Source organism: Carettochelys insculpta, chromosome 3 (genome assembly GCF_033958435.1).
Source record: "Carettochelys insculpta isolate YL-2023 chromosome 3, ASM3395843v1, whole genome shotgun sequence".
NCBI lineage: Eukaryota > Metazoa > Chordata > Testudines > Carettochelyidae > Carettochelys > Carettochelys insculpta.
The window spans coordinates 179,377,801-179,448,857 of NC_134139.1; the positions used below are offsets into that span (position 1 = coordinate 179,377,801).

General features: G+C 45.8%; 2 protein-coding genes across 7 annotated transcripts; one reads left to right on the forward strand and one right to left on the reverse strand.

The window, feature by feature from the left end:
• The first annotated feature begins 1,608 nt into the window (after window positions 1–1,608).
• Window positions 1,609–17,095, forward strand: KLF11 (KLF transcription factor 11). Of its 5 annotated transcripts, XR_012645117.1 has the most exons (5): window positions 1,609–1,783; window positions 4,361–4,621; window positions 6,089–7,085; window positions 9,969–14,134; window positions 16,874–17,095. XR_012645117.1 is itself a non-coding variant. In XM_074991257.1 (4 exons), exons 1-4 carry the CDS (start codon window positions 1,751–1,753, stop codon window positions 10,262–10,264), a joined length of 1,587 nt encoding a protein of 528 aa, XP_074847358.1. In that variant the 5' UTR covers window positions 1,609–1,750; the 3' UTR covers window positions 10,265–17,095. The 5 variants fall into 5 exon arrangements, 4 of the variants coding, with proteins under 4 accessions (XP_074847358.1, XP_074847359.1, XP_074847361.1 ...); XM_074991257.1 differs by having other exon boundaries at window positions 9,969–17,095; XM_074991258.1 differs by lacking the exon at window positions 1,609–1,783 and adding an exon at window positions 2,230–2,672 and having other exon boundaries at window positions 9,969–17,095.
• Window positions 17,096–20,625: 3,530 nt separating this feature from the next.
• CYS1 (cystin 1) lies at window positions 20,626–47,791 on the reverse strand. 2 transcript variants are annotated; one of them, XM_074991261.1, is made up of 3 exons: window positions 45,977–47,765; window positions 30,131–30,183; window positions 20,626–21,965 (listed from the first exon to the last, which is right to left on the reverse strand). In XM_074991261.1, the coding sequence occupies exons 1-3, from the start codon at window positions 46,328–46,330 to the stop codon at window positions 21,860–21,862; spliced, it is 513 nt and encodes a 170-aa protein (XP_074847362.1). In that variant the 5' UTR covers window positions 46,331–47,765; the 3' UTR covers window positions 20,626–21,859. The 2 variants fall into 2 exon arrangements, with proteins under 2 accessions (XP_074847362.1, XP_074847363.1); XM_074991262.1 differs by lacking the exon at window positions 30,131–30,183 and having other exon boundaries at window positions 45,977–47,791.
• Between the last annotated feature and the right edge of the window lie 23,266 nt (window positions 47,792–71,057).

Below are 71,057 nucleotides of genomic sequence, written 5' to 3' on the forward strand. Positions count from 1 at the left end.
CGGGATGGCGAGCCCCCCGCACTCTGGGGCACCCCAGGAGGCCCCCCTCTTCCCCGCCCAAGGGGTCGCCGGAGGAGGGCCAGGGCCGGAGAAGGAGGGGTCCGTCCTGGACGGAGGCCGAGGTAAAAGACCTCCTTGGCCTCTGGGCGGAGGAGGAGGTGCTGCTCCACAGCACAGGGAGGCCCTGCAACGCAGCTGCCTTTGAGCGGCTGTCCCTGGGGCTGCGGAAGTTAGTCCCAGAGTTAGAGTGACTGTGGTCTGATGTATAGTTGCTGGTTAGGATTATACACCAGACCACAGTCACTCTAACTCTGGGACCCATCCATGCGACAAACCTCGTTGCCAGCTCTGCCCACATATCTACATCAGCAACACCATTACAGGACCTAACCAGATCAGCCACACCATCGTGGGTTCATTCAGCTGCACATCTACCAATATAATTTATGCCATCGTGTGCCAGCAATGCCCCTCTGCTATATACATCGGACAAACTGGACAGTCTCTACGTAAAAGAATAAATGCACACAAATCAGATATCAGAAATGGCAATATACAAAAACCCATAGGAGTGCACTTCAATCTCCCAGGCCACACAGTAGCAGCCTTAAAAGTAGCTATCCTACAGCAAAAAAATTTCAGGACCAGACTCCAAAGAGAAATTGCTGAGCTACAATTCATCTGCAAATTCAACGCCCTCAGCTCTGGCTTAAACAAAGACTGCAAATGGCTGGCTAAATACAGAAGCAGCTTCCCCTCCCTTGGTGTTCACACCTCCAGATCAACTGCTGGTAGTAAGCCTCACCCTTGCTGACTGAGCTAACCTTGTTATCCCCACCCTTGCTCTGGCTTATTTAGACCTGGCCCTGCAGATTTCCAAGACCAGCATCTGAAGAAGTGAGTCTGTGCTCACGAAAGCTCATGCTCAAAACTTTTCTGTTAGTCTATAAGGTGCCACAGGATCCTTCGTTGCTGTTACAGATCCAGACTAACACGGCTACCCCTCCGATACTATTTATCCAGGAGTACAGCACATTGTGATGGAATGGTGAGCAGGTGCAATGAGCTGTGTGTCTGGGGTGTGCACTGCGTACTAGAAGGGGAGAAGGTGCAATGAGCTGCGAACCTGGGGGTGAACTCTGCTGGGTTGGGGAAAAGGTGCAATAAGCTGTGCGTTTCGGGGGGTACAGTGTTGGCTTGGGGAGAAGATGCAATGAGCTACGTATCTGGGGTGTGCACGCTATGCCCGCTTAGGGAGACGCAGCTCTTTTGTGGGGCTGAGGCTCCAAGCTGGAGGGCGGGAAGAATTTGCAGCTCGCGGCAGCTCTCGGACACACCCCCGCGCTCCGCGTTCCCTGGCTGGCCGCGGCTCACTGACAAGCCGCCCCGCCCCCTTTTCCCGCGCTGACCTTTCCCCTAGTTTCCAGCGGGCTGCTCAGAGTGAGCCGCCGCCGCCGCCGCTGCGAACATGCCCACGCTGAGTCCTCCCTGTCATCAGGCAGGCTGCACGCCCCGATCACGCCGCCCAAGGCCACCCATTGGTCCGGCGCGGGCCTGACCGGGCTGCGATTGGCGGGGAGCGTCCTGCTCCTTCCGCCCCCGGCCGTCTGGTGCGCGGAGTAGCTGGTGTGTGTGTCCCCCACCCACCCCAGCCTGGGCAGCTTTGCGGCCGCCCGCGGACGGGGGAGGAGGAGGCGGCGCTGGCTGCTGCCTCCTTTGTCACATCGCTGCTGCCTGCAGGAACCTCGCCATGCCCGGCTCGGAGAGGGGAGGTGCCCCCGCTGTGAGTAGCCGGCCGGGGCCGCCCGCCGCACGCCCCTGCCCAGACGCCCGGGTGATGGGCGCGTGGCGCCGGGCGGAGATGCGGGACACAGCACGGGGGTTCCCCTGCTCCTAGGGGCGTTTGTGGCCGCGCTGGTGCCGGCCCGGGGCACTTGCAGCCCCTGCCGGCGGGGATTGCCGCTGAGTCCGGCGGGTGGGGGACTCGGCTCGCCTCGGGGCGGGGCACGGGGATCCGGGGTGGCCGCAGTCGGGCACTAGCTGCAGAAGCCCGGGCGCCGCTCGCGTGTCCCGCGCTGTTTTGATGCCTCGCGTCGCCCGGAGTTATATTTGGAGTGGGCGGCGGCAGCGGGCCCCGCGGGTGGGGGGAGCCCCGCCGGCCCCTTTCCCGCCCCTCTGGGGGTGGGGCTTCCCCGGCAGCCGCGGGGCTCCGCCGCCAGAGCCCGAGGGGCTGGGCAGGTCGTGCCCTCCGCAAACAAACAGACAGGGACGCCGCGGCCAGCTGCGAGCAGCCGGCAGGCGCCGACTTCCTCTGCCGCGCGGCCCGCCGCGGGGTGATTTCAGGACACGCCGTCGGACTGCTCTCGGCAGCGCCCGGGAGTGTGACTCGGCCCTGACACCTGTCTGGGGCTGGGGGCTTGGAAAGCTGCTTCGTGGGGACAATGTGGAGACTTCGTGTGTTTGCCCAGAGCCCAGCGCAGTGCGGTCGTGGTCCTGATTGGTGCCTTTTACTGTTGGGAGTCTCATCAGGGCAACGAGTGATTAGATGATTTTTCAAGACCCTGGGAAACGTTTCTAAAATGTTCAGAGCAGTTCGGCTGCTTACGGATTCCTTACATGGGATTTTTAACCGCGAGAGTCTCCCTTGAAACCTGGCGTGATTTGTCTTGTGGGTTGGTATTCTTGTGGCTGAGTGCCTGCTTTTCAGATCCCTTGTGCTAATGTATCATCCACCCACCTGTAATAAATACTAGGCATTATTTACACAGTTGTTTATCTTCCTGGCACTATGGATTTAGTTAAGCCAGTTGGAAAAGTTCATTGACTTTCAGAGGGGGTATAATTTCACTCAGTGCTGTTTAATCTTGTTTTCCTTTTGTATTGTTTTGTTTCGTTTCACTTTCAAATAGGCTCTGTCACTGCAGAATCTAAGCTTTGTCCCTGATAGGTTATCGCAGGGCCAAGCAAAGGACAGCTGGTGGGGCTGGATCCAGCTCAACACCTGCAACCTGGGGGATAAATGGCTTGTCCAATGTTACACACAGAAGACATGGCTGCACTAGAAAGTTCACAGTGGTGCAGGTAGCTGTATTGTTGTAAACTCCCTAATGTAGCTGCTCTAAGCTGACAGGAAAGAGTTCTGTCCTCAGCTTAACTACAGGAGACCTCCGCCTTGTGTGAGGATTACATTCTTGTGCAACCCTGCGTAAGTGAAATTTCGTGGAACTTGGGGAGCCAGGAAATCGTAGAATCATAGAATACTAGGACTGGAAGGGACCTCGAGAGGCCATGGAGTCCAGCCCCAATGGCAGGACCAAGTACTGTCTAAACCATCCCTGATAGACATCTGTCTAACCTGTTCTTAAATATCTTCAGCGATGGAGATTCCACAACCTCCCATTGAGCACTGCTCGGTTTCTTGTCTCTTGTGAGTGGTGGGCAGCTGATAGCCAGGCTCTGGGCTGCCTGCTGCTTCCAGAAGAGGAGAAGCTGACCAGTGCTGCTGCTCTACTCAGTTTCCTGGTTCCTGTGAGTGGCAGGCAGCTGGGAGCCAGGCACCAGCTGGGATGGGGGAAGGGGGGCTGGGGGGCGGGGGGAGGCAGGAAGGCAGCGGCTCCCTGCCGCTCAGTTGCATTAACTTGAGATATATGCAACTCGAGTTGCACATATCTCAGAGTTCTACTGTACTTCAGCCCCCCAGCAAACAGGACAAGCTATATCTGTGGGAGAAGTGCCACACTGATTCTTCAGGTAGTGTAATTTATGTTGTTCAGGTACGTGATTCATTCACATCCCTCAGCAGCATAAATTAGGCCTGTGTAATTTGCAGCATAAATATAGCCTGAGAAGGCAGTAGACCCGTGTGTGGAATTTGGTATCTTTTTATGCTGTCCTTATCTCATTTTTCTGAACTATAGTAAACGTTAGCTTCATGCTAAGTAAAACCTCACATCAAGCCAGAAAATGGCCCTCACTAAACAGAATAGAGTGTGTCCTCACTTTGTGTGTATGTGTTTATGCTGATTTTGTTTACCCAGAACAGAAATATAATCCAAGACAGTTAGCGTAGAAATTTGAGCTATGTGTGTCAGTTCTTTTCCGGTGAGTCATTCTTTTTCTGCAAGACTAGCTGGGAGGGGACAGGGAAGGTAAGATGTACTCTGGTGCAGGAAGAGGGATGGGTGAGAGGAGGTTTGAATATTGAATAACTGGGCTGATTTACAAAAAAAAAATAAAAAAGCAAACCATACTTTGGGCATATAAGTTTTAAGTGACTTTCATTATAAGCAAACAGTTTGTCGGTGCTGGTAATTTTCTTTTCTGATATGCCTTAACTGATAATGATCTGATTTGCTTTTAGGTGGACATTGTGGACATATATGAATCTATACGTGAAAGACAGCGTCATGACAGCGAAAGGTCTACATGTAGCACCTTAGAGCAGAATGACATAGAAGCAGTTGAGGCACTTGTTTGTATGAGCTCCTGGGCTCAAAGATCACAGAAAAATGACCCATTAAAAATAAGGCCACTTACACCTATCTCAGATTCCGGTGATTTCACAATGCATTCTGAAGCTGCCTCTGAATTACCAAAGGATTATCACCTTCTGTCTACACTGGTAAGAAGAAAACCAATTCAAAATGAATATGCATGACCACAGATATATTTATATTATTATTCTATCCCATCATATCATACAGTTTTGTTGTATTTGAGGTGAAAGTAATATCTTTGTTTTTTTTAATTCAGGTTACTATTAAAAGTAATTTTGTCTCCTAACTCCTAATATGGAATTGTTATTTGCAAGTAAAATATACATTCCTCATTTTGGAGAATTCCATCATCTCTTTAGTAATAGATGTGGTGACACAAACAAAATGTTTTTTTTTTCCTCCCCTTTAAATCCTAGTAGAAAAACTTTGGTTAATTGTTCATTTTAACTGATGTTCTGGGTAAACTTTTGTGCATGGTTTAGCATAGGTTTTTCCTGAGTAATCTGAGTAAGAGGATTACGTAGCAAAACTCAGTGACTTTGCATTTACCTGCAAAGATAATGCGAAAAAGAAGCCTTGGAATACAGGACAAATGTTAGACACTGTGATAGAGCATAAAAACAAGTTGAAATTAAACTTGCCACTTCATAACAATACTCTGAGGGCCTGTGCATTTGTACATGCAAATGATTATTTCTCCAAAGTTCTGGTCCACTTTAGATGACAGTTAATTCTCGGGTAGCTGGGAATTAGTTACAGGAAATGGTTCACTTGACGGATTACCGGTTCAGTTTGCTCCCTCTGGAGCCCCTGGCATTGGTCACTGTTGGGAGATGGGATACTTGGCTAGATGGATCTTTGGTCTGACCTGCTATGACTGTTCTTATGTTTCTTATGTAGGTATTATCACAGTTGATATCCAAGAAGAGCTTTGAAGAAAACCAATTTGTTTTAATCTTTCAGAATGTTAAGGAATTTTCTTGTCAGTAAACTTTTATTATGTAAAGTACAAATGAACTAAGATCAATCTTTCTCATCCTTTTTCCATTGGCCAGTCAATGCCCTCTCTGTCTTAGATCACATTCCCATCTCTCAGCTGTGGCTGGTCTCTTCCTAGTGAAGGAAGAGGCATGAATTCACAGCGGCAGTAGAAAAAAAGAGAGAAGTGGTTGAAGAAGTGCTACCATCTGGTAGAATAATAATAAAAGATTTAGGCCTCTGTGCACACCCACAGTTAAGCAGAAATAATGTCACTGTGTGTCACCACCATATTTCCTAAGAGCAGCACACAGTGAGCAGCATGTAAATAGATACACCCATTATCTAAGGAGTGAAAATGGGTGTTGAAGACTGAAGAGCTGACACATGCAGTATTGCAGTAGTAGGAAGGTTGGCATCTGTCACTGTTTGCTTGATACTAGCAGGGTTTTGAACTTTCTGGAAGGTCCACTCTTTTAAGAAGTTAATGTTTTAATCATAGCTTTCTGTACTATGAATCTTTATTGCATGTTATTTATTTTTAAAGTAAGATTAATAACCACTATGAAAACACATTACTGTTCTGTCTGCACACTTTTGTTTTATTTTTCTAGTGTATGACACCACCCCACAGCCCTGATTTTGTTGAGCCATCGACTACAATGCTACTGTCTTCACAAGTTACTTATTCCAAACCAAGAACAGTCATGGCAAATACATCTGTTTGCGTAGTCACCCCTACAAACTGTGCCTCTGCCATAGCCATACCTTCTGTCATAAATGTGGAGAGGCAGTCCTTCTGGAAGTCGGCAATATTTGAGCCACCTGCTCTGCAGCCTTGCAGGGCTATGGCAACCAGTGTGATACGTCATACAGGTGATAGTTCTCCTTATCCCCACACTCCTGCAGTGCAAGATAAAACAAAGGTAACTTCAAGCAATTGCAGCACTTCCACTGACTGGTGTGAAGTACAAGACAGAAGACATTCCAAGCTTTCCCAGGACATGGAAATTCCTGATGGTTTCACAGGTGATACGTCCCTGGTACATCAGCATTATTTGCACAATTCCAGTTGCAACAGTACTAATAAAGAGCAACTGCCAATACAGCCTGTTTCGCCACAGACGTCTTCACCAAAGATTTGTGACAGCTACCTACAGAAAAAAGCCACCCAGCTGCTACCTGCCCCTGTTTCAAATCCCCAAGTCATCTGCCAAATGATCCCTTTTAACAGGCAAAGAAGTACAATTTCTGCCTTAATAAAACCCTCTACACAGACAGTCACAACTACTGTCCAACCTGTTGTACCACTAACGGCTCCACTTTCACAGCCTGTTCTCATGGGACCTTCAGTGCCTCAAGGGACTGTTATGTTGGTTCTTCCACAGGCTGCTGTTGCTCAGACACCACCGTGCCAACAAACTGTAATGACTGTTGGGAATACCAAGTTATTGCCTCTTGCTCCTGCCCCAGTTTTTCTCTCTTCTGGTCAAAGCTGTGCACCTCAAATGGACTTCTCGAGAAGGAGAAATTACATTTGTAACTTCCCAGGCTGCAGGAAAACATACTTCAAAAGTTCTCACCTCAAAGCCCATCTTCGTACTCACACTGGTGTGTATGAAGGGCAAGTCCTTTGTTACAAGAATAGTCACTTACATGGTTTTAAGACTGTTGTTCTTCATTTTGATTCTGAGAGGGGTAGGTGGGTGGCATAGAAACCTTCCAACCTCTTGTGGAAGTATAGAGGAATCTTTGAGGACAGACAAAAAAGGAACTGTTTTTTTTTTCTTGTAACCTAGACCCCGGATTAACTCCATTGACATCAGTGGAATTTCAAGTGGTATAAATTCAAGCAAAACTTAGCCAAAAATATTTTGCAGCATTGAATATGATCTGAAGGAATTACATAAACCAGTTTTCCAGGGAAAAGGGTTTTGTGGTATTTCATTCTATGTCTTTTTCTGTCTATCCATTCTACACACCTGTTAAGATAGCAGGGAATGATGTGGTTTTTTCCAGATTTTTAGTATTCTGACGTAAGTTCCTTCAAAGCTGTGTGACGGGGTGGCTATGCAGCTAACAAACCCCATCCAAGGAATCAGGGCATGGAGCTGTCAGGACAGAAGCACTCCTCCACACTGTCACGGGAGCACTGTTTTAAGGCTGACAGGAGGGCCTCCCCAGCAGTAGCTGCTCAGTGCTTGGGCTGGTGAGGAGGAGACACTTCCCCTCCATCAGCCACAGCTGCTCTGTGTTGGGGCCAAGGAAAGGGGCACCTTCTCTTCCAGCTGCAGCAGCTCCATGCTGGGGCCACTTTCTTGTCAATGGCACCTAACCTGGAGGTGCTGCTGCTAGGGGACATGCGCCCCTTCCCTGGCTCTGCCTCTTCTCTTCACCTGCTGAAATCCTGATCAGCTGCAAAAGTGATGCATTTTGGGTTCTCATTAAATGGATGCCAGAGTGCTACGTATGCTTATTTTGGGGAGAAGGGGCAGGGAAGATTATTTTAAAATGTGTATCTTACCTGGTTCTCCCTACAGCCTGGTTTAACTCTTGGACATTCAGCACATAATCTGGTGTTAATTTCCATTTAATCTGACACTTTATTTTTAAAAAAACCCTTCAATTGACATATACCTTTTTTAAAAAAGCACCTTAAAGGAGTATAGATTCCCCTAAACTAGAGCTTAGAGCAGTGGCTTCCAGACTTTTTCCCTCATCCACCCCCACCCCAAACCCATAACTGCGCACCACAGCTGAGAGCAGAGCCCCGGGTGCAGGGCCGGTAGCCAGGGCAGAATCCAGGAACAGAGCTGGGTAGTGCTTCTTCCCCTTGCCTGCTGTCACAGCTAAGCCAGGTTGCAGCTGTGCTTCTCCATACATGCCTTGGTGCCCTACCAATTGGGACCTTTCATGTAGAGGTAGAATTCTCCCCTTTCTCCTTGTTATCCTTTAGGATGTGTGGGCAAGTGGAAGAACCATACTGGCGGATGTCGTGGTGCAGTGCAGAAGGCCAGGAATTAAGGGCAAAGTACTTTGCAGCCCATCTTTAGGCTGGGTTGAAAGAAACTGTATGTCCACTCTAATGGGGTGATGACTGCAACATGTGTCCAAGGACCTGGTGCCTACTATCCTAGCCATTACCTTTAACTAGCAAACATCCGGCAGAAGGCCAGTGGGAATAACAGCTGACCTACTTACTCCCTGTTACTCCTACTTGCAGACAGGTAAATTGTCCCTTGTAATAGGGGAGTGACTTAGTCCTAAATGTGTAAGACTTCTTTTTAGTGCTTCCTTTGTGAATGGAGCACACATGTTTCTGCATGTGTATTTTGCAGATTAAACTTTTAATTCTGGATAACTGTGGGTAGTAGGTCACTTGCTGGTAGACTAGCTCTGAAATTGTGCAGATGTGTAAGTATAACACACATAGATATTAATCAGGAACCTGCAGAGGTGATGGTTGAAGTTTTGAGCACAATCTTACATTCCTTGAGCATCCAAAATACTCATGAAGCCAGTGGGAATTTTGGGTTGTGAAAGGAATGTAGGGTCATCCCTTGCATTAGTTGTAACATTTTATTACTCATGTGGTCCATAACTACTTTTGGGTGCAGCTGATGAATTGCCCAAATCTAGTGATGAACATAGCTCAGTAACTGATGCAAAACCGTAGTACTTGTGTTCTTATTGACTTGCCGTGTTCTTTTGAGGAATTGAGCATCTTATTATGACACTGACATCAAATCCAAGACTTTATTTCAGATTTTTATTTATTTTCTAATGACATGGCATGACCTCTGACTTCTAGTATAGCTAGAAGTGTTCATTTCTCAAAGTTAATGGTCAAAAATATTGTAGCTGTATGAAAATATATTTTCCCCTAAACTCTGAGTTGTTTGCCAACTTTTTTTTTAAAATGTTAAATCAAAAATTGAAAAGCAGTAAACGTATTAGGTATCAGAGGTCTGTCTCTTCAAAAGCAACAAGATGTTCTGTGGTGCCAGATGCATCTGATGAAGTGGGTATTTGCCCACAAAAACTTATGCTCTGAATATCTGTTAGTCCATAAGGTGACTCAGGACTTCTTCTTGTTTTAGTAAAGGTATTGTTTTGTAAGCGGGGGTTTCCAAACTGGGGGTCATAATCAGGAGGTTGTGAGGTGGTGAGTTTTCAGCTGCCACCTCTAAACCCTGCTTTACTTCTCTAATTTACAATAGTGGTATAAACTGAAACCTTTTTGTAAATATTTGGGTAGGGGGGTCATACTCAGAGGTTTGCTGTATGAAAGGGGTTTGAGAATCATTGGCATAAGGTCATGATACAGCAGTCACTTAGGCACATGCTTGATCTTAAGGAACTACTGGTATACATAACATTAAATAGGTGCTGAAGTGGCTGCAAAGCTGGAGTCTAAATTATTAGTTTTTAAAGCCATGTTCTGTTTTTATTAGTAGAGATAATCTTGTTTTGCTTTTCCCTGTATCCTATCAGGAGAAAAACCTTTCAGCTGTAACTGGGAAGGATGTGACAAAAAGTTTGCCCGCTCAGATGAACTTTCTCGCCACCGAAGAACTCATACAGGAGAGAAGAAGTTTGGTTGCCCTGTGTGTGACCGTCGTTTCATGCGCAGTGATCACTTGACAAAACATGCCCGTCGTCATATGACTACAAAGAAGGTACCCAGTTGGCAGGCAGAAGTTGGCAAACTGAACAGAATTGCTACAGCAGAGAAAACTAAAAGCGGTGGTGCATTGAGCATGCTTATTCCCATGCCAACCTCTGCCTAAGTGGGATGGTTGGGCAAAGTATCTGCTCTCAGAACTTTCTATAAGTCAGGAAAGAGCTACAGTGGTAAAAACAGAATTTACAGTGTCTTAATTTCTGTTTATATTTGCCTCCTTAATAGAGTGGAAAAAAGGTATGTAATTATTTTCTTCAGTTTAGGCTCTGTTCAGATGATACCATATGAGGACTCGATTGTGTGTGTCTCTTTTCTTTGGTTCCTCTTTTATTCAAGACTTGAGCATCCACTGTCACCAGCACTTGAGGAAAGCAAAACCCTTTGGAAACAGTTTAGGTACTTCAGTATTAAAAACAAAACTCACTTGAGTAATGATTGCTGTTCATATTTGATACAAAGTGAAACAAGGTGATTTGTAATGTTTTATATACTAGTATTTTCTGTACACAATATATTTGTTCAGGTAGAACTCAGCCAGCAGTAATTGAAACTACTAGCATAAGTAAAGATAAGCCAAATCAGGCCCTTTTTTGGAAACTACTTTCCACTAAGCCTTGAGAGTCATTTTGTAAACATACAACACTTGGGTATCTCAGACTGTTGGGAAGTTTACACATTTAGACCCTAATCCAACGATCAGTTTGTATGGCTGGACCTTCATTCAGATGAGATTGCAGCAATGGGACTTAGAAGCCTGTTGCCATTTTAAAAAAAAAAGTGTTGAGGAATAAAAGCGTGCTTATTGAAGCATTCAACAGTTCATTGGTGCAGGTTCCTCAAAGGAAAAAATGCACTGAGCATGTTTCATAACCTCTGCAGTGGGAAGTCCTTGTGACTTCATGTGGAAGCTTGAAAGGCAGTGCACTCGCTCCTGTTTAGTTAATGTTCTGACTGAGCAAAGTTTGGAAAACCAAGACTATTCAAGTGGATGTACAAGCACAGCTTGTTCTGAAAAATGTTGCTACCAGCAAGAGATCATTACATAAGTCCTGCTGACACTAATATGCTGAAATCTGCTGTAAATTCAAAACTGGTAGATGTTGACAAAGCATCAGTTATGTAGTAAAGTGGAGCTCTGATGTGTATTTCCTCTGTTATTAAAATTGTAGACTGCTTTTATACAGTGTTTAGGTTAGACTGTTGCATACCTCCTAATGAACTATTCAAAACCAGTTTGTATAGCAAAATCACACACCCAGAGTTTAATTTAAAGCACAGCCACTTGATTAAAGTACGAGTCTCTTCTTATGACCTTGTACTCCGTGCTATTTTATGTGCAGAACCGCCCTGTCCTACTAAACGAAATACTCTCTGTGTAAAATGGACTTTATTTTACATCAAAGTACATTATGACTAAAATGAATTGCAAAATGGCCAGCGGTAGGACTGCTCTGTTGTAACTTTTTTAGTAGCATAGTATGATTCACAAAATTAAATGTGTGTAGCTAGATTATTCAGCTTCTGTGTCTGGAAGAGAACATACACATTAACAAGCAACGATGCTTGCTGAGATCAGATTTGTAACTTCTGACGTTTCAGCAGTACCCAGAATCGCTGGCTTTAGAACAGCTTAAAAATATCTCTAAGGGTAGGTCTACACAGTAAAGTTATTTCGAAATAACTAACCTAGCATCTACATGACACGACCGCTATTTTGAAATAAATTCATAGCTATTTTGAAGTAAGTGTTGTTAAGACAGGGAATTGTGCATATCTCAAAGTAGGTGATAGTGTGTTTAATGGCTCTCTTTTGAAATAGGCTCTATGTGTTATACTGTATATTTCTAAATAGCTAAGTGCTATTTTGAAATGTATTTTTGTGTTTGGCATCCTTATAAGTTATTTTGGGGTAGCAATTCCAGAATAGAATAACTTATTTCAGAATAAGGCCGCTATGTAGACATACCCTAACTAACAGGTACTTTCCTTGATCCAAATATTTCTGTTGTATATAGGATAATTCCTTGTGCAACTCAGCTTCTTCTACTGCCAACATATGTTAACACTAACAGCTTTATATATAGACTTTGCCTTAAGGAGACTTATTTATTTCATTTGAATCAAAATTCCCTGTCTAGAACAGGCTTCTTAAAATGTGGTTCTGATCTGAAAAGTATCAGTATAAAAGTGGCATTTTCATACTCTAGTTTGTCTGTTTCATGTGTGTGCATTGAGTTGTATCTTCCTCTTTGTTGACAAAGTATGTTTTTACTCTTCTTGGCTTCTGTGGCTCTGGCACAGTCAACACAACTAATGGAGCATGAGCTGAATTCTCTTCTTTTTTTGCCAGATCATGGTTTACTATGTTTGGTCTATTGAACTTTTTGAAATCGACTGGGTCTCCATATAGAATAATATTTGTTATTTGAAACAGAGTGGATTTTCCTGATACCATCAAATAATGCATTACAACTGTCAGCAACGTTCAGCTTTTGAGATGATACCTACATTTGCAGATGACTAAATTGGAAATTGCTGGGAGTGTGCTGCATGTTGCACTGGTTCGTTAATCTAAAAATCAGTTTTGTTGTACAGTATGTTGGTCCAGTTCTGCCTCATATGGACTGGTGCAAGCACACTGAAATCAGCTTTTATAATTCACCTGAAGTAAGTGAAGTGCATGTGTAGCAGCAAAATATGCTCTGAAATTTTGGATTTTTATGCTTCTGGTTGTAGTTATTGGTAGGTTTAAGATTATGTTGAATTGAAGCATTGTGCTCAGTGTACTAAATTTTATGCATCTCCTTTAAAATATCCAGTCTTTGTTCACTTGATCTTTATTGTGATATGGGGCTAACCATCATGTACTCCTGGGGAAATTCTGTGCTGCTGTGCAGAATCTGCATGCACAGAATTTATGTGCCACACAGAACTTTTTTTTTTTTAAAAACCTCAGAAATTCCATTTTGCTGGAAAGTGCTGAAATTTCTCCTTTTGTCCACTGGGACTACTGTGTTGCCAGAACAGAGTAACTGCAGATAAGGAAGAACAAGGCTGCCTTTCTCACAGTGCTCTGACAGTGGGGCCAGGTGAGGAGGTATGGGAGGATGGACAGCTGCTGGGGGACAGTGCTGCTGAGATTCAGAATGGCCGATGGAGGTTAAATGGGAGTGGGGGTGCTGGGATATATGGGGGTAGGAGTGGCTGACTAGGGGACAGAGTCACAGGGAGACTGGGGAGGGGTGCAAGGACACATGGGGCTGGGAGGGTGCAGGGGCACAGAACAGGCAGATGTGCCTGACTTACTGATGGATGCTAGTTGACACCTAGCCTCTATGCTTATCCCATTCACACTCAACAACCTTCCATATTCACACCCAGACTCCTTCCCACAATTACTTCCCTCCCTCAACTCTCTTAGCCATAAGACCCCACAAGACTTTGCTTTTGAGGGGTGTGGGACATATGTTTCTATATTGTTACTTAAAGTTCTGTGTCAATATGACTAGTAAAAAAACCCCAAAACCTGAATCTTTTTCTTGTCTGTATTGTTACAGACACAGTTGTTGACATTTACTTTGAAATAAATTACCAAAATAGTTGAAACTGGCATGAGTATATTGTGTTATTTGGACAAAATATGCTGAACTTTGCAGCATTTTTAAAATTTTGGTGCAGAATTCCCCCAGGAGCAATCGTATTGATACACAGATGCATGCAAGTGTTTGTTTCTTTCAAAGGCTGCATTATAATTCTTCCTTTTGGTAACGTGGATACTTGGACTGTTACTCTTGTGATGGTTGAGTATTGTCAGTTAGGGTACAAGCTTAATGCCATTGGAAAAAAAGATTGGCCCTGCTTTTCCTGCCTTAGGGGGAGAGAAGAACAAAAAAAAAACTGTCTATGGAGAGTGGTGTGAGATGGTGACTTTTTTTACTTCACCCAGACATGCCATATCAACTTCAGACCTGTTTTGGTAAGCTATTTTTTTAATTTGTCAAAAGTATTTTGGTATTTCCCAGTAGCAAAACAGCTTTGGAAGCTTCCTGTAAGTAATTTGATAGATGGTCTTGTTCTTTTGATTGTCAGGAGAAAAACTGCATGGAAGAGTATGGGATAAAATTCTGCCTATAAATGTATAAGCATAGTAGTCATTGGGCCCTGTAAGCTATTTACAGTACTGCTGTCTCCTGGTTCAGGGGTGGGGAACCTACAGTCTGTGGACTGGATCCGGCCTGCAGCTTGCCTTGGCCCAGCCTGTGAGGCTCGGGTCTCCCCTTCCCCCCAGCAGCAGGCAGCCAGCACTGGAACTTCAGCCACGCCATGAGTCCCTGAGCTTCCCTCCTCCCATTCCTTGTGGCTAAAATGCCAGTGACAGTTCCCCATTGCTGGGAGGGAGCCCCATACCTTGCAGGCCCAGATCAAGGCAAGCCACTTGGCTCTGCCTGGTGTGGCTTGGAAGTGCCTCTGCACTGGGAATGGCAGAGCAAGGAAGCTCTGTCCCTGTGCTGCCTTGTAGGTTCTAGTTCCATCGCTCCGATTGGCTGGGCATCACAGTCAATAGGAGCAGCAGGGGCAGGGTGGAGCTACCTTCCCCCCACCCCTGTGCCCTAGGAGCTGTGCTGGATAGGTGCCCCTATCCCCTGCCCCTCGTACACATCCCTCCAGCCCAGATCCCAATCTTCCACCTGGTCCTGCACCCTTCCTCCTGCCCAGACCCCACACCCCCAGCCTGCTCCCTGGCTGCCCCCTGCTGCATGCTGATCCTCTCATTTTTGGCCCCACCTCAGAGCTGGGGTGGGGTGAGATGGGACTTACAAAATGTACTCACCCTGGGCCCCCCCCCAAAAAGGTAAGCTAGTTCTGGGGGAAGTCCTGAACCTCAGGTCTTCTTCCCTCCTTTGGGGTTGGAGTGAAGTGAAGTGTCTTTTTAGTCTATTTATTAAAGTGCATTTTATTTGGGGGCCACGTCTGTGAGGGGGTTTTTCTCCTCATTTAGGGGCCAGTGAGTGAGTGGTTGTTTTTGAGCGTCTCACTTGCCTGTGGCCATTGACTGATTCCCGCCCCCGCCCCTGATTTAGTGGCCCTGACTTGAAAAAATGTTCCTCCCTCCTGTCCTATTTATTAGAAGCTAGGGGCATTTGGAGTTAGCAGGAGCTGCTTGTGAGCATTAGACCCATGATTATGGAGAACCTGAACCTGCAAAAGAGCTGAATAGAGCTGAGCAAATAATGGATTGTTAAAATTTGGGGCTGAATCAACAAGTTAAAACATCTTGAGGCAAACTAAGTTTATATATAAACTTTTAATCAAACCAAGAAACTTGGAGAACTTTCATTTCAAATTGAAACATTTCAGGTCAATTCAAAACAACTTTTCATGTTTCTATTCATTTTGATGGCTTCTGGTTTTTGATTTGGCAGTTTTGGGGTATTTTTCTCCCTCATATAATGATGTTCTCTTTGGTTTTTTCTAAGTTGGCTAAATTTGAAAAGTAAATGCCATTTTAAAGCAAAATATCAGAAAAAGGTTTCTGATTTAGTTGAAATGCCATTTTGACTTTTTTCACATAGAAATTTCAAATTGTTTTGGCTGAAACTGTTTATCAAATTTTACCCAAATTCAGGAATAGTTTTTTGAAGTTCTGAAAAAGGCTTGGGTGGGGACTTTTGATGACAGTTCTATTTGGGGAAAAATTTCACCCCGTGCTAAGGCTCAATGTATTCTGTGAGGACACTTATACCATTGGGCCCAAGGGAAGCCAAACACTTTTGTAAATGTACATGAACAATTATGCCAAAATTTGAAATTTTTTTCTTGCATAGTATGAGGGAGTAGAAATAGACAAATGAAGTCTTAATTGGTGGATTAAACATGACCAGGTAAACTATCCTACTGCACTTTAATTCCCTTGCGATGTTATTCAATCTTTTTCCTGTATAGCCTATAAGTATATTTTTCCTTATAGCCTATATTTCAAAATAAATTTTAAATTTTTCAAATTTTTGTAACTGTTTTTAATGCATTTAATAAAACTGGCTTTATTTTTAAATCACAAATATTTGGAATTCGCAAGTTGTTAGAGATTGTTCAAGAACAGACAACAGTAAAATGGCATCTGGTGTATATTAAGGCTATGTCTATATTTCCTTGGCATTCAACGTGACATGAATGATCATCCAGATCTCAATTTTGCCATGTCCGTGAAGATGCAGCAAAATCAATCTCTGGGCTCGGCCATTGACCCTGATACTCCATGCTAGTGGTCTAGCTAGAATTGCCTGTGTGAGATCGACTTTGTTCCTTAGAGTAGACTAGGCCTTAGACAAATAGATGTTGTGAGAGCTCATCTACTGCATTCCTCTGCAAATGTAGGATTTTTTCCCATCAGTCTAGATTTTTCCAGTGCTTCATCCTTTTATTAACTATTACCTAATCCTTCTTTTGTATTTGGTATAGAGGTATATGCAGTTCCTAATCAGTCATTGTATCTTGTCTTTCGAAAGACTCTGCACAGACATTTGACAAGATCCCTTAGCTTTTATTAATAAATTCTCCTTGTGTAGGTCATGCTGATAATCTGTAATGACGCAAAAATTGCACACTTCCATTATCCTACATGAGATCACCTTTGTAGGCCAAAAATCTAAATTTGATCCAAAATATTCAGCTGCAGACTGTACTTATGAGAGCTTTAAATGTGATTTTTCTCTAGTGGAACAAAACCAGTATCCCGTATCTGTGGAGAAGTGTCACTGTTTCTTCCTTTCCCAACACACCTATTCTGTGGTGCCACTATTAAACAGAATCTGGACATATCTTCCGGACTGGTTCATCAGGCAAGAGTTGTTCAACAACATGGAAGAATTTTTTCTGCTGTTTCTGTGTTGTACTATTCCTACCAACCTAATTACAGCAACCCTTATTTCTAGCTAAAGTCACTTTAAAGAGTCTTGTTTTTTCTTAAAGGCTACATCTACACTAGCACACTATGTCAAAGTAGCCTATTTTGAAGTAAGAACATTGAAATAGGCTACTTCGATGTGTATCGTCTACATGTCGTCTGGGGTTGATGCCATCGATGTTCAATGTTGAAGTAGCGACAGGGAACATTGAAAGGAGCCGCCCCGGAAGGAAGTGCAGAGTGTCCACACACACAAACGCTCCCCATGGAAATAAGGCGCCAGCAAAGCCTGCAGACAGGGTCACAGGCTGGACTAGGCCTTCTGGGGCAACAGCAGGCCGCTCCCTTAAAGGGCCCCTCCCAGACACACTTGGCCTGAACAGCACAAAGTCCACAGAGCTGACAACAAGTTGCAGACCCGGTGCACACAGCATGGACCCTCCAGCTGCAGCAGAAGCCCTGGGCTAAGGGCTGCTGCACATGGCGACCACAGAGCGTCTCTCAACCCCTCAGCTGATGGCCGCCATGGAGGACCCCGCTATTTTGATGTAGCAGGATGCAGATCGTCTACACACACCCTACTTCGACATTGAACATCAAAGTAGGGCGCTATTCCCATCTTCGGATGGGAATAGCGATTTTGACGTCTTGCTGCCTAACATCGATTTCAACGTCGAAATAGCTATTTTGACGTTGTGCCAGCTACTTTGAAGTAGCTGCTTAGTGTAGATGCACCCAAACTGGGGAGCAATAGTGCAATGAAGAATCCACAAACTAAGTTTAAAGCAAGGAAATAGAGGCAGTGTTCTGACTTCAGCTCTTCACTGAATTCTACTACAGTAAAAGAGAGAAAGCCGTGCTAGTCTATATACTATCACAACAAAAAAGCAGTCAAGTAGCACTTTAAAGACTAACAAAATGACTTATTAAGAGAGCTTTTGTGGTACAGACCCACGTCTTCAGACCATAGCCATACCAGAACAGACAATATTTAAGGCACAGAGAATCAAAAATAGTAATCAAAGTGAACAAATCAGAAAAAAATTATCAAGTTGAGCAAATCAGAGCATAGAGGGGCAGGGGGAGTCAAGCATTAGATTAAGCTAAGTATGCAAATGAGCCCCTGGGTCATTATGGGGGCTCGCTTGCATACTTGGCTTAATCTAATTTTTGACTCCCCCCTTCCCTCCTTCTGCCCTCTACTCTGATTTGCTCACCTTGAGAATTTTTTTTCTGATTTGTCCACCTTGATTACTATTTTTGGTTCTCTGTGCCTTAAATATTGAGTCTGTTCTGGTATGGCTATGGTCTGAAGAAGTGGGTCTATCCCACGAAAGCTCACCTAATAAATTATTTTGTTCGTCTTTAATGTGATACTTGACAGCTTTTTTGTTTCTACAGTAAAAGCTCTTGTTGTCTGGTGCTCAACTAGAAAGCTCAATTAAAGGGCATTTCTGGTATCTCCCAATACAAATCTTCAATCTGATGACCAGGACTGCTATGTTGCCAGCACATTATGCAATTGAATATTTTGCACTCTACTTCTGTGCAACAGAGGCACAAGACAAGTTAAAATTGAGGGCTTTAATCAAAAACAAGTTTCCAGGGTGTTTCATAGGGTTATTACAAATTGAGCCCAATCTCCTACACTGGGGCAGTGAACCCTTTTTCGGTGGGAGGCCACTGACCCACAGAAAAATCAGTTGAGGGCCACACAAAGCTGAGAAGCAAAAAAGATAAAGACCTCACCCCCGCTGATATGGAACCCAGCTGAGACAGCTCCCTCCCCTTGCATTTCAGCCTCACCATGGTGGAGAGGACTGAGGTTTGGGGCTTCCCCCAGGCCAGAATAAGGCTTCTGGGGGCGTGGGGCTAGTTGGTTTTAGGCCCACCCCCACCTCTGGGGTGGAGCCAAACAGGGAAAGTGCAGGAGGCAGGCTGTGGGTGGGGCTATGAGATCTAGGTGGGAAGGAGCTGTAGGATGATTTTGGGGGTGCAGGGTTTGGGCAGGACATAGGGTGTAGGAGGAGGTGGGGGATCTGGGTGGAAGGTAAGGTGCAGGAGTGCGATGGGATGTTGGCTATAGGAGCAGGATGAGAAGAAGTAGGGGGACTGAGGGTGATGGGTTTGGGAGGGAGGTGGGGTGTAGGAGTGGGCTGGGGGGGAGGTCTAGGTGGGAGGGGGTGCATGAGGATGATGGGGGAGTGCTTACCTCTGCAGCGCCCTGCCCCACCCCCTGCTGTGCTTTTCACGCATTTGGCATCCCTTAGAATCTGGCCCCATGTGTCCAAGAACAGTTCCAGTCTAAAGGACAAAACGAAAGGTGGTGCAGATATCTAAACGCTGGCTAGTGTCTAAACAAAAAGGGGCTATACCATACATGCAGTACCATGGGGCTGTACCACTACGAGATTAGAAAGCTTCAGATTTTTTTGTTCACTACAAACAACATATTATGTAGTCTTCTCACTCTGCTATAATTTTGCTTGCCATCATGGCAGCTTATTGGAGGTTATTTTTAAGTAATTTAATTCTGGCAAATAGAATACAGACCTTGGCCATATCAATTTATGTTACTGTATTACTTTTCTATAATGTTCAGCCCTGGCAATATGGTTGAATGTATCATTTCTATTCATGCACTAGTTACGTTTTCTGGCTTTGTGTGTAGTTTGACTTGTGATAGTTTACACTACCGCCCCCAACCAAAGCACATACATCCTGGCAATCAAAAGATATTTCTGGGCTACCAAGCTATTCAAAATCTGGTGTGCTGGGAGCCTTTGAACTTACATGACTTGCGGGAAGGCTGCTTTCTCCCCTGCCTTTCCACTTACTCAGGGTGCATGCACACCTGTGTGTGTACAGCAAGTGGGGCATTAGCTACTCTTCACTCACTCCCCATGTAGGCACTTGTACACTGAGTACTCAAGTGCTCAGGAGCCTAGTGCATTTTGGCTAAACTGCCTGAGGGTTCTCTTAGTGCACAGTGTCTCCATGTGGCAAGCTAGTGTGGAGCAGCTAATGCAGAGCACCTACTACACTTAAAAGGCACATTTTAGCCAGGCCTTAGGTAGAACTTCTCTCTGACTGGGTACCACGCCAGACCTCCAATAGGAACGCTTCTGTTCTTCTCTATGGAACGTTCACACCACAGTGGAGCAGGTCCTGGTACACCGCTGCTTACGCAAAGGGGCCAGTAAGGGTTTTGTGCTATCTGAATGAGCCTCTCCTTTCTTCTAGAACTGTGTACGTCTCCTCACAAATGCATTTTCGCATCTATTATCTTCATGTTCTTGGATGACTGATTAAAAGGATATCAGTGTGTGGAAGAGGCACTGAGCAGAGGATGATCTTGAACCATATGTGGACTCCTGTGCTCTGTCACATTGGTTAGGAGGACATGACAACCTGGAGGTAGACATGGGTTCCTCATTATACAATCTGGGGAAAAACTAAGAGTGGATACCACATTAGGAAAGAAATCACATGCAGTGATCACACATTAAATACCCTACTGGATATCTCCACGAAAAAATAAAAGAGCGACAGAAGATGGAGTATCCAGTTGTGCTCAAACTGACACTTGACTTTTGCTTTTTATTGAGAATTATGAGGTGCACACATTTGTAAAAAAAAACAAATATACCCTATACTACAAAGGGAAAGTCAAACTTTGATGTCATAAGGTATATCCCACTGTTTCCATTAGCATCTGCCTCATCAATTTGCCCTTGAAATTTTATCTGACCTGTGCTATGTTCCATCAGAAGGCAGAAGTTATTTTTTTCTAATTTTGGTATTAGCTACTCCAAGTTTATCAAGCTCAAAAAAGAGGAAGAGAAGCTTTAAATAAAAAGTATAGGGCTTCACTGTCAGTCATACTGAAAATCTCTGAGTCTCTGGGTTTACACAGTCTGTTCGTGTGTTTTTTATGCTTTTCTGTCCTTGGTGATAAATGTGTTGAATTTTAAATTAAGCACGAATTGAAAATTCCCATGTAAGCCAGAGAAGGTAAGAAACTAGACAAGCTCTTCTCCTTTATGAGAACAGGACTCTTGACAATTTCAGTCCCTGCCTCTACGGAAAAAGGGAGCCGGAAAGAACAGAGCCATGTCCACATGCAGAACGATCCCCACCCTGTTGTTTCATAGGGGAAGCTCGCCCCTGTCGAGAACTGGGATTTGAACTTTTAGATACTGCAGCTCTAGTTTGGAATGACTGTTTCCCGTCCTTCCCCTTTTCTGTATTGTGAAATATGTTTTAAAAATGTGGGGCAAATTCACACCTGGTGTAAAAAGTTGCAAGTCACTTACAGTAGGTCTGAATTTGACCCAGAGTTCAGTTTCAGGAAACGTAAAGTTTGGATATATCCTGCTAAGTAAATATTTATTCAAATAATTAGCTGTACTTCTCAGAGTGATTTCAGTCAGTCAAAATGGCACATCTCAAGCCTACAAAACCATTAAGTTTTCATACACAAGTACTACTTAGAAACTGGCTTTTAAAGATTAATTTACAAGAGGAAAGTAATAAGATCTTATTTTTCCCCACCAGATTGCTTTTGTTAGTTGGTCAGTGAGGGTTCCTTCCTTAATCAGTGCACTGGTTCAGTCCTTGCCAAAGAGGAGTTGTTTAGAGTCCTGCAATGCTGCCAGCCTCTGGAAAGGGAACATTCTCTCTCATTTCATTCTCATCTTTTCCATTTCTTCAGAACACACTCACTGCCACTTACTGTTTTGGCAGACCCCTCACTCAGATGTGCCACAATCAGCTGCGATCATACAGCATTGGCTCTTAGCGGCAGTACTCTCGTTCAATGCTCGCCATGAGCTCTTCTTCAGAGTAATCATACAATATTGGGGATTGTAGCTCGGGCTTCTTGTTGCTTCTGACTGGACACCTGCAGGATGAGACAACAACGTATCTTTACTGTAAAAGAAAAGTGAGTTGCCTCAGGCCCAGTAAGCCTTGTATCTCTAACAGAGGGAAAGAGAAACAGTAGTATTTGTGAGTGCAAAAGTCAAACCAAACCCACTTATCTTCCTGAACCATGGATTCTGTAATGGTAAATTATTTTCTGATATGAAAGACACATCATGCTCATTAGTGATTGTTGGGTAACAGAGATCTCTGAAACAAGCACGGAGAAGAAACCAGAATGATTTTCACTGGCATAATTGGAGATGGAATGTTTGCGGTATGTGTGCTAACACTTCTAGATTCAATCCTACCCTTTCCTGGCTGGGCTAGGAGGACTAGCAGAACAGTGGAGAGGTTTAGTTACCACAGACACAGTCAACTCTGCTAGGTAGGCCTATTTGACCACTCCACAGAGCAGACATCAGGCAGCACACACTTGAAGCTGTGGAAAGGTGGAGGGCAAACACCCTGGGCCTTAAGTCTTCCGTTCTTTTGAGTAGTCACAATCCTGCACTCCCTGTGTCCTCTAGCCCCAAGAAAGTGAAGGGGGACGGGGCCAGCTTTGACCCTACAGAACCTCCATCTTGCTAATAGTGTTTTAACAGCACAGGCATTACTAAATACAGAATTGCCTCCCCCAAACACTACATGTAGCATTATCCCAGCAATTCAGAGGCATGATTCCAGTGTCCCTACTGTCATGGGATGCCTCTGTGTGGACCACAGGCAGCACAGCGGAAATAACTTCTGCCATTCCTCTTTATCTGACTAGTGGCCTCAACCCTCTACCAGAGGGCAGGGAGCTCCCCAGCCCACTGTCTAGAAACAGGAACCTGCTTTAGCCCTGGAGTTGCAAAGGAGGCATGGGGCCCTGTCATCATAGGGTTGGTGTGCATGTGGTGGACTAAAATGACTACCAAAAATTGCATGATTTTGAACTCTTGGGGTCAGCAATAGTGGATTAATCAATACACCCTGTATTCAAATTCTTATTTTCACATTAGCACCCTCTGGGGCCTCAGGTCCATTTGCATCTGTGCCTCAGTTGCTTAGTTTGTCGATGAGGGACAGTAAGTACCTAGCCCCCAGCAGTGCTGTGAATGTTGTCATAGGTTTGTACAGTGATGTAAGAAGTGACTATTTCTGTGCCCCTAAATTGCTGCTCCTCCTGCACCACACATCACTACAAGGGTGAAATGGTTTAATCCACAAGAGACCGTCCTCAACAAGCTGACAGGAAATCTTCCAAGCTCTGAATTCGGCCAGTACTTCCCAGGAGGTATTGCTGGGCCCTGTGTTTCATCCAGTGACACTTGGGGTTTTGTGGGGCTTTCTTATAGCCCTGAAGTGGGTTTATATTTGGTACTTTGTCCAAAGCTCACTTTTTCACACCCAGCCTACATGGTACTTAGGGAGAGCAGTTTTCCGTATCAACTAGCCTGGCTCCAGCTACATTCCAGCAGATGAAACTTGCTTCCTAGTGGATAGAACAGGTGGTGTCCAATAGTAACTAAAGGATCGCTGCACTTATGGTGATTGTCCTTCTGTATTCGCCAAAGCCCTCACCCCCTGTGCTAAATAAATGCCCTCCCCAGAACCAGGCAGCCCACCTCACCCTGCTCTAACAATGCCCTCCCTGCCAGAGACTGGCACCCCCCAGCCTCCCCCTTGCTCTAACAATGCCCTCCCCCCACAGACCCAGGCACCCCCGCTCTGCCACTTTAACAATGCCCTTCCCCCTCCCCCAGAATCAGTTCCCCCCCAGTCGCCCCAGCTCTAACGATGCTCTTCCCCCCCCCCAAGAACCAGGCACCCCCAGCCTCCTCTCCCTGCCCCTGTGCAAACTGAATGCTGGTGACTCACCAGAGCCGCCACCTCAGGAGCTGCACCAGGGCAAGAGCCACAGGAGGAGCCACTGCTGCCATGCGCTTGTCCCACCAAGTTGTGGAGCGAGTGGGCGGAGGGCACTGCATGTGTGCAGCTTGGAGAGCTGCTTCTTGCTACACCTTGGTGTCCAGTTCGCCACATGTGGCAAGCATATTGGCCACCGTGGGGCTAGAAGTTTAAGCCCACAGAACTGCTGGTAAATCGAAGTTAATGGTATGAAGGCAGAGATGACAGGATTGCTGCCACTGCTAGCATCTTTTGGAGTGGAAAACAGAGGACCTCTCCCAGATGAAATCATATGATGGATACTTCAGATGCTAAAAAGTAAGAGGTGCATGGATCACACTGAACTGGAACTGCACTGAGGCCCCCTGAGAACTTGTCTCTAACAGAAGCTTCTACTAAATAAATACTTTTGTTTATAGATAGCTTTCATTGATAGCCCCAAGTTCTTCACTGTGTACAAAGATGCAGTTATGGAGTCTCCGAAAGGCACATACACCCAATGGCCGTCACAGTCCTGCAGTAATTGCTTTGGAGCAATTTGGCCCACAGCATTTCACTGATTGTACGTCAACCCTTAAAATACAAAACATTCTCATCTGTCTAGTTGTCCATCTGAGAAAGCTGCTAAGCTGCTCTAGCTGTGGAAATGTCAAGAGCTGCAGATGTCAAAAATGGTTTTATTTCTCTAACAGGCCCGCTGGCATGGCAGACAGGTCATGTGAATTTCTTACCTGAGAGGCTCTTCATTTTTTTCCCCCACAGTTTCTCCAACCACAAGTTTTAGTGGCAGCAAAAGCAAGTTAGTCTGCTGAGTTTTCCCTTCCGTTTCAACAGAGAGGACATGATTTATTTTTTCATATAGTAAGTAAGCCATGGGAGTAACCCGTAAAAGTGGTGTGCAGGACCCAATGACTTTGCAATAGAAAAGGGAAATGTAGAAATACGATTTAATGTCCACAATTCTGCTTTGTACTATCAGCAATAAGGGGGTTTTGTCAAGATCACTGCCTGCTTTGTGACCCTTGCCACGGTCCAGTGTGGAGTTGCTGGTCACTGCAGCAAAGGCATAACAGGAAATCTGGAATCAAAAAATTAATTTTTAAAGGAAGATGTATCCTTTTTCTGGGGATGAGAAAATAAAGAATAAATCATAAATGTTCCTTCATAAAGCAAATGTGACTGATGACTAAGGGCCATATCGATATCAAACTTCACCACCATCCTAGAAATTTAAGCTTCAGGAGTGGTCATAGATCATAGTAATTAGCAAAAGAAAAGACATATTGGGCCAGCTGATACATCCTGCTGCTAGGTCACAATACCCCAACACAAGGTGTCTAAAATACTAAACTTATTTAAATTTTTTAATTAAAACTAATATTAAAACGACAAAGATGCATGACAAAGTGGGCTCCACAGTGGATAACTGGATAAGCCCACAGAAGCTTATGTCCAAATAAATTAATTAGTCTTTAAGGAGCCACAGGACTCCCTGTTGTTTTCTTTTTAAAAATGTCGGTATGTGGGTTTGAATGCTATAACCCCTACTTGTCAAGGCAGTGGCCCAAGAGGTGTACGTCTCCAGCTTTTAAACCAAAGCACTGCTGAAGGCTGGATCCTATGCTCAAAGGGAATTGTGACATCCACCTTGTAGATCTTCTGTTCCTCGTTAGTGATAATGATGTGGCGTCACAGTTGCCTGTCTGTTCCAGGGACAGCGGCATCCACAGCAAACTTCCCTACAGGTATCAGGGTGGCTTTGACTAGATCTTGGCTGTCATTGTGTTGCTGCTGCCAGGCTCTGGAATGGGGCTTGCACCTCATAAGATGGAGAGTGTGTGTGTTTGTGTGTAGGGGGTGGGGTGGGGGGGTAATGTCTCATTGGCATAGGCACACTTTCTGCATCACTCGTCCTGATTCCAGTGGCAAACAGCTCTGATCAGCAAGATGAAGTTGAGTGGGGTCCTGTGTATGAATCTCTAGTCAGAAAATGGGATGAAACTATCTCCAGGAAGGAAGTGGTTGCTGGCCTCCTGCTTGCCCATCACTCTGAAGGCTTTGCCCTGGTCTGGTTTCCATCTTAGATCTTCCGCATATTGGCAATGGATGGCATCCTTCAGGGTCCTGTCCTGCATGGTTCTAGCTCTCAGAGTGATGACTTCATGCTTAACATTCTTGACTTGTGCCTCCAACATTCCCTGCTCCTGGGATTCTTTGTACCACATCCAGTGGCAGCCAATATGCTGCTCCAGCCATTGCCCAGCACTGTAGGCACAAGTCCAAAGTGAAGCAAAGTCTCTCTGTCTCTTCCAAAGTCACCTACTAAAGGGCCTCTTAGGTAGGTGGCAACACTTTGGTTGGAGAACATCCTGGGGATTCGCTTCCTGATGATGTCATGCACAGCACTCACTGTGATTTTCCCACCATGGCATCCAGGCACATCAGAAGGCGAAAGGCATTAGTGATCACCACAACATCCCACAGATATCTCATTCAGGGGACAATAGTGCTACCCTGCCTGCGTGAGATGCATGCCAGTTTCTTAGTGGCCTTCTGAGGAAGAAACATACACTTCTTCACTTCCTGCATTATGATGTTGTCTGATTGGATCTTTGCCAACATCTGTGATTGTCCTATACCAAATCAAACCTCCAGGACTATCTGTTCTCACAACACCCTTTATCATTTTGTAGCTGTGCCTCTGTCTGGATGGTGCAAGACAGCATCCAAAGTAACGTGACTACCTCTGTGAATTTCTCATCAGGAGAGAAGCAGCAAATAAGACTGCATCCTTTTTTAGCTTTTCTGATGTTCTCGTTTCTTCTTTTCATTCGTCCCCTTTGTTTATGGTTTTGACATTTCTTCAGCAACTGGCTTGATCAATGATAGCTCTAAATGAGTCCACATGGGGCTGATTCTTTTCTCAGGCACACCAATGTACAACCAAGGGTGACTCCACAAACCTACATTTATACCAGTGTGACAGAGTAGACTCTGGTCCAGAGATATATGAGCCAACTCTAGGAACAAAATGTTATTTACTGGACTTGACTTTTCCAAAAACTGAAATTCTGTGGACAGAATGATTAGTTCAATAGATGTTCCCATCGAGTTACTAATGCTATAGAAACAAAAAGCAGTCAAGTAGCACTTTAAAGACTAGCAAAATAGTTTATTAGGTGAGCTTTGGCAGGACAGACCCACTTCTTCAGACCATAGCCAGACCAGAACAGACTCAATATTTAAGACACAGAGAACCAAAAACAGTAAGCAAGGAGGACAAATCAGAAAAAGATAATCAAGGTGAGCAAATCAGAGAGTGGAGGGGTCGGGGGGGAGGTCAAGAATTATATTAAGCCAAGTATTCAGACGAACCCCTATAGTGACTTCGGCACATTAACACATGGTTTAAACCGGGACGGGAACTTTCTGAGTCACTATAGGGGCTCATCTGCATACTTGGCTTAATCTAATTCTTGACCTCCCCCACTGACCCCTCCACTCTCTGATTTGCTCACCTTGATTATCTTTTTCTGATTTGTCCTCCTTGCTTACTCTTTTTGGTTCTCTGTGCCTTAAATATTGAGTCTGGTCTGGTCTGGCTATGGTCTGAAGAAGTGGGTCTGTCCCACGAAAGCTCACCTAATAAACTATTTTGCTAGTCTTTGAAGTGCTACTTGACTGCTTTTTGTTTTGACAGTGTATAGACTAGCACGGCTTCCTCTCTGTTACTAATGCTATAGAGACTATAGTTCTGATTGTTATTTACACTAAGGTCCCTTTGCATAGCGTAAAGTAGGAATAAGTTTACATTTACTTCCACTTTAAACCCTCTTAAACTGGCAGAGCAAAGTGTAAATAGGATTAAGGTTCTGCTTCTTCATCAACTGGCTTCAGCTCACTTTCTCCTTTATCCAGATATCTTTCTAAATACTCGCCACGTTTTCCTTTGAGATTTTGAATTCTCCAGTGGTGATCCACTTTCTACTGCAGAATCTCAATTATTTCCTTTGAATTTCCAAGTGGCAGAAATAAGCAAGTTCCTCGTAGAGGCTGAAGATGGGGTGTGGATTAGCCAGCACCTATAGCTGATAGTGTTTCCTTTGGTAATCTTTTGACTCATGTGCTAGCATGATCTAGTTCACCAAAAGGCTCAGCAAGCCTTTCCAGACAAAACAGAACAACTGTAATCACAGTGCAAAGGCCAATGAGGGTGCTGGGAAATAACATCAGAAGAGTTTTGGGTTTTGTTTTTGACTGACAGTTCCTGCCTGCGTGACCATTCTTCCTAACCTCTGCACACCATTCTTGTCAGCTGTCAAGGTATTGGAGCTGATGAGAATCTTGCTCAGAAAATGGGATTCTTGCCCATGTTACTTTCCTATTGGCTCAAAAACAAAGTGTGCTGGCAGGGAGAAAGGACTGTGCCACCAGCGTGTGTGCTCCCATGCCAAAGGCCCTATCACATTCATAGCCATACATAATGCATAAAGAACTGTGAAAGCTGGTTTCCCCCTATGAAATCTGGTCTCTTCTGTGCTTTTACGGATAACAGTATTTCTGAAACTGGGGATACTGACCCAAAAGGCAGTTGCAGGAGGGTGACAAGGTTTTTGGGGGCAAGGGTCATGGTATTGCCACCCTTATGTCTTCTTTGCGTTCAGAGCTGGGTGGCCAGAAAGCAGCAGCTGGTGGCTGGGAGCCAGGCTCTGAATGTAGCACAGAAGTAAGATGGCAATACCATAACATACCATCCTTAATTCTGCACTGCTAATGGTGGAAGCTCTGCCTTCAGAGCTGGGGTCTTGCCCAGCAGCCACTGCTCTCCATCTGCCCAGTTCTGAAGGTGGTGCCACCACCAGCAGCTGCACAAAAGTAATACTACAACCTTCATACAATAAATTTGGGATTCCCCTCCAACTCCTTTTTGAGTCAGGACCCCTACAATTACAACACAGTTACATCTCAGATTTAAATAGCTGAAATAATGAAATTTATTATTTTAAAAATCCTACAACTGTGAAATTAACCAAAAAGGACCATGAATTTAGTAGAGCCCTATTCATATCACATCCATCAGTGATATCTCTTGTTATCAGGTCACTCAGCTTCATGGCCAAGATGTTCAGTCAGACTGACCTACAACTCCTTCTGGCAGGACAAGGCTCTTTAAAAGGCCACATGACTGATCTCCCTCCCTCTGCCCCCACAGTGTTCAAGACTGAAACTCGGTGCTGTACTCCCACTGAAGCCTGGCTTTTTCTTCTGCCTCCATTCCCCTTTCCTACAGCCCTCCAAAGCATCACATCGCAGGAGGCCTCCTCAGGTGTACCATAGAACGTGTGCAGGCAACCTCTCCATCCACCCCAGACCCCCCCTTCAGAGGTTCCCATTGCAGGGCCTTGTGCACCTCGGCAGGCAACAGGCTCACTTCCTGTGAGCTGGATACTTCACTCATTCATTTTGTTGGATCTACTGTGCAGGTGCTGGCTGGCGTTGGTGGCCTGTGATATAAAGAAGGTCAGATTAGATGACCTGGTGTCTTTCTGCCCTTAAACTCTCTGAGGCCGAGATCCCCGCTCTTTCAGAGCTGAGGTACTGGAGGGCCTGAGGTCTCTAGGAAGTAGCAGTGAGGGTACGTGGTCCAGAGGGACCTGTGGTGAGGGACAGAAGAAGCAAGAGCCTTCTCTACTTTAAGACACACAGTGGCTACGTCTACACGTGCCCCAAACTTCGAAATGGCCATGCAAATGGCCATTTCGAAGTTTACTAATGAAGCGCTGAAATGCATATTCAGCGCTTCATTAGCATGCGAGCGGCAGCGGCACTTCGAAATTGACTCCGCTTGCCGCCGCACGGCGCGTCCAGACGGGGCTCCTTTTCGAAAGGACCCCGCCTACTTCGAAGTCCCCTTATTCCCATCAGCTGATGGGAATAAGGGGACTTCGAAGTAGGCGGGGTCCTTTCGAAAAGGAGCCCCGTCTGGACGCGCCGTGCGGCGGCAAGCGGAGTCAATTTCGAAGTGCCGCTGCCGCTCGCATGCTAATGAAGCGCTGAATATGCATTTCAGCGCTTCATTAGTAAACTTCGAAATGGCCATTTGCATGGCCACTTTGAAGTTTGGGGCACGTGTAGACACGGCCAGTATGTGCTATTAAAGTGATTTGCTACTACCACACTCAGTGTGGAAGATGTAACAGGTGAAAGGAAGATGTGCCTTTCTGCCAAATGTCATGGTGACATGCTACTTACACACTGGCGGAGTTGTTGTTCTCTGGGTCCTGTGTGCTTCTTGTTAAGCAGGCCTTGGAAAGAATAAACAGAGCAGTGTTGTCATATTTGAAATGCAATGTTTGCAAATATATAGCTACCTTTGCATGTGAAGAGCCACACTGGCCCTGGCTTAGCTCTGCGCAAGCTCAGTAAAGGCAATCAAGGTGCCCAAGGTGTGAGAAATAAGCTTGTTGGCTTTTAGTTATAAAAGCCTCGCTAGGTCACCTTCAGCACCTAAGGAGATGGGGTGTCTTTGATCTCAGGATCTGAAACCATTAAACATTAATTAATTAAGCCTCCTAATTTGCACTGAGGAAAGTAATTATTGTAATTGAGGGTAGTGATGTAATTAAGGAAAAAATTAAAAGAAAGCTGCCTTGTTTCCTCTCATCTCACTATTCTGAACAAGTCCCTGAGGAGAAGCACCTCCTGCCTCATAAAAACTGAGAATCACTCCTACAACTATCACTTGTGAGTACAGTTTTGTTGCTGTGCCTCTAGCTGGCAGTGCTGGTACCAACTGTCTCACTGAGATCTGACTAAATTTGTGACCCTGAAATCGTATCCCAGACCCAACCTTCATTTTCTGTCGAAGGAGGAAACTTTACTTACACTAACATTCACAAGTAGCAATTTAGAAGCACAATGGATGCAAGTGAAGGGAAATCCCATTTACAAACATTTTTTCTCATTATTGTCCAGTGCTAGTTAACAGACATTTTGGGGACGTTACTGCAAAGAGTGAAAGGAACAGAGGAGCTGTGTCTCCATGTTTCTTTGAAAGGGGCACGCAAATGTGGCAGTTTAAAAATGCAAATAAGGTGCAGATTTGCATATTCAGCACCTCATTTGCAAAACAGTGGCCACTTGCGTTCTGAAAGTTCTGCTTTCGAAGCGCAAAACAGCCAGGTAGACGGGGTTCCTTTGAAAGGAAGACCCTCTTTTGAAAGCACCCTTCTTCCTGAAAAAAATTAGGAAGAAGGGTGCTTTTGAAAGCTGGCCTTCCTTTCAAAGGAACCCCAGCTACATGGCTGTTTTGCATTTTGGAAGGAGCACTTTTGGAACATGTGTGCTTACCATTATGCAAATGAGGCACTGAATATGCAAACCTACACCTTATTTGCATTTTCAAACTGCGGCATTTGCACTCTCCTTTTGAAAGGGAGGGGCCAGTGTAGACGCAACCAGGGTGGAACTAAGTGTAACACACACCCCTAATGGACATTGTTCACTGTCCCTTTCAATGGCACTTAGACCACTTATAGAGGGAAAGTCTGAGGCTCCTTTACATTCTTAGTTGAGAGGCATCTGGCTTTCGGCTCAAACTGCAGAAGCTCCTGCACTAAGCTCCGGAGGTCCCAGATTTAAGTCCGCCTGTGGGCAGTTACACAAGCAACGCAGGAGGACACCCTCTGCAGTGCTGCAGTAATACAGTGCATCTCCATGTTTATATTTTGAAAGCAGAAGCACTGTCTTCCATGTTCCCAGCTCTGCAGAGTTGTTACAGTGCATACGTTTCACAGGGTGTGCAGGAGGAAAGCTGCCTCAAGTGCTCAGGGTTTCCATGACAGAAGAGAAATGGGTGTGGCAGAGTTTCCCATTTTCAGTTCATGTTTTCTTTAATTAGTGAGGGACGGGAGCTCCGCCTTCCACAGGAAACATACAAGGAAGGACAAAGTGGAAGAAACCTCTGCAAGGTTCCCACTTGTTCTGTGGGGAGCAGGGCTTGCTTCCTGTGGAACAGGTGTGGGGCCAGCGCCTACGTTCTGGGCCCCAGGCGTCTGCCTGGATCCTGGGAGAGTCAAACCAGCCACGCTGAGACAGAAGTTCAGGAGTAGGAGAGTGTGGAGTGCTGAGGCACCCTCAGGTTTTGGGCCCAGTGTCTCCAGTGCTGGCTGCATCAGAGTCCCAGCCACCAGCCTGTGCCTGGGAGCCACAGAGTCCTGGCTGCCACCCAGTGTTAATGGGCGTTGGGGCCCCAGATGCCATCCCTGAGGTCCCAGAGGCTCTGCTGCTGGTCCGAGCTGCCAGCTGCAGTTGTAGCCCCAGCCTGGAGCAGTGAGAGGTGAAGACAGGGAAAGAGGAGGGTGTGACTCAGTGCTCCCACCCTAAATATTATCCCAGTGGTACTGAGCAGAGACCCTCTTCCTCTGAGCTGCCCAGGGTTCTAATGATCCTTCCCTAGGTACTGTTATTATTACATCAGTGCATTGGGTTTCCAGAACTAGTTGCTGCTCCTTGCACCATGTCACAGGAGATGGGGGAAGGCAATGAAATACTGGGCTGTAGCATCCTTCTGGGGGGATCTCTGCACGGCTGGCAAGTGGGACAATGAATACCCTCCTTAACTGGCCTGCCCCTATCCTGCTCACCCACTACCTGTTCTTTATCCCCAGGCAGATCTCTGGGGTTCACCAAACCACTGCCACACAGCTCTCTGACCCTCTACTGTTTCACGAGGGCCCTCTCCATGTACAAATCTGCATGGAGAGACCCTCTCATGCCAGGCCCCAAGTTCCCAGCATTCAAGAACATTTAAATCCTGGGGTTTATCAACGCACCGTGGTTGAGGCCAGCCAAATGTGAAAGTAGTTAAAAATCACTCAGGCATGATCAGGCCCAGGGGCTGTTTAGGCCCAATGACACTGATTTGTAATAAAGCGAAGATTCAGCAGCCTCCCCAGATGTGCTCTGCTGCAGAGAACAATGCCAAGGCCAGTGTTTTCCTTTTCCTCTTTCTCCCCTCGATCTCTCCTGTCTTTTTACTCTCACAGGAGGGTGAGTGGCTTCCAATAACAGTCTCACCCAGCCAGGACGATTTGAACATTTAATTTACATTTTTGAAACGATGGTACTGGATTGGCCAACCCTGACCTCCCACCCCAGGACTGACAGAGTCAGAGGAAGGGTCCAACTCCAATGACAGGGCCAAACCTGTGTGAGGTAAAAAGGCTTTGGCCCCAGCTTTCATTTTCTTTGCAGGAACATGAAAAAAAAAAAATGGAAAAGGAAAGAGAAAAGGATTTCCTTGGAAAAATGACAGCGCAAAGGACCAGAATTACAGCACAACACAAAAGCCTCCTGCCCAGGTTACAGCCTGTGAGTCAGCTGTGCTTTGCTTCTTCAGGCCAAGCTAGCTTGAGAAATGACTTAATGGGGTGCAGCCTTACTGTGCCTATGCTGCGTGTGCCTGCAGCTCAGGGAGGCATAGTTCAGCTAACTTTAGGCCTGGGCTGCACCTAAAATGTTAGGTGGCTTAGCTGCATCTCTAGGGCCGTGGAAATGTTCATGCCCTGTGCAGTATAGGGTGACTCACCCCCTCTGAAGATGCAGCTAGGTCAAATGCCTTCCACTGGCCCACCCACCGCCGCTCAAGGGACTGGAGTTATTACAGTGTGGAACAAGACTTTTTGTCTCTGTAGGAAGCATCTACACTGTGCCACTGCAACACTTGTAGTATTGTATACCCGTAGGGCTTGTTTACACAGTGTTTTGGGTTTTCTTTTTCCAACTCCCTTCCCCCACCAACGTGTTCACACTGCCAAGTAGGATAATTGGAGACGAGAGCTTTTCCCTCGAAATAATTACTCCAGCACTGCAAATGACTTTCACAGCTTCCTGCCCCTTGACGGTTGAAAAGGCATGTGTGCGAGCAAAGCACAGCCATTACCAGCTCATGTGAAAGCTCCTTTCACAATGCTGGAGCTTTGAACTGTGGCTGTAAATGAGAACTCTCCATTTCCCGATGCAGTGGCTTTGGGACTATGATTTTCCAACATTACTTATTTAGACATCAGAATGTTGAAATAAGTAACATTGGAAAAAACCTGCCGAGTAGACATAACTCTCTTACTCTAGCTAGGTTACTTGAACCATGAACCTACACAAGCCTGGGCTGTACAAACCCCCATCCAGAAGTCTGGGTAATTTACTTACTAGACTAACCCACACTGAAGCGGGCACTGCCACAACTGCTCCAACACCCAGCCTAGACAGAGTATCCGTGCTGGCCTTATATCTATTTGAACTACACTCGCACTGTGAAGACAGTGTAGTAATGCATGATCTTAGTCACCTGTTTTATTCCAGCCCAGGTACCGTACTGCTTTGCACCAAGTGAACTAAACTGAGCTCAATCCCAATTTGGTTAGATTTGTGCAACCCCTGTGGAGATATCCATATCTCAGAGAACTGGAAGGGACCTTGAGAGGTCATTGAGTTTGTGCAGGTGGAGGCAGTTCATTTGCACATAGCTGGAAAGGGATTGCACTGACTTCACTACAGCTGTAAGAGAAAAAAAAAAGCCTGTGCAGACAAATGGTAATGACCTCCTCAATGCTGGGATGGACGCGTGGTCCATGTGACTTTGCAAATCCTTGTCGTCTCTCTTTTACAGCTGTCTACAAGGTAGACAATTGCATGCTGGTGGCTTTGGTGACAGGGGTAGTGGTCCATTAGCAACCAGGGGCCATGTTTTTAAAGGTCTTTAGGTGCCTAAACCTGCAGCTTAGTACATAAAGACCTTTAAAAAGCTAGGCCCCAGCTTCTTTCACATGGACCACCAGAAAAGTTCAACTTTTTTTTTCTTTTACAATATAGTTTGTCCTGAGACTTCCTAGACTGACACAAAGCTGTTGCACAAGTCAGCAAGAGGTCCAGCCGTGGGGTTGTGTGGAGACATTGAGAATTTGCTCTGGTAATTTGGCACCAGGCCACACATTCTATGGAGGAAAAGAGAAACCTGTTCCCCACGACTCTCCAAAGGGATGAGGTATTGGTGGGAATGGTGTGAGGAGCCACCTGGCATTCAGGTGCTGACATTTGTTTTTGCCAGTAGCTTCTCCTCTCTGTTTCCTTCTCTTTCCTTCCCCGCTCCCACCTCTCATGTGAGCAGCAAGTGGGGCCTTGGGTGGAAGAGGTCACATGGGGTGAGACCTGAGGGCAGAGCATGTGCAAGGCCTCTGGTGGAAGAGGCTGACTGGGAGCCAGGACTTGGCAGAGCATGGGCAGAGCCTTTTCATGGGGTTACTGCAGGGGATGCCAGGGCCACAGTCCAGGCACCCAGGCCAATGAAAGATTAATCTGACCCTACCAGTGTTGAGCACCTCCTCTGTTTTATTTTTCTATTAATTTTTTCGCTGCTGGGTGTTTAAGCCTGGAGCACACATAGAGTTGGCATGTATGGTCTGACAGGATTCTGTGTCTCAGAGGGGAGAACCAGAGTTCACCTTAAGAATTGCAATGGCATCCAGTCCGCCCAGTGCATCTGGTTGAGAAAGTTGGCAACCTTCCCCTTCCTGTCACTGCTGCTGAAGAACATAGCATCTTCACATGCAGGCAATTCACCTTAGAGACCAAGGGCCATGGCCTCCTGCTTAAGTCCAAGTGCCAGGCAGAGGGAGGAAGACAGTTTGCCAATGGGGTGCTTAGCATTACATCATCCCCTCTGCTACAAAGGACCAGAAGAGCACACAAAGCATGGGCAGCACTGTTCATGAATGGGGAACAAAAGGGCCTTTTTTAGAAAGACAGCATCCCCTGCAGTAACCCTGTGAGAAGGCAGTCTGCTCTCTCAGGCTGAATCCCTCCCTCAGGTGGACAGAGTGGCTGCAGTTCCTGGCACAAGCAGGCATGAATCTCTCCTCTGGTTGTTGAACTGCTACCAGCACATCATTCCAATGACAGTGAATGGGAATACATACTTGTAAGGGCATTTGAGTCTGCTATTAGCTCTGGGAGAATGTAGCCAATATTCCCAGCCTCCAACACTTTTCTAGGATGCAGAATGCTGGATGTTTTAAGGAGTGCATAAAATGAGGGACAGGCCCACTGGGGGGGGGCATGAAATTTTGTAAGGGAGTGCAGCACAATCTGCTGGGTCTCAGGCTCATCCATCTCATTGCAAATATTGAACTGTGTTACGGTTTTAATGTCTGTGTATTCACATTTATATACTGATTAATAAAAGTTTTATATTCTACATACTTATTATATATGCTGAAAAGGTTGTGGGTTTTTTTTCATATGAACATAACCAAAATTTCAGTCATTTTGGATTACATTAGACAGGTGGGGCCAGTGGGGACTGCTAATTGCAAAGGCGACAAATGGGGCCTTGTGGATAAGTTTGCTCACCCCTGGTTTAAAGTATAGAACAGACTTCCTTCCCCTGAGGCTAACTCCTCCACACTGTATGTGTTATGTGGGCAGAAGAGAGAATTAATTAGTCACCAAGACTGTCTCAGGTTAGTGAAAACTGTTTCACAACGTAAAATAAGCACCTACCTTCTTTCTGTAAAAAAGAAGTACCAGTAGTGGTACTTGTTTCCCAAGAGAAATGTGTCTTAGGATATGTAGGCATCTACGCCTACGTATCTACTGCTCATGCATCTGACAAAGAATGTCTTTGCCCACGAAAGCTTATGCTCCAAACTATCTGTTGGTCTCTGAGGTGCCACAGGACTTCTTGTTGTTTTTGAAGATACAGACTAACTCGGCTACCTCTCTCATGCTGCTGTGTAATCTACTGCCTCCAGAAAAAACTGGGAAACTGAAGCGAGAGGAAGGTAAAGTACACCATCTACCTACACTTCTGCCTGCTCTTAGTTCTTCCCAGATGGGCAAGATAACGTGGCCAGAGTGACCAGGAGAAAGAGGTGATCTTAGCAGCAGTTCAAATTATACTGCATATTGAGATGTTCCATTAAGCACAGCATGCAATAGACATAGGCAGAAATCTAACTCCATCCAGATGTGCTCCTGTTAGTTGTATTTTGTATGGTGAATGTGCAGCAGGTTACTTACATTTATGTTTTAAGTGAGTTAATGTGAGTTAAGACTTGAATACAAGTGGATGTCTGCCCTGCAGTTAAATAAATACTTACTGGGTTGTTTGGTGCCTTTCCTATTACAGTGAAATTAAAAGTTAAATGATGTCAGCATCTCATGATGCAGCGTTCAGCCATCCTCAGCCCAACCACAGAGCCTCATCCTTGTTTTCTTTCCATTTTGTTTCCAGGTTAGGAAGAAAGTTTTGGCACATGGTGCTGAGTTTGGCGAGGACACAAATCCTTAGAACTTGGTGGATCAGTGAAACTGCTCTGAAGACAGCATCATTACTGCAGGGTGAATTTGGCCTAGTATGTTACTACATGTGACATTGCAGAATGGAATCCCAGGCAACAAGGAGAGCACTCAAGCCTGGAAAGGGGCACATCTCACCAGTCTGCAGAAGCATCCTGTGGCCAGTCCAAGAGTGTTAGGACAGATGCTTGGCAAAGGCTCTGCTTTGGAAATGAAGACCAATATGGGGAGCCCCCAGAGGACCCTTCCTCTAAAACATCTGAGATCTGAATGTTTTTCTGGTAAACATCCTCCTCCCCACTCTTCTTTTTTTTTTTTTTTTGCTTTAGATCTGCAATCCTTTATGGGACAGAAGCAGCTAAGTGAACCAAATTCATTGTAAAGACCAGAAAGTGATGTTGGTAGAAAAAACACCTCTGTGTCACAGTGGCGATTCTGTTCAGTTACGTCTGTGTGAGCACAGCACAGCTTTGCTGGGATAACATTAGCTCTTTGAAAGCAGCATTCTTTTTTTTTAAGATAACAAGGCAATTAGCAATTTGCTCATCCATTGGCCAAACACCAAACTTGTGTTAAAGCTAGTGGCTTGTGATCTCCAAAAACAAAAAGTAAAACATTCAGCGTGGGATCATTGAGCTCCAACCCTGGATATTAACTAAGGGAGTTGCACAGTTGGAAAAAAAATTTGTTTGGATTTTCCATAATTCCCCCTGCTGTAGCCAGAAGTTGATGGAATTACAGATGTTAGAGCTGGAAAAGATCTATTTGTTAGGTCATCTGGTTCATCTCCGTGCCAAGACAGGAATGTTCCCTGCATGTGTTTTCTAGTCTTTCAGTCATGGAATGAGTGACTTGACTTGAGGGCACTTTTGACCATTAACAATAATTTTTAAATGTTGGAAATGATGTTTAAGAGTGTTGAATAAAATACGTTTATTTCCATTCTAAAAAGTACTTTAACACGTAAAGGAGCACACTTCAGTGCCAATGTAATACTATAAAAAGTGGGTGTTTGTGTGTCGATGTGCATACATGTGTGAACTGAAAAGAGGCTCTTTGGATTCAGTGGTGTCAGATGGCAGAACAAGGAGTGATGGTTTGAAGTTGAAGAGGGAGAGGTGTAGGTTAGATATTAGGAAAAACTACTTCACCAGGCGGGTGGTGAAGCATTGGAATGTGTTGCCTACAGAGGTGGTGGATTCTCCGCCCCTTGAGGTTTTTAAGTCCCAGCTTGACAAGGTCCTGACTGGGATGACTTAGTGGGGTTTGATCCTGCTTGAAGCAGGAGGCTGGACTAGATGACCTCCCGAGGTACCTTCCAGCCCTGTGATTCTGTGATTATCCATATGAAATACAGAGCATAAGTAAGATTTAGCTAACCAGCCACAAGGTGACACTGTTTCACATAAATCTGCTGAAAGGCATTTCTCTGGTTGTAAAAAGCATACTCTACTTTTCTGACTAAATCAGGTGTTTAAAAGTACATTACAATCCATTGAGCTATGTCTGCTAAATATTGTCTATACCAGTGCCTACAACCTGCAGCTCCGGAGCCACAGGTGGCTTTTTAAGGGCTTTGTGGCTCCTGACACTATAATTGCAAAGTTAAAAACAAAACAAAACAAAACAAGACCCCACAACCCTCCTGATTATTTTCAATAAACAGTGAATACGGAAAAGCCCAACAATGAACAACTCATCTAAATAGCAAATAATATGTGATCGTGAAATGTTGGATAACTCGCCCTTTAATATGTGCAGTGTATTGTGGGATATGATATTGTGTCTATGTTTTGATCATGTTGCTAATAAAGCCTTTATTTTGAAAAGGAAAAGCAAGCTTGTGGCATTCCTGCTGTGAAGGGCAACATGCATTTAAGAAAGAAAATTGAAATTAAACATGAAGCGTAATTAGCATAATTAAACTAGGTTCGGGAGTGAAAGTCAGGAAGACAGTGAGTGGTACAAACACACAGGTAAAGTGTGAGGAAACAGAATATGTAAAAAGTTTGTGAACATCCTGCAGTAAACATGTATTGCATTACGAATCATTGTGTGTGCGCTGTCCTTAAAATAGGGGTTACAAAAAGTATGATTTGGTGTTATTTATTAAGGACCGTCTCATATTCACATGCACTGCAGCTCTTGAATTACTGAGTTTTTTAGCAAATTCAAAAAAAAAGGCTCTTCTTGCTATTTTGGTTGTTGACTCCTCCTCTATACCATTCATTATGCCATCCCATGTGCTGGAATGTACTGTAATCACTTTATGTCACTATGGAGTGCAGGCTATAACAGTGCAAGGAAAGCCACTAAAAAGAGTTGCTTATACATTCTTCCAGGTAAGAAGCCAAAAGCGTGATGAATAAGGCAATGGCATCACAGTCTTTTCTGGTTTTCCTAGATAGCTGCCACCATGGACTGTACTATGGCAGCCTTTCTAAAACCACAAATATTCTTTCTGAGACAGAAAAACAAGTGTGCTCGCTCAGGCTCTAGATGGGTGAGTGAGTGGGTGGCTGAAATTAAATGGATGTTTAAAAAGGAATGGTGACTGCTGGCAGCATGATCTGGGTGTCCCAAAAGCGTAGGAATCAGGAGATTTGGGTTTGATTCCTATGGCTACTGCTAGCCTCAGTCTTCCTAGCTATATAATCAGAATCCTACCATATGTGTGAGAACAGCTTTGAAATTTCACATGAAAATACTTGGCATTCCAGGTTGCAAAGGAAAAAAAAACCCCTGACTTAAATGGTGAGTTAATGCTCTTTGCAAAGCCCCTGTAATTGTTCTTTTATGTCTTCAAATGATTCGGGAGGGGATGAGAATGCTTTTGTCAGTTGTGCTAGCTCAACTGAGTTAGATTAACATAATTGAAAACCCGTCTTGCTACCCTTGCAGACACAGCCTGACACATTTGAAATCATGGTAGCTGATCATGCACTCTAGGGCCGTGTCTACACGTGCTCCAAACTTCGAAATGGCCATGCAAATGGCCATTTCGAAGTTTACTAATGAAGCGCTGAAATGCATATTCAGAGCTTCATTAGCATGCGGGCGGCAGCGGCACTTCGAAATTGACGCGCCTTGCCGCCACACGTCTCGTCCAGACGGGGCTCCTTTTCGAAAGGACCCCGCCTACTTCGAAGTCCCCTTATTCCCATCAGCTCATGGGAATAAGAGGACTTCGAAGTAGGCGGGGCCCTTTCGAAAAGGAGCCCCGTCTGGATGCGCCGCGCGGCGGCAAGGCGCGTCAATTTCGAAGTGTGACTGCTGCCCGCATGCTAATGAAGCGCTGAATATGCATTTCAGCGCTTCATTAGTAAACTTCGAAATGGCCATTTGCGTGGCCATTTCGAAGTTTGGGGCACGTGTAGATGTAGGTTCCCCATTACTCCAAGCCAGTGGTGCACAAGCCTCTGCCCTGGGTGCCTCCCTCCAACCTATTGGGTTGTTTTGTGTGCTCCTCACTTACTACCAAATGTATGCAAGTGTTCAGTTTGAGCTACAGTAAACTCTCTTTTAACCAGTATTTGAGCTGCAGGAAGAACTGGCACCAGGCACCATCCCGGTGTCTAGGCCTCCTGCTCTGGGGACTGTGCTGCTCACAGCCACCTCCCCATCCCAACCCTCTCCTGCCCATTGGTCACTCGGGGAGCAGAATCCAGCCACTGCCTAGGGAGTGGTGTGTGCCCAGTGGCCCCTGGCGCTGGGGTGCCCATGAGCTGGCGGCCCAGGACAAGGCAGCCCTGCCAAGGGGAGGTGCTCTATCATCTGGGTGCAGCAGGCTGCTCAGGCTGGTGCTGGGCTCTGGAGACTCCAGGAATGTTCCCAAGCATGTGGCCATGCTGAAACCGGAGGCAGCTGAAAGCAGCGCACTGATATCAGGGGAGGCAAAGAGCCCCACCATTCGGGGCAGCTGCGACAGGAGCAGGACTGGCATGGCAAGGCCCCACCAAGGACCCCCCAGGAGTCGGAGGTGCTGTGAAAGAGAAGGGCAGCCCAGCCATGCAGCTGGTGGTGGGAGGAGCTGCCGCCCACCATGAGGTGGAGAAGAAGGAGCTGAGCAGATATGCATCAGCCCTCTTCAAGTCTGCTTTTGTGCCACTCCAGTAGCACAAAGCAGGACTAAAGGTTTTCTGGAGTAGACAGCTGAGGATTCTACTTTTATATGAGACTCTTCTAATCAGTGTAGTTATCCCTGCACCCACTTCCCCGAGCTCCAGTAGAGGGGGGTTACAGAAGAGCTGAGCTGAGTCAAGGAGAAGTACAAAAGTTCCCTGCAGGAAGGCACAGAGCCATGGTGGGGACTGGGGAAGACACCACTCTGCCATCTGGCACATTTGAATACCTGGCAAGCTCCCAGTCCCAGGGGTGCCAGATATCAAAGAGTTTACTGTAATACAGATGTGTCTGGGGGACAGACTGTGCCATTCTCTCCTACCCTGATTACTGCCTTACTTTCCAAAGTGTCCTCATCACGAGTTAGACTCGAGGATCAGAATCTTGCCTAGTGCGAGTCCATAGGGAGCCTGAAGTACTGCTTTAAGAGGTATGAACTGACCCTGATTCATCTCAGTGTGGTGCTACCTCTGAAGCCCACATATTAATATTCTTCATTACTTTTTAAGTGAAATATTCAATTGACATGAATTGCCACTAGGGCACAATATCAGAAATTATAGAAGTAATAGCAAAATAAATGAAAAAGACAATTGGTGAATAACAAATACATTTACAATATACCTTATGTGATACTGTTTGTGAAAGAGAAATATTGGCAAATGTGAGTCGGAGAAGGCAGAAAATTACTGTGTTTGATCACTAAATCCTGTAAGGAGTTTCAGCAGGAGCTTGTAGAAGGCTAAAAACAGTGTGTGGCATCACATATCACACAGCATATGCTGTATCCACCTTGACCCAATTAGATGCATTAAGAGATGTCTGCTTCAGACATATTTCTTCATTTCTTGTACCGGTATTGATTTGTCAGTTCAGCATTTTCGTAATACCTGCTCTTATAGATTGACTTTCTTTTGGTTTATTTTTATAAAAAAGTAACCCTGTTTATTACCTGTCATGACTTACAGTTGTTTGCCTATTTATTATGTTACAATAAAAATGTACAGAATATTAAAAATGTAGTTTCTTAAAAAATAACCCTACACTTAACTGTCAAATTTCAACTGAGCTGTCTTATTTTTAAAAACACCATCACCAATCTTTGGGTAATGTGCAGATGAAAAATGTGGAGCCTCTAGCTCTCTAGCCTTTATTAGGGTAAAGATTAAAGAGTGAAGTCAGTGGGATTGCTCATGATTGAGAATTGTTCATGTGAATAAAGGTTCTAGGATCAAGCTTTCATTTTAAAATTGAATAGTAACAGAGAGGAAGCCGTGCTAGTCTATACACTATCAAAACAAAAAGCAGTCAAGTAGCACTTTGAAGACTAGCAAAATAGTTTATTGGGTGAGCTTTCGTGGGACAGACCCACTTCTTCAGACCATAGCCAGACCAGAACAGACTCAATATTTAAGACACAGAGAACCAAAAACAGTAAGCAAGGAGGACAAATCAGAAAAAGATAATCAAGGTGAGCAAATCAGAGAGTGGAGGGGTGGGGGGGAAGCTCAATCTAATTCTTGACCTTCCCCCCCACCCCTCCACTCTCTGATTTGCTCACCTTGATTATCTTTTTCTGATTTGTCCTCCTTGCTTACTGTTTTTGGTTCTCTGTGCCTTAAATATTGAGTCTGTTCTGGTCTGGCTATGGCATTTTAAAATTGAGTGTGTTCGGGTTATCAGAGCAAGGAAAAGATATTAAACCTCTATTTTTTCCCCCATTTTCAGAATCCATGGTGACTAAACAAAGCTTATTTTCAGGGTTTTCCTTTCTTTTTTTTAAAATGTGTCCGTTCTGACTTTTCACAAAATAATTACTCTGTTAGGAAATGTGGATCAAAGTTATAATTATCCCTTGGATAAAAAGAAGAGTTTTATAATAGAAAGACTAATATAATCTTAAAACAAGCCTGTCAGTCTTTAAGCTCTATTTAGCTTAACCTAAAGTTATTAGGTGTTTGATGGGGGAAAGTTCTCCAAATTCTCAATATTTGTTAGTTTAAAAAAATAGTATCAGGTCATTCCCCAAAAAATTGTAGTCCCTCCTGCAGCAGCATTTAACAAACACATCCTGTTCCTGGTGACTTTGGCATCATAATAAGGAGGAGATACAGAAGCTGAAGTTAATGTTGTCTTTATTGGACAGGAAGAAAACCCTGTTTATGTTACCTCTGTTTACAAGAAATTCAGTTGTTGCTGAATAGGAAAAAGACTGAGGGATTTTTTTTTCCAGATGTTACTGCAGTGCATTTGCAAACATTAAAAAGTACTGCAGTTATTTATATTTTCAGGTTCCAAACTACTGCTTACTGAACAAAGGAAAAATATAAGCTGTACTTTATGTTTTATGTAATGACCCTGGGATACTTCTGCAAGGAATTAATCGAAGGAAGTAAAAAAACATTAATGGAGCACAGAAACCTGAGACTGGCATGAGCCATTCATGATTATATTTCCTATAAAAGTGATAAGGAATTCAGAGAAGAGCAACAGAAATGATACAGGGAACGATTTATCAGGAAAGATTTAAAAAAAAAAAACGACTGCTGTAGTTTGGCAAACCGATGGCTATATTACAATAGACTTTTCCAATGTACGTGGGACGGGGCCTGAGCTGAGAACCAGCTGGGAAAACAGTACTTAGATACAAGTGCTCACCCTTCCACAAGTTTGGCTGAGGGGTATAAACACCTAAGCCAGATGGGCAAGGAGTAACTGGATGAAATTAAAAGAAAGGGACAAATAAGCAACACAATTCTCCCCAGAAAGGGGAGAACCCTATAGACTGGAGGGCTGATCTAAAGAAATCAGTGAACGTTATAGAAATTAGTTCTGCACTGCACTCAGGGAGCTAGGCTGGCTGGGATGCCCCTCCCAAGGAGATGGGCTAGCTGGGACTCCCAGAAGGGATCAGATAGCTGGAGACCTGCAAGGGAAATGAGTCAGCTGAGTTACAGGGGACATCCCAACAGGGTCCCGCTGGCTGGATCCCAGGGCACTGGGGTAGAGTAGGAGTCCAAGTGGGAGATGGGCTAGGTGGACACTCAGGGATGGGAGCAATAGGGCTGACTGGATTCCAAAGGCCTGAGTTACTGAGGCCTGAGTTACTAGCCTGCTACAAGGGTGGGCTAGGCTGGCTGGAATCTTCACCCTTGAGGTCCCAAGTGGGCAGGCAGGCCGGCTTCCCCCCAGGCAATGGGCGAGAGTGGGAATGGGGGGAGGGTTGGGCTGACAGGGTCCCAGGGAGATGGGTCAGCTGGGGATGGGTTACGTGGGTCTCAGGGGAAATGGACTTGCAGTATTCCAAGGTCATGAGTACCAGGGCCTCTGATGTGTGTATACAGGATGGGAGAAGGCACAGGGGACAGCTGCCTCAAAGCCCAGTGATTTAAAGAGCCCTTTAAATTGTTGCCAGAGCCCAGGGGTGAGATGTGATCTGGCCCACCCTGAGGGCTGGTGGCAGGAGGTGTGGCACAGTCTGGGCAGCACTCAAGGCTGGTTGTCCCTAGCCCCGTCCCTTCCACCAGAGGCCACACCCCTTCCGGGGGCCCCAGACCCGAGCCCTCCCCACATTGCCCAGGGCTCAGCAAAGTCTGTCACCAGCCCTGCCAAGAGCAATGGGTTGGGGGAAAAGGAAGTGGGGAACTTGGGCTGGCTGGGAATAGGATGTCTGGATCCCAGGACCATGGATTGAATGGCATGGGGCTGGGGGCAGGGGTTAGCGAGTCCTAGTGTGATGGGACCCCAGGGGGACAGGCTTGCTGGGTTCCAGAGCAATGGGCACCCAGGACTGGGCTGGATGGGGCCTGGGACAGGCTGGCTGGCTCCAGTGGTGCTGGAACTAGGGGTTCCGAGCCTGGCCTGACGTTGTCATAACAAACACCAAAACCAAATACTAAACCCCACCGATAGCATCCCCACTACAAAAACCGTTCCAGCGCTGCTGCCTGGACCCTGGGGTGATGGGACAGGGGGACTGGCTCTCTGAGGCTCCAGGGGGATGGGCCCCTTGTGTGTTTGTGAGCTGGCTGGATCCCGGGGTGATGGGCCCAGGGTGGGGGAACAGGCTGGCTGGGAGTCAGGGAGGGGGACGACAGGCTGGGGCCCTAGGGGAAAAGGGAACTGGGGCCAGGCTGACAGGATCTCAGTGGGATGAACCGTTTGTGGGACGGGCTGGCTGGGACACAGGGTGGGGGGAAAACCGGATGGCGCTCTGGGGGGAGGGTATGGGGGCCCGGGAGCCAGGCTGACAGGATCACAGAGTGATGGGCCCAGGGCAGGGGGAACAGGCTGGCTTGATCCCAAGGCCTTGGGCTGCCGGGAGATGGGCTGGCTGCGACCTGGGGAGAGGGAAGCGGGTACTGGGCCAGACTGACAGGATCCTAGGGCCATGGGGCTCCGCTGGGGCGGGACGGGCTGGCTGGATCCCAAGGCGATGGGGCTCAGGGAGATGGGCTGGGTGGGTCCCAGGGCCGTGCTGCTGGTGGGCGGGGGACGGGCTGGGTAGATCCTAGGGCCATGGGGCCCCTCCAGGGTGGGACGGGCTGGCTGGATCCCAGGGCCACCTCGCTGCTGGCCCCAGTCCGCTCCCGCCGCCGCGGGTAAGCGGGTGTCACTTACCGCCTGGTCCCCTCCGGCGGCCCCGCTGGCCTGGCCGCTCCCTTCTGCTGCTACCAACCTTGGGTCCCGGCCGGGGCCGGTCCAGCAGTTCCCGGCGGGTCCGCGGTGGGGCGGGCCCCGGGCCGCAGGGAGCAGCGCGTCCGGCTCCTGGCACTCGGCCAGCACCTCCTCCAGCAGCTCCCAGTCCGAGGCCTCCGCCTCCGGCCGCCGCAGGCTGCTGGGCAGCTCGGCGGCAGCATCCCTGGGCTGCTCGCCCGGCCCGCTGGGGGCGCTGCTGCTCCTGCCCCCTGCGGGCCCATCCGCGCCGGGGCTGCAGCCCCGCTTCCTCCTGCTCCGGCTGCTGGCGCTGCCCATGCTGCGGGGGGCGCTGTCCGCCGCGCCTCCTAACGGGGCGCCGCGCCTGGCTGGGATTCCACTGCCCGGCTGCGGCCGCCGGCTCCGGGCATGCCGGCTGTGCTGCTGGGCCGGGGCCCGTCTCCACTCCCGGCCCCCAAGCACTTGCTCGGGAAGTGAAGCGACTGCGAAGCCCAAGAATTTACCCTCGAGAAGGAACCAGGCGGGTGTAACCTCGCCGTGACTGCCCGTGCGTGCGTGTGAACGTGGAGCCTGTTCAAAAGCAGCCTGAGGGAAACAAGCTTAAAAAAGGAAATACCAGGAAGCAGAGCTCACAACTTCGGGCCGCTGTCGGTGGAAACCAGGACAAATCAAATCAACTTTCTTTTTGTGTGCGTGTGTGTGAGAGCCTGGACTGTAAAGTGGAAGGAGAGAAGAACTCAAAGCCTCAAAGCAAAAACTTCAGATTCAAACCTCGGCTTACTCCAGAGCCATCCAGCCCTTTCCCCTTCAGCTTTCCCAGTACAGCGTTTTCAGATTCTCTCATGCTTTCTAATTTAATTCCTTTAAGGGCAAGACTGCAGTAAAGCTATTTATACAGCATATTTGTACTCTTGCGCATAACTGGTCAGCTTAATTGCAGAGTAATTATAGATTTTGGACAACAGAAAAGGACTGTGCTCCGTCAAAATTGCCCTTCCTAAAATGTGAATCAGGTAGTTACTAAAAAGCCAAACAAGCTGAGAAAATAAGACCATTCAGTAAGTTGTGAAGATAATTTCAGCTTACTCCAGAACCACAGAGGTTCCTATAGACAACCTCCCAACCTAAGAACGATTCTCACCAGCAATCACAGGCTACACCACATATCCTGGAACTTTTCCTTGAATCAAACCCCTCCACCAACTTTGTCCACATATTTATCCTGGGGATACCATGGCTAGACCTAACCATGATAGTTACAAGATCAACAGCACTTTCTCGTGCATGTCCAGCAACATTATATATCTGGTTGTGTGCCAACAATGCCCTGCCACTATGTACATTGGACAGACTGGGCAAAAACTTTGCCAAAGAACACATGGACACAAAGCAGACATCAAGAAACTCCATACACATAAACTGGCCAGTGAACACTTCAGTGGAGTGGGCCATTCTGTTAAAGACCTGAGAATTTGTGTCCTGGAGCAAAAAGAATTTAAAAACAGATTAGAGTGAGAAATTTGTGAGTTGGAATGCATATTCAAATTTGGCACATTAATCCACAGTATGACCAGACACATCAATTACCTCATGCATTACAAGGACTGGTTCCCTTCCTTTGGTGCTTGTAATTATCTCAGGCAGGACAATTAACATCCCCCCACATCTCACCCCCTTCCTTCAGTTCCCTGTATTTGATTTGTCAGTTTTTATTGCAAAAAAATTTTTTTTGGCCCTCTGTACTTAAAAATGTCAGTCTGTATTGGAAATGAGATAGATCTGATGAAATGGGTCTGTCCCAGGAAAGCTCATCACTGAATAAATCACTTTGTTAGTCTTTAAAGTGCTACATTTCTGCTGTTTTGTTTTGTTGGAGTACAGACTAACATGTCTGCCTCTCTGCTACTTATCATGAAAATACTGTATAAATTACAGCTCAAAATATGCATTGATCCTTGATTCACATTTCTTCTGGGGACAATATATTGCTTCATATTATCCCCTTTTATATTATGTGCTGTAGTTCACACCCCAGATGCAGCAGAGGTGGCCGAAACCTCATACTTTGGTTTCATGTGGCTGTTCTAGATCTCCAGATCTAAAGTATACAGGCTAATCATAGGAATACTTTTTAAGCCTGGAAAACCCTACGAAACTGACCAACACAGAAAATGATTTTCAATGGCAGCTCTCTTGAGCTACGTCTACACGTGAAGCCTACATCGAAGTAGCTTATTTCGATGAATAACGTCTACACGTCCTCCAGGGCTGGCAACGTCGACGTTCAACATCGATGTTGCGCAGCACCACATCGAAATAGGCGCTGCGAGGGAACGTCTACACGCCAAAGTAGCACACATCAAAATAAGGGTGCCAGGCACAGCTGCAGACAGGGTCACAGGGCGGACTCAACAGCAAGCCGCTCCCTTAAAGGGCCCCTCCCAGACACAGTTGCACTAAACAACACAAGATCCACAGAGCCGACAACTGGTTGCAGACCCTGTGCATGCAGCATGGATCCCCAGCTGCAGCAGCAGCAGCCAGAAGCCCTGGGCTAAGGGCTGCTGCACACGGTGACCACAGAGCCCCGCAGGGGCTGGAGAGAGAGCGTCTCTCAACCTCTCAGCTGATGGCCACCATAGCGGACCCCGCTATTTCGATGTTGCGGGACGCGGATCGTCTACACATGCCCTACTTCGACGTTCAACTTCGAAGTAGGGTGCTATTCCCATCCCCTCATGGGGTTAGCGGCTTCGACGTCTCACCGCCTAACGTCGATGTTAACATCGAAATAGCGCCCAACACGTATAGCTGTGACGGGCGCTATTTTGAAGTTAGTGCCCCTACTTCGAAGTAGCGTGCACATGTAGACATGGCTTTGAACTGGTATAAAAATGGTCAGTGTTACACAAAACAATGTTTAATCCTGTTACAGCCTGGCACTCCCCTCACTTTTGGATGTACCTCACTCCATAATACACAGACCCAAATCCTGTCCCACATGCTTCTAAGCCCCTCTGAGTCTGTGTAGTGACTGATATGGGATTCCCAATTCTGCTTCTTTCAGGCATACTCTCAGGAGCACACCATGTGTTTGGCATCCTTTTAGTGCAGTGGATCTGACAATTCAGCTACCTCTAGCCTCCTGGCCAATGCCCCAGCCCTTCTGAGTGCTCAGTTACTTAGATATGTTCCTTCCCAGTCATCCCCAGACTCTGGCAACTCTGTTTGCTAGGTAAACTCTTCAAGGCCATCATGGCAGGAAAACAAGGGAACACAAGCTTAGCAAAGGAATGTCTTAACCACGGGCACCTTACTCTTAGGCTATTTTGCACTACCTATACAGCTGCAGCTGCACCCCTGTAAGGTCTCCTATATAGCTGCTCTCTGCTGGTGTAAGAAAGAGGTCTCACATCATTATAAATAAGGTACCCTGCAGTGAGCAGTGGGTAGTGAGCATCTCCCACCACCAGAGTGCTGTTCACCCCAGTACTTCTGTTGGTGAAACTTATGTCTGTCAGGGTGTGTTTTTTCACACCCCTGACAAAAGTGCTAGTGTAGATGTAGCCTTAATAAAAACACAGGCAAGATATAGAATCTTTGAAAAACAAAAAAACCCAGAACTCACCCTCCTTAGGCTGATTTGATTCCTCTCATGAATCCTGGATTGAATCAATGTTTTTAGGCTTCCTACTTCTTTCTCTTGAGCCTAATCTCTTTGCATGTAGTAAGAGACTTATCCCTTGCTCAGAGATGCACCCACGTTATAAAACACTGTCCTTTTTTGCCCATGTGCTTCAGTTAGGGGGATTTCAGGATCCAGTCCTGTTTCCCCACCAATTGGCTTCTATGGAGAGAGTTCAAAATTAATAGCCCACCTGTAGAAAGTCAATTGCTTCAGGAGTGAAGAGCCATTCAGTGTTGATAGACCTCTCACTGTTATCTCAGGGGTAACCCAAAAAAGTGATTTGCTGGCAGCAGATCTCAAGTTGTATCCAAAATGGTGTGTGCGAGCAGATCACATCAAATCTGAATGTCTCCTAAGGTGTGCTCCTTGCTCTCAGTGCTTTCGTGTATTTATTCAGACACAACATAGAAGATTCCCTATGGGAGCAAAGGTGTGTGTACATATGCTATATTGTGGCCAAACAATAGAAAGAGCAGTTCAGCTGGGATGTCACTGGAGAGGACAGCTGGACATGTGTTCCAAGTATTTTGCATAAAAAAGGCATGCCCAGAATTTGCCATTTGATGGCTCACCACCACCCTGCATCCTCTACAGCATGGCTTCCCAAACTAGGGGGCATGCCCCCTGGAGGGCGTGAAGAAATTCCAGGGGGGCGTGAGGCAATCCAGCCCCCCCCCCCAACCCCAAGAAAGAGCTGACCTTTGCTTCCAGCTCTTAGCCCCTGCCATTTTATGCAGGTGACCTTGTGCAGCTGCTATAAAAAGCAGGCAGTTGGTGAAGACCCATGTGAAGCTAGCTGCCTCCTGCAAAGGGGAGTGAGTGTGGGTTGTGGGGAGTGGGGGAGGAGGAGGAGGATGGGCTTAGATGAGGGGCTGGGGTGCCTGGCTTGGGTGACGGGGATGGGGTAAGAGCTGGGGGCTGGCCGTGCCTGGCTTTGTGGGAGGGGTGTGGCTTGGGTGGGCAGCTTGTGAGGCACGTGGGGCTTGGGCAGCTGGCCCCAGCATTACAGGGCTCAGGCCGCTTGGGCTGGCAGGTAGGCAGTTGGGGCTGGTGGGCTGGCAGCTGGCCACAGCAGTGTGGTGCTCAGGCCACTGGCCCTGGCAGCGCAGGGCTCAGGTGGCTGGGGCTGGCGGGAGGGTGGCTGGCCTTGGCAGTGGGAGGCTGGTCCCAGCAGCATGGGGCTTTGTTGGCTCAGGCTGGCAGGTGGGTGGCTGGTCTTGGAGGCATGGAGCTCTGGAAGCTTGGACTGGCCCTGGCAGCATGGAGCTCGGGCAGGCGGCTCTGGTGGCTGGTCTGCATCTGGCCCCCAGCTGGGTTGGCTGGTAGGCAGGCGGCTGGTGGGTGGGTGGCTCTGGCAGTGCTCAGGCGGGCGGGCTGGTGGCGAGCGCGGGCAGCTCTGGTGGCTGGCCCGGGGCTCAGGTAGCTGGCCAGCTGGAGCTGCACCAGGCACCCACAAAGGGCCAAGAAAATCTATTTGTGTTTATTTTTAATTTTAAATAACATTTTTATATCAAGTTTTTGTGTTTATTTTAAATTATAGATTGAATTTTTTGTTCAAAGGCGGATTGGATGATGGCAAAGAAGAGGTGTGGGGGTGTGGGTTTCTCTAAAATCAAAAGGGGGGTGTGATGCCAAAAAGTTTGGGAAACCCTGCTCTACAGCATGGTAAACAGCTGGAATTTGCCAAGTTCTGCACTATGAAGAGGGCTGGTGTGAAATGCAGATAATACTTAATCTAGAGCTGAGTGGAGGTATTCAGACCCAAAAGGAGACTGAACATACATTTGCAAATTGGCCCATTTGACACATATTTGAAAGTGAGGGCCAGGAAAGACTGACCTACTCATGGGTGGACTCCAGCCACAGACTTCCTTGAATTCTCGGTTCGTTCATGGCTTCTGAGATGGTAATGTTTGATCAGTTGGCTGACAATTCACTAAGTATCATTCAAATTAGAATATCTCTGAAGAGCAACATTTTCACCCAACTGGGGTAGGGAAGTAAGAGGGTCCCTAATTCCCCAGCATAGCTTCCATGTACCACGAGGAGCAGAGTGTGTGGTGGGACAGAGAACAGTCTCTGTGAGGCTGTTACTTCCCCTCTATAACAGGGTAATTGCCCCTTAAGGGTAGTGAGGACCAGAGGTCTATCAACCACTGTTTCGTGGTGTGTTCCTGGTACTTTTAGAGGGTATGAAAACCTACATAAGGCAGAGATAGCTGCTGTGGAAAAGAGAGGCAGCAGCAGGGAGACAATTGCTGCCTATGAATCTCTCTCAGCTCAGGGACGGAAGGGAAAGATTATGTAGTGAGCTGCTGAAAGGACTCCTGAAGGAAGGAGCTAAAAAACCAGCTGCTGCTGAGGACTTAGAAACGCAGAGAAGGAAGGACGTGCAACCTCCTGGAGCAAAGAGGAGAAGCTAGAGGCCAGAGAGGCTTTGTTTCAAGCTTATTGGAATGTAATAAAGTAGAATCCTAAAAAGGGAATTTTGGCTTTAATTTGGACTTTGAAGAGCTCTTAAGGGACCCGGAGAGAAGGAAAATGGAGGCTGGGCACTGACTAAGCCATATATAAAAGGACTCATCAGCTCTGTACTACCCGCTGCTTGACTAAGGGTGTCTCTGCAGTGCCCTGCTTCAGAGGAGATCATTGGGACACAATGAAGCCTTGGCTCAAAGTTTAGTGATGAAGACAACGAGAAAAGGCCTGATCTTAGTGACGAGAGGGGGAAAAAAGTGGCAACTTTTCTAAAGGGTCAGGTATGTGTGTCAAGAAGCATGGGAGTTGAAGGTGAAATGTGAATCCTTGGCATGAGTGCTGGGGAAGATGGCGGTGCTGTCACCAGCTAGGGAGAGAGCAATACACAATTTAAAAACTAAATAGCATATAAAGTGGTACAAGGTTTGCTCCTGAGCATTCCCCTCAGTTTGCCTTTCCCTGGAAGCCTAGAGTTTGCATGGAGATTCCTTTTGGCAAGGAAGCCTCAGTGCAGCTGTCGCTGGATTTGTTTGTCACTGATCCCCAGCTGGCCAAAAGGGAGTCAGTCTCTTTGTGGGCTGAAACTGTAGCCTCTACTGTACACCCAACACTCACCAGTCAGGCAGACTGAAGTCAAGCTTAGAATTTTTATTCTAGATAACATAAATAAGCTATATTTGTACAGTGCCTTAAAGAACTGGGCTCCTAGTTATATTGTCCTTCAAGAATATAACTTCCTGTTGATGAAAATGGTCTGTAGATGATCAGAGGTCACTAAGCAGAGGAGAGCTGCTCCTCCACTTCATCAGGAAAGAAGAAATACAGCCTTCTTTTGTAATAGTGTAAGCAGGTGTGCATTAACTCTTGGCTCACATTTATAGTCTGTAACCGCTTTACAGCTTCCTTTCCCTCCTTGCCCAGGAGAAGGTAGCTATTACGTGGGCTGGAGACTAATAGTGTGGGACTCTGCTGAGCATTGTCGGGCCGGGAATGATGATTAACTTATGTTGTTGCTTGATTTGATTTAGTGTAAGTGATAGTTCTGTATGTTTACTGGCGTATGTTAAGCAGATTTTCAGAGGCACCCAGTGTAATGACTGGGCATGTCTTCATTATGGTCTAGCCTGAATGAATCAATGAATGAATCATGCAATTAACCTGTTCTTCTATTATTGGGAATTCACAGCTTTACACTCGTTTGTGTTTGCTTGTAATCTCCTGGGCTCTGATCCTGGGAGATGCTGTTCAGTCTGGCTTCCCATTAACACCAAGCCCGACGTCCTTACTCAGGGGCAGTTCTCCAGCTGATGTCTCGCAGACATTGTCATAGCTTCACTGAGGTCAGTGGAACCCTGACAACTTATACCAGCTGTGGAGCCAGCCCTCCATTTTCACTCAGTCCTTTCTCAGGGAAGACTGCTGTATCTGGGCCTCATGGGAATTTTGGATGTCCTGCCATCAGAGGACTGGGCCTATACATACCATAAATGATGCTGCCTGGTTCTTTCACATTGCATGAACATGCAGCCAGGATCCTTTGCCCTGTGCATTCACTGGGATGTTGCACTCAGCTGTATCCTCTTGATCCATTTTATTGACCTTCGATAAAGAAGCATTTTGATTCTTTTCCAAACGTAATTGTTGCTTTGGCTCCTGAGGGCTGTGGATTGAAATCACTTGTGTGTGGTGCTAAACGGGGTGCGTTCCTCGCTGTGCAGAAGGGCATCCCAGAGATCAGGGACAAAACTTGTCTTTCAAACTTTTAACAAGAAGAAGTGAGCAAATTCCTCCTTTTGCTCCATCTTTTCGGCCAGGCTAAGTGCCACGCCAAGTTGGGGCTGCTGTTTGTTGACTCTCTCTTTCTCTCCAGTTGGAATGTACACACAGGCACATAAAAAAGGAGACTGCTGCTAAGCTCCCTCTTCTGAGGCTGGCGATGGGGTTGCATTCAGAGCCAGATCATTTGTAAAACTAACATTAGGAACCAGCTAACTCACAGTGGTTATTAATTCAGAGGCCTTCCCAATTTCCTGAAAGACCAAGAACTCTCAGATCATTTCCCAGCTACCCTGCTGGAAGCAGCCTAACTTGTAGGGGGATGTTTTCAGATTCATTTGAGTGGGAGGGCTAAGGAGGTAAACTACCTGGAAAAAGCTATTAAAATAGGTTGCAATTTGAAGGATTCCATTTGCTGCAGTGCTTATTATGGTGCAAATGATAATACAGCAGGCAAAAAAAGTATTTCAGTATTCTGCAGTAATGAGTCGATGCAGCGCTGCATGCAGCTACTGAATACTGTATTTCTTTTCCATAAAGACCACTTAGCTGTGTCTAGACAAGCCCTGAACTTCGAAGGGCGCATGATAATTAGGGTGTCGGGAGATTACTAATGAAGTGCTGTCAGCATATGCAGCACTTCATTAGTCAAAATCTCCCCCGCGGCAACTTCACACTGTGAAACTTTGAAGTGCCGGCTTGCGTGTAGCCGCGGGTCAGCTGCGAGTACTTTGAAGTGCCCACGCTTCTTCGAAGTCCCTTCACTCCTTGACCTACACGCAAGCTGGCCCTTGGAAGTTTCACACTTTGAAGTTGCCGTGGGGGAGATTTCGACTAAAGAAGTGCTGCATATGCACCGCAGCACTTCATTAGTAATCTCCCGACACCCTAATTACCATGCCCCCTTCGAAGTTTGGGGCTAGTCTAGACACAGCCCTTCTGTTTCCACAAAGTCTTGAAAATCAAGTGGTGCATTTTCAAAAGCACAAAAGGCAGCTGGGCACCCAGCTCCCTGTGAATAAGGATGAACCATTTAAGTCAATGGTTCTCATCCAGGGCTACGTGTCCCCTTGAGGGTACACTGAGGTCTTCCAGGACGTACCTCAGCTCATCTAGCTAGTTGCCCAGGTTCACAACAGGCTACATCAAAAGCACTAACAAACTCAATGCAAACTAAAATTGCATATAAACAATATAATTTCTTTATACTGTTCTGTATGTGCTACACTGAAATACAAGTAAAATGTTTATATTTCAGTTGATTTCCTTTATAATGATATGGTAAAAATAAGACTGTAAGGAATTTTCAGTAATAGTGTGCAGTGACACTTCAGTATTTTTATGTCTGATTTTGAAAGCAAGTTAAGTGAGGCAAAACAAAACATACCAGGAGCACAGGTGTGTGGAAGAGTTGTGAGCTATTGCTCCAAGGCACTTTTGTAAACCCCCCCCTACGTTCCATGGCTAATATAGGTTGAACCTCTCTAACTCGGAACTCTCTTGTCTGGCAATATCTGTAATCCCAGCATGGTTTTAGTTAGCTGGACGACCACTCATTGTGGATGTGGCCAAGTTTCCTGTGGTCCCATAAAGTTTGTTTACAGCCAGCTGTCTTGGCTCTCAGTGTTCTGTGCTGTTATTTAGTTCTAATTTACTCCTAAATATCTTCTAAGAACCCAGTAAGCAGTGGAAGTGTTGGTAATATAGTGGACAATATTGACCTCCCTTTCTTGCAGCAATACAATGACTTATATCCCAATATGCATGTCTGTATGCACTTAGCTCCCTTTTGGCCAAAGCACCTAGCTGGTTTCTATCAGCCTTGTAGTAATTGTTTTATTTTGCTCTGATTTCTTGGAACCACGAAAGCCACAATATTGTCAATGTGGCACTAGACAAACAGGCTGTTCTGGACTTCCAGGAATGAAGACCGAGGCGATGAGGGAGCATACATAAGTGGATGGACAGATGGCCACCACACCATCTTATTGCCAGGTTGTTTTGTGAGAGTTTGAGGGTGAAATAGGGTGGATTTAACCCAGACTCCTCCTGTCAGAGCAGTGGAGGACTCTGACTGCCAGCAGGATCTCATCTGCCCTCTGTTATGGGATTCTTCCATACTGGAAAATGTTGACTGGGGGGCAGGGGTTTATTTTCAAACTGGCTCTCCTCAGGTAGTTTGCTTCTGTTTTCTTCTCAGCAACCTGCTTCCTATGTTCCCTTGAAGACTAGCGCTTGTCTGCACTTAGCACCAGGTCAATGGTCCAGAGGTCAATCTTTCCAGGTTCGATTAAGAGGGTCTAGTATGGACCCACTAAACCAAATGCTGAGAGCACCATTGACCCTGATACTCCTCACAGTTGCAATGAATAAGGGAAGTTGACAGGAGAATTTCTCCTGTCAAACTCTCACTGTTGGGATGGTGGAGAAAGTCGACTTAAGGTATGTCGTCTCCAGCAATGCTATTCTCATAGCTGGAGTTGCTTTGCTTAGGTTGACTTTCTCCCCTAACATAGACCTTCCCCTAGGATGGGGAGAGCAGAGAGAAAAGGCAATTGCTTGGGCCAGTGGTGTCCTGACAGCATCAGATCCCCTTTCCCAAGCATAAACTATCATTGCAGTAAAAGGGGACCATACAGTTGATACTGATTGGGCTTGATTCTGCTCCCTATTGAAGTCAGTGGTCAAATGCCCAGTGGCCTTTCTGGAGAGCAGGATATGGACCCACATCACTTTCCCTTGAGCCAAACCAGGAGCTGACTCTTCCAGATCATACTCCTTGGGTCCGTGCCTGACGGGGCTCCTCTGTGAACAGCTGTTCCGCTGGCCAGGCAGCAAGCAGGGCTGAGGTCAGCTGTGTCTGTAGCAGTACTGCACTTCACTCAGACCCTGCAGCTTCTCCCAGTGTGTGTGTGTGTGTGAGGTGGGAGCATGCAGGGCAGATGTGGGCTTCCACAGGTAGGCATCACCTGAGGAGTCTCAGACAGCATGGCTCAGGTGCACCTTTTGAACTGGCCTTTTGGCAGCCTGGAGAAGGAAACCGCCCAACCTGTCTGTGGCACCAAGATGGGACATCATTCAGGACCGAGCTATTATCTTTGTATTACCATAGCACCTAGGAGCTGCAGTCCTGGACCTGGATTCCATTATCCTAGGTGTTGAACAAACACAGAACAATGTAACAGGGATTTGCTTGTTCAGTAGAATAATGGGTCTGTCTCCAAGTAAAATATGATCTATTCTGCAGAGCCAAGGTCAGAGGCAGGGAAGGAAGTTAATTATTTTCTCCCTATTTTTTTGCTTCAGGAATTTGCTTCCACCAGAAAATTTCGATGACCAGTGTTTTCAGTCAGATAATCCACGGAAGTGGTTTATCTCAGGTAACTACTTCAGTATGAAATGCTATCTTGTAAAGGAGAAATTCTTCTCATTGGCTATGTCTACACTACAGAGATCTTTCGAAATAAGCTCTTCTGGAAGATCTCTTCCGAAAGAACTTCTTTAGAACGAGTGCATCCACACACAAACAAGCAGATCAAAAGGTCGATCTGCTCTTTTGAAAGAGAGCATCCACACAGGCCCTGCTCTTTCAAAAGAACAGGTCAGGGATTGAAAATGAAGGCTGTTCTTTTGAAAGAAGGGGTGAGGAGCATCTATGCGTATTTTCTTTCAAAAGAACCTTTCAAAAGGGGCATACTCTTCCTGAAACAGGAGTGGAAGAGCACTTTCAAAAGAAATGCTGTATTCTTTCAATTTACTTTTGAAAGATCACTTTTTCCATGTAGACATTCTGTGGGATCTTTCAAAAGAGCCCCCTTCTTTTGAAAAATCTTTGAAAAGAACTTGCTAGTACAGATGCAGCCATTCCGTGTTACAGTATTTTCAGTAGAAGCCCAGTAGAAACAGTGCATGTCTCCTGGTTTATGAATTCTGGGTGCCCATCTGTAGCCAGACAGAATCCCCCCCGCTCTACTCCATCTTGCCCCTCTTAGGTGCTTCAGAGCACAAAGGAAACAGCCCAGTCTTGGAATGCCTGAGAGCACAGACACGCTAATCTCAAGCACAGTCTTTGATGCCTCGGAGCACAGATGGACTGTCTCATCATGACCCTGAATGGACCAAAACCAGACAACAAAAGACAAATGGGCTGGCAGACGACCAGGGCCTCAGGTTGCCCTTGGCTAGTACTGGTGATTGATTTACCTGCGCTTTGTCCTAGGAAAGGAATCTCCCGCCCATAAGAAAGAATGTCTAAATTATCTCCATCTCGCAGGTGTGAATTAAGCCCTTGAAACTCCCTGTGAGAACAAACGTCACGAGACGATCTAACACAGTTGGCATCTTTAAAGATAAGGAAGAGTGTACGTGACCCAAGGGGTATAAAGAAGGGTCCGGCAGCCCCCTTTAATTGAGCTCCAATTACCTGTACCTGCCGTTCAGTAAGGTCTTTGCCTCCCAAGGTCCCAGGGGATGCCCTCCTTGTACTCTTCTTCCCGAGGGATTGAGTGACAGATGCTGGCCACGCCAAAGTCGTGTAATGCAGGGGTGAGAATAAGACCTGCTATGTGTTTTGCTTTTGCGCGCATTTAATAATAGATCTATGAATTAAAGTACTTTTGTTATATGCTAGCTGCTTGTAACCTAAGAAGTGAAATATAAGCCTTGTAACCATAAGAGTTAAGCTTTTGCCTATCAAATAAATAGTAACTGTTTAAGTTTTTAACCTGACTCTTCCTGTTACTGTGCAAATCAAACACAAATAAAAGAACCCCAGCCGGTTTTCAGCTGTATTAGCGTGGCCACTGGTGAGGTGTACTGAGAGCTGAGCACTGAGTCATGCCGCCTCCACGGGGCAGACTCTTGGGGCACCCATCAGCCTCCCTGGCTGCCCGCTGCGAAGGAACTTCTCGGTCCTAGCAGCCAACGACTCGGGTGAAGGAGGGTCTCAGTACAACCCTTTGGGGCACCCATCAGCCTCCCTGGCTGCCCGCTGCAAAGAGACTTCTCTGTCCTAGCAGTTAAAGACTCGGGTGATAAATCCTTGGGGCATCCGTCAGCCACCCCTGGCTGCCCGCTGTGAAGGGACTGTCTGTCCTAGCAGTTAAAGACTCGGATGAAATAAGGGCACACGTGGTACCTCACCCCAGGCCATCGGCTAACACCATCAAAGCAAAACTCTGGAATAATAAGGGGTTTTGTTTAGGGTTACCATATTTGATCTTTGAAAAAAGAGGACAACCCTGAGAGGGAATGTATCTGTATGTGCCAACTCACATTGTATTAATGCACTATATAACACACTAGCACAATATAAGCTGGTAGATGCTGATACGGCTACACTCCCTCTCAGGGATGTCCTCTTTTTCCATATAGTAACCCCAGTTTTGTTATCAACAAACCAGGGAGCAAGAAAAATGTCCTTGGCATTAGAGGATTCAGAAGAAATCTCTCTTTGCTGCTCACTAGTCTCTCTTCTTGAAATGCTCCCTTGTCAGGTTTCTAAATTGTTGGAACAAGAATGTTTAGCTGCCATAGAGTAAAAGTTATGTACAGATAACAGCCAATTGAATGGCATTAGCGGTTAAAAAAGTTTACCTAGTCCTTTTTTTTTTTTTTTTTTTTTTTAAAAATGGGTTCTTTTTAGCTCAATCACCCACCTTTTAATAAAAGTTTTGGACCCCAAGTAGTAAGCAGAAAAATCTTCAGCTTTCCTGTTGCAAACTGCCTTTATTAGAGTCATCCTCCAGTGCACAAGGTTTATTTATTAATCTTCCTTTCTAGTATTAACTTGTACGTACTTAAGGCAGCCCCTAACTTCACCATCATTCAAATAGGGGAGTGCTTAAATGAGAAAAGAAGGAGGGCTTGGTTTTTAGATCTAGTTGATTTCAACTGAAGCTGTGAGTGTATAGTATTTCTGAAAATCAGATGCAAATTTGCCTTTAAAGTAATTTCCAAAGCTCTTTAAGAAGGTGCTCTGAATGCAGAGATATCTCACTTTCCGGGACTCTGAACATGGTCCCAAACCAATAGGTTATAAAACACAAGACGGAGAAGGAGTTGTACTTCAGTGCGCAGCAAGTATTCTGTTGTAGAAAGGGAAAGGAGTTGGCTTGGCTTCACTGCTGAAAGCTAAATCAAGAAAAAACAGCTGTGGAAGGGAGAGAGAGATGTGTGCAGTCTAATGGTCTGAGCCCAAGATTGGAAGCCAGGAACTCTTGAGTTGGACCATTATGAGCTTTCAGGAATTTTATTTGATATTTTTGTGCTATTATCTTAGACTCTAATGCTGCAAATCTCTGAGCATTTCCATCTTTTATTGGAAATTAATGGGACTTGCAGGCAGTTGGCAGCAATGCAAGATCAGATCTTTTTCTGAAGAGCAAACCTACGAAAGGGTTTAGGACAGGAAATAGAGGAAAACTACAGCTAAGAGTAAGACTGTAATTACTGGAGCTGGAATGTGACCTAGTGCCAGGGTTTAATACTCCAGTAGAAACTGCTCTATAAATAAGTACAAAGAAGTTTCAGATATTCAGCTGAGGTGTAGTCTGCAGTCTCTTTCAGCATGGTTTCGACATTACTGCACCCACACTGTTGTTTTAAATATGTCTTTCTCTCCCGACTCAGCACTTTAAAAGAAGAGATTTGTTTTCGTTCAAAAGATGGGCTGTCAGATCAAACCAGGCAGAGTTTTACATTTCATGCATGCCGGTGCAATTCCCTTTTCCTAAGGGAGGGCGAGATGTGAAACTTTTCGCGCCAGCAACAGCATCTGGCTCCTGGGCAAGCTTCTCACAGTGCATGGGGCAGGCAGCTTCGAGTAGGCTGAATATGGCATGTCCCATGGGATCAGGCTGTATATTAACAGACTGTGTGCAGGTGATCTGGTCCTGCTGGGCTATCCTTTCCAGGGACTCTCCTTTTTAAGGCTGACAAATTAGATCCAAATGGTGACAAAGGCCTTGCACAAAGCCCTGACATGCCGTGTCGTTAGATTGGCCTTTCCTAATGTAAGATAAAGGCTTTTCATTGCCACTTCTGTGTGTGAGGTCTTAAGAGTGTGCCTTTGCTGCGAATCTGGACTCTCCAGCCATGGCTTTGACTCCATGGGCGATCCAGAGCTAGTCTACCCAAGGGGAAAAATTAGTGAGTGCTCAGCACCCACCAGCAGCCAAACTCCTCCCTCTGCTCCTCTCCCTACAGCACCGTGCGCAGATCTACATTTCCCCATCTCTTGTAGTTCCTCCCACTGACGAGAAAAGCTGTTTTGCAGTATTCAGAGGCATTGGAAGTGAGGGTCCAGTGCTTGTGCAAGAGGGTGGAAAGAGGCGGGATAGGGTGGAGGCTTGAGGGAAGGAGTAGAGTGAGATTAGAGCAGGGCAGGCATGTGAAGAGGTGGGGCAAGGGCTTGGGGGAAGGAGTAGGGTGAGGGCAGGGTCTGGGGCAGAGTGGGGAAGGTCGAGCACCCCCAGCTAGAACAGAACTCGGTGCCTACGTGCAGGCATATTTTCCGGCAACAGAACTTAGAGATGGGCAAAAGCTGCAACTTTAAACTCAAGTCCTCCCAGTCAAGCCCACAATCTAGTTTGGAGTCCAAGAGGAAGGTCCTTATTTCCCGGGTCCAGGCTGGAAGTGGCTGAGAGCTCTCAACAACAGCTCATCTCATGAAACTTTTACCATTTGAGATGGCCAGAATGGGACTGGATTTGGTCATCTCTTGAGGTCACAACTATTTAGGGTTGAACACTTCAGACAGACTTAGCACAGTCGAATCAGGGGTAGAATAAACCTAAACCTAAACCTAAACCTCTAAACCTATCTGGATTTCCATACAACGTCCTCATCTCTTCTCCTCTCAGCTCATCTCTTTTCCTGGCTGCTGTGTAGTGTGATCTAGTGGTTTAGGCCCTGAACTATGACTGAGGAGCCTTTGGTTCTTTTCCTGGCTCTACCACAGACTTCTAAGCAAGTCACTTAATATACCCTGTGTTGTAGTTACCGGTCTGTGAAACGGGGCTAATACTTTTCTAGTTAACAGGAGTGCTGTGATTTTAACATCCCAGACTGCAGATCCGTTGCTGAGGTGGGTAGATAGCTAAATAATCTGTAAGTAGCTAGACAGAGCTTGTTCATAAGGGTCATTTTAGCATAACTGATTTTGCATGGAGTCGTAGTACTAGTTCAATTCCTGTCTCTGGAACTGAAGTTATGTGCACATTTGTTAATTCAGCCTGATGCTACCTCCTTGTTGATCTCCTGAAGTCCACCATGCTCAAACAACTGAGCTCATGCATTCTGCTGGCTTAATTTAGACTGACCCCATTGATTCAGTGACCCAGTGTTTATCAGGAGATCAAAGGGAGAGTGGTCACATGAATGGCTGTTATAGGTCACATCATAAGCAAGCTGAGGCCATTTCTCCATTGCATCTTCGCTATGAGAGATGCCTCTTACTTCATACCTGCCATTACCTTCTTCGCAACCCAGGTGCTGTTACAAATGGATTGTTATAAATTATTCACCTCTCTGATGTGGAGTCCTGAAGCGGAGGTTCGAGGGGAATGTAAATACATTAACCATGTAACCTCGACCAGCTTCCTGCTGCCTCAGCTCTTAGATTTTATTTTTTCCTTCCTTCTAAGGCTGCTTTAGTGAAAGTCGGTGGGTGTTCTGCCACTTCTACAGAAGCAGTCTCAAGCCTTGAATATATTAGGGAAACTGGTCCGTTACATGACTAATACGGTGCACATACCTCTTGCTGAGATACATTTAATTTGTGTTAGTACGTTACCAATGATGGACTTTTAAATCAATGTACTTAAACCAGTGCACTTCTTTGGTATAACTAAGTCCTGTGTCTTTGGTCTCTGGTCAGACCTTGGTAAGCTTAGAGTTATGGGCCTTGTTACAAACTGTACTAAACTGGCCTCAAACACAAGCAAGGCAAGCATCTGCAATGGAGGTAAATGCCTGGGTGGAAGAATGTGAAGGAGCTTGGTGACTGGAGGGAAGTCCAATAAGCCACTCATAGCCCAAACTGGGGGGAAGGAGGAGCTACCATGTTGTTAACTGCAAAAGCAGAGGTGGATGTGCTGGAAATGAACTCAGGAACAGATGCAGAGGGAAGTTGTTGCATCTGATTCATCTTTTTAGTGTGCAGTCACCTGCTTTTCCTTGAGGGGAAATGCTTCGCATTTTTCCAGCTGAATTAACTCTTGCTGAGCAGATTAATAGAGGAAAAGTGTACAGGAATTTTTTTTTGCAAAGTCTGATCTACACAGTGTACAAACTATAGCATAAAATGGACCTTTCATCATGCACTTAGCAACCCATCAGTGCCACATTGTTCCTCAGCATGGTAGAGATCTCAGAGCCTAGACAACTCTGTTACATTCATTTCTGTGCTGAGACTGAAAGGGTTACAATACCTCACTCATCTAGTGCAGCTCTCATCATGATAATGCAGGATTCAGAATTTGGGAGCAGATGGGTTGTCCCTCTCCTGATGTCCTAAATATGCACCAGACTCTGGGGTCCTTACTTAGGTTTTAATATATACTCTGGGCTGACTCAGGCATCCCAGTTTGAACTCAATGGCTACATCTGCACCTGTACAAACAGAAACTGGAATTCACCCCACTGCATCTCTACCAATGACAGAAATGCTAGAAGCGGCATTGTATGGCAGACAGCTCAGATGGGTTATTGCGTGTTTCTACCTCCACATCATCTAATGCTACTCCAAGGAGCCTTAGACCACCTGGTGGTAAAAATGCACAAGCCATGTCTACAGGGCACCTCCCCCTTTGGCTCCTATGGGTGGAGCAGCAGCATTGGTGGATTATGGGGTTCATTTTTGCCAGTGTAGCTAAGAGTGAGAACAGAGGCAGCTGCCACCACAAGACAGACTGCTGGACCCAATAAATAAATCATTTTGCTACTCTTTAAAGTGCTACATTTCTGCTGCTTTGCTTTGTTGCTGAGCCCAAGAGGACCTAATTGCTTTCTTTTTACCATTAGCTTGTTGAATTAAGAGGGGTTCCCCCCCACAAATTATTCCAAATAGTTCAGATTTAATGATCACTTATCTATTTGTATTCTTACAGTGCTCAAAGGCTCCACTCAGGATTCTAAGCTCATTTTGCTGGGCTCAGGAAGAACTCTTTGGGTCCTTGACCCAAAGATGTCCTGGGGTGAACCTGAGGGCCTGCAGGACATGGACCTCTTTTAAGACAAGACAAAACAGGCAGGTGTAACAAAGAAATTAGAGCAAGACAAAAGTAAGAGTGATTGGAACATGCTGTTAAAACTAATTGCATACACTGGTAGACTTTCTGCAATAGTTAATGTTACTCTTAAGTAAAACAATCAAGCAGTCAAGTAGCACTTTAGGGACTAACAGCATAATTTATTAGGTGATGAGCTTTCCTGGGACAGACCCACTTCTTCAGATCTGGAAATGTGCCCTCAGATCTGAAGAAGTGGGTTTGCCCCACGGAAGCTCATCACCTAATAAATTATTTTGTTAGTCTTTAAAGCGCTACTTGACTGCTTGATTGTTTTGTTAGAATACAGACTAACATGGTTCCCTCTCTGTTACTATTACTCTTAAGTGTAAGGTAAAAATAAAAATATCATTATGTCAGCCATCCATCAATTACTCTATTTCACACGTTCTTTGGTCTTCACCAGTTGCCACACAAGCTAGCATTTAGATATTGCCATGTATTTATTTAAAAGTATTACTCACACTCTGCAAGTTTAAATAAAGTTTAAAGAAACCCAATTCACCTCCTAGCAGGGGCTGTCAAAACACTTTGATGAAATAAGCAAATGTTTGTCCCCATAGCAACTGGGTAATTTATTTATGTTAATGCCCAATGTGGCTAACTAACAGCATTTGGGTGAGAACTCACGCAGAAGGCTTGTCAATGGATCACTTGCATGTTCCTGAAGGCGAACCAAAATATTTTATTCGGGTTGGTAATGGACTTGGGCTATTTGACTGCAGTAATTAGTTTCGCCCTTTGAATTAGCTGTAGCATTCAACTCTAGAGCTGCGTCTACACGTGCACGCTACTTCGAAGTAGCGGCACCAACTTCGAAATAGCGCCTGTCGCATCTACACGCGTTGGGCGCTATTTCGAAGTTAACTTCGACGTTAGGCGGCGAGACGTCGAAGTCGCTAACCTCATGAGGAGATAGGAATAGCGCCCTACTTCGACGTTCAACGTCGAAGTAGGGACCGTGTAGACGATCCGCATCCCGCAACGTCGAAATTGCTGGGTCCTCCATGGCGGCCATCAGCTGGGGGGTTGAGAGATGCTCTCTCTCCAGCACCTGCGGGGCTCTATGGTCACCGTGGGCAGCAGCCCTTAGCCCAGGGCTTCTGGCTGCTTCTGCGGCAGCTGGGGATCTATGCTGCAGGCACAGGGTCTGCAACCAGTTGTCAGCTCTGTGTATCTTGTGTTGTTTAGTGCAACTGTGTCTGGGAGGGGCCCTTTAAGGGAGCGGCTGGCTGTTGAGTCCGCCCTGTGACCCTGTCTGCAGCTGTGCCTGGCATCCCTATTTCGATGTGTGCTACTTTGACGTGTAGACGTTCCCTCGCTGCGCCTATTTCGATGTTGGGCTGAGCAACGTCGAAGTTGAACATCGATGTTGCTGGCCCTGGAGGACGTGTAGACGTTATTCATCGAAATAGACTATTTCGATGTTGGCTGCACGTGTAGACGTAGCCTAGGAGTGATTTCCTGTAATTGCTAGCAGGCATGCTGTTGTGTCTAGGCTGGTCTTCAGAGGTGAGGAAACAAACAACTGGCAAATTAGTTGTATTTGGCAAAAGATTTCAGTGAAAGGACCATATGTGCTCAGTTCTACTTGTTGAAGGGCCTTTTCTACCTTGCCCAAGACATTTGCTACCAACAACAACTTTTCAAACATGGTTTTGGCCACCACGGGAACAGCACGTTTTCCCTGTCTGCTGAGTGTGGCGCAAGTGTAGTTTGAAGGCACAGAGCCGAACCTGAACTGGAGCACAGAATTTGAGACTCCTCCAAGTTTGGGAATGTTCAGATCTGTTATTAATATGACTGGTATTTCTAATCACAGTGACACTTGGCAACACCAATCAAAGCCAGGAGCAGTGGAAGAGCTCTAAAGGTGCTGGTATGGCCCCAGGTACTCGAACTAGGGCCCTATCTATTTCCTTTTCCCAAGGCCCCACCCCCCACACCACCCCTGCTCTGTGAGGCCCTATCCTCTACCCTATTCTCTCTAAGCCCCCATCCATAGTTCAGTTCTCTCCACCCCCTCCGAACACCCTATCACACACCCTCGATCAAAGCTTAGACAAGACAGGGCAAGCTGTGTGCTCCAGTGGATAGGGCACTGGACTGGGAATCAGAAGGCCTACATTTTATTCCCAGATTTGCCACTGAGCAGCTGTTTCACTTTGGGCAGGTCCCTGCCTCTGTTTCCCCTCTGCTTTGTCAGACTGTAAACCCTTCAAGGGTGGTCTTTCACTCTCTGTGTGTACAGAGCAGAATACATTGGGGCCCTGATCTTGGCTGGGCTGTAAGGCACTACTGTATTTTAATAATACTATAGAGTCCCTCCCCTGTCTGTCAGACAGAAAAAGACTTTTCTCAGCCCATCTAAACCAGGCCCAAGTTCACATGCAGCTCTAAACTCCTGGGACAGCTCACTCAAACCTCCTGAAGCTTGGGGTAAGCTCAGATCTGGAGCTAAACACCTTAAATGGAGCCTCTGTCTAGTTATGCAAGTTAAAATCCCTACCCACGTCACTCCATGAAGCCAAGCTAATATCAGGGGGGTTTACTTTCACTTGTTGCCAGCATGGTTGAAACCACACCATGGGCAGGACGGGGGAGTAACACTTAAGTTGTTTTTCTTATATGAATAGCGGAGATGGTCCACAGTCTGAATTGCTGACAAGTCCAAAGGAGTTGAATTCTAACTTCCAGGGCAGCTCCATTGCTAGTTAATAATCAAATATTACAGCAAAATTTTGCAAAGCCCACATTGCTAATCAGGTTGTAAACCCTGGAACATGAACGGAATGTATGAGGGAATCACAAAACATCTTTGCTGTAAGTAACACTTATTTACAGGGGAGGTTGAAGTCCAGCCTTCCAGCACTCCTACTTTGTACCATATTGCTGGCCAAATTTGGTGCTGGAGATTTGAAATTTGGCCAGCAGTCTCCAGCACCAAAATAGCTGGCTGCTCAGTAACCTGGCTTCATGTTCTGCTGCTGTCATAAATGAGTAAGGACAGAGGCAAGAGGCAGTCCCAGCACAAAGAACAATCCTTTAGATGTGTCAGCTCTGGCAGGAGATCTACACTTGGTATGCACATCAAGGCTGGCTGTGCTGAAAATAGCAACCTGATTGGGGAAAAATGTGGAAGAAACGGGAGGGGACAGGTGGTCCTCCACCAGACCCCCACCCCCCATGCACTAGTACTGCCCATCTGACAAAGCGGGTCTTTGCCCACGAAAGCTAATCCTCCAAAATATCTGTTAGTCTCTAAGGTGCCACAGGACTTCTTGTTGTTTCTGAAGGAACAGACTAACACAGCTACCCCTCTGATCCTTGTAAAAACATTGACTTCAGCTTCAGAAGGCAGCTAATCCCTCATCCTCAGATATATGTAGCATTTCCTGGGTCCTGATCCTGTGTTCAGACTGCCGATCTCTTGAACTACACAGTTCATTTATTTGTCAGATAGCACTCAGCTGAAACAAAGACTGTCAGATAAAAGCCATCAAGATACTGCTGATTTGTGTGTGTGTGTGTGTTTGTGTGAAATGATTATTTTGCAACAACTTTTCCTAAGAGCTGTATATCACATTTATATATAGGTAAAGGTTATCCACAGTGTGCAAGTATTAGATTGGCATAAGAGCCTCACTGTATCAGCTGATGACCTCTGGGCTGTACCATTTACATCTTATATATACTTAGGTTAAGAAAAAAAGATTCTGAATAGTCATGGGCATTTGACAGGAAATATGGTCTAGTGCAGGGGTCAGCAACCCCCAACATGGGTGCCAGGAATGGCAAGCGAGCTGGAAGCTGCCCCCAGTCCTGTGCAGCCAGGAGCTTGTTCAAAGCCATGCCACAAACGGATTAACAAAAGACCAGCTAATGCTACCAACTGCCACCTAAATGGCAACACTCTGCATCTTTATTTATTTATTAACGAATCTGTTCTAAGTAGGACTATTTATTTTAAAAAAGTATCACCAGTGCTTGGACCGTACATAGAGGTCAGAAGGTCAAATGTCATCACTCTGCCTCATAAAGGCTGCTGGCCCCTGCTCTAGTGGATAAGCTAGTGGAGGTGGAAGTTAGAAGACTCGGATTCTGCTCCTTCCTCTGCCACTGATCTTGGACAAATCACTTTACGTCTATTTCTTTTTCCCATCTCTTATCTATTTGTTTGTAAGGTTTGTGAGGCTGGGGATGTTTATGTACAATGCTCAGTGTAGTGAGTCCCCAGTCTCAGCTGGGTCTTCTGGGTGCTACGTTCATATAAAAAATGCTAATAATCTTAACCATTCTGTGATGCCAGTTTCATGCTCTGACTTTGAGGAATGTTCACATGCTAAAGAATGTTCATACAGTTCAGAATGTTCAATATTTGAAGAATGTGAATAAAAGAAAGTTCATGCTTTACTGTAAATCAAAATCATGTTGCTCGAAGTCAAAGGGGCATGTACCAGAGTAAAGAGGTTTTGATATGAGTTCATTTTCTCATGTGGCTAGCTGGGTGCTGAATGTGATAAAATATCCGGGGGAGCACGCTACTGCTGTTATAAACTGGCATAGCTCCAGTCAAGTCAATGAAGCTTTACCTTTATACACCTGCTGAAGATCCAGCCCTAGACAGACAAAATCCCAATGAGATATTTCAGATTAAACAAGTGGTTGTAGGAATTCTGTTTTTTACAATACTGGCTGAACCTCTGTAGTTTGGCACCCTTGGGACCTGACCAGTGCCAGACAAGAGAATTTGCCAGACCATGGCAGGTCAATATTGTGTAGCAGCATTAGCAACACTTTCACTGCTTACTGGGCTCTTAGAAGAAATTTTGGGATAAATTAGAGCTTAATAACCACCCAGAACACTGAGAGCCAGGACCGGTGGCTGTAAACAAACTTTAAGGTACCACAGGAAACATGGCCACACCCATGAAAAGTGGCCATCCAGCTAACTAAATCATGCCAGATTACGGATGTTGCTGCACGAGAGTGCTGGACTAGAGAGGTTCAACCTGCATCTTTTTATTTATCTGTATCTTCAACTGTATCTGTCAGTTGCTCCTCCAGATTTCAGTAATAACACTTATTGTTACTTAGTACTTCCTATAGTGTGTACACAACACCCTTCTCAAGTTGAGGTCAAAACACACAGGACATACACACTAACCAAGCATGTTTGCAGAGCTACCTCCATTGCAATGGAGAGATATGTAGAACTGAACCAAGAGATAGCTGCCCTACTCCTAAATAGTTTCACTTGAGTAGGTGTAAGTCTTCAAGAAGGGCTCCAGTGGATATGGCTCCTTTGGTTGTACCTGTCTGGGTTGTGGCACAACAGTTTGCTAACCAGTCTTCTTTTGTGAGATTTCTTCCATGTAAATTCAAGGGTGATCAATTTTGCTGAGATGGCTGGAGTTAGAAGAGAAGTAAACATATTTCAAGGCAGGCAGAAGACATCAATGAACACACAACTAGAGGGCTGTAGAGGTGTGGGTAGTTCTACAGGCAAAGCCTTGTCCACCAATCTGAATTAATACGGGAATCCGGCCTTCTTCGTACAATGTGTAATAAATAACATCTTTTTAAAAAACATTTTTTGTTATTAGTATTGACTTTTCTAACAGGTCATTTTAATTCCCTATTTTAGGTGAAAGGACAATTTTTGCTACATGTGTGTTTTTAGGTGTGCGTGCTGCTCATGTCACTTTTATGTAGAATAGGACCAGAAATATTTGTAAGTAAAAGACTAATACATTTTAACAGCTACAGGAGAGCTGCATTTACTTCACATAAAGGACCAAAATACATCTTGTATATAGACATCAATGTCTTACATGTAAACAGCAAGGCAAGCTCACTGGGTAGCTCTCTTATTCTACGGTCCATTTATTATTAATAGACGTACAGAGTCCTCGGTCAGGACAGGGGCCCACTAGGTGTGTGAACATGTAGGAAGACACAGGGTATAGCTACATTTTGAGCTGCAGGTGTGTAATAGTGACAACTAGCACCTATTGTCCCTAGGTTTCCCTGGAGTGTTTTACCTCAGTTATCGTCTTGTTCAGGGCTTCTGAAACTCCACACAATCTAAAGGATATTAAACGTTTCACACCTGGAGTCCAAGTGATTCAATCCTCAGGCCCCATCTTACTGTCTCCAGGTATTGCCACAATTTCCTTGCAGTTTTCTACTGCAAACACCTGATTCCTCTCCACTAGGACTCATTCCATACTCAGCATTGACTAGACCTGGCCCTGTGGCCATAAAGGGTGAGCTCCTGTAACACAGGTGTAATCCCCATTTGGAGGAGACATACCTGCACACATGCACTAAAAGTGAAGTACAGCTGTGACAGCAGGAGAGGCTTGCTGCTTGAAGTGTATCACCATCTGAGACACTAGGCATATAATTGAGTGGCTCACCCCTTGCATGCTCACAGCTGTGCTCTATTTTTACAGCAGTAGCTCAATGAGCCTTAGTGCCGGTATGTCTCCTTGAACTGGAAATTTTCTCTTCACCTTAAAATCTAATGTACCCACAGTATCTATTCTGAAGCATAAGGACCTACCAATACAATGGACTCCTTGCTGTTAGATTCATTAGTACCATCTTTTGCAATGTTACCACAAGCCTCATGATATTTGGTACTTTTTAAAAAGCTCCAGCTCCTTGAGTCATGTGATTTTGTGAGACCATCTGTTTTCATTTTAAATAAAATAAGTGTCTAGTCCCCTGATTACAAAGTTTCAAGCAACCCACCAGAAGGGCTCAAATACCAGAAGTCAAATAAAAAATAACCATTTATTATTTAAAA

Coding starts and splice junctions, on each gene's coding strand:
- CYS1 (XM_074991261.1), bottom strand. CDS start 46,330: ATGGGCAGCGCCAGCAGCCGGAGCAGGAGGAAGCGGGGCTGCAGCCCC. Junction 30,184..45,976: donor CCGCCGGAGGGGACCAGGCG/GTAAGTGACACC, acceptor ATTCTTTCCAAG/GCCTGCTTAACAAGAAGCAC. Junction 21,966..30,130: donor AACAACAACTCCGCCAGTGT/GTAAGTAGCATG, acceptor CTCATCCTGCAG/GTGTCCAGTCAGAAGCAACA.
- KLF11 (XM_074991257.1), top strand. CDS start 1,751: ATGCCCGGCTCGGAGAGGGGAGGTGCCCCCGCT. Junction 4,622..6,088: donor ATCACCTTCTGTCTACACTG/GTAAGAAGAAAA, acceptor TTATTTTTCTAG/TGTATGACACCACCCCACAG. Junction 7,086..9,968: donor CCATCTTCGTACTCACACTG/GTGTGTATGAAG, acceptor GTATCCTATCAG/GAGAAAAACCTTTCAGCTGT.